General features: G+C 42.3%; 1 protein-coding gene across 1 annotated transcript; it reads right to left on the bottom strand.

Annotated features, from left to right (window-relative positions):
- Nucleotides 1-6,587: 6,587 nt before the first annotated feature.
- SNTA1 (syntrophin alpha 1) lies at nucleotides 6,588-60,615 on the bottom strand. The gene is made up of 8 exons (XM_063455739.1): nucleotides 60,282-60,615; nucleotides 55,163-55,348; nucleotides 20,947-21,145; nucleotides 19,333-19,519; nucleotides 18,995-19,125; nucleotides 12,152-12,348; nucleotides 9,597-9,784; nucleotides 6,588-9,495 (listed from the first exon to the last, which is right to left on the bottom strand). The coding sequence occupies exons 1-8, from the start codon at nucleotides 60,535-60,537 to the stop codon at nucleotides 9,403-9,405; spliced, it is 1,437 nt and encodes a 478-aa protein (XP_063311809.1). The 5' UTR covers nucleotides 60,538-60,615; the 3' UTR covers nucleotides 6,588-9,402.
- Between the last annotated feature and the right edge of the window lie 3,059 nt (nucleotides 60,616-63,674).

Here is a 63,674-nt window from a genome sequence, read left to right as displayed (position 1 = left end):
TCCCATACATCCCTCTCAAGCTTCCAAACATAAAGGGACACTATAGTCACCAGAACAACTACAGCTTATTGTATTTGTTCTGGTAAGTAGAATCATTCCATTCAAGCTTTTTGCAGTAAACACTGTCTTTTCAGAGAAAATAACTCCACTGGCCGCTCCTTAGATGACTGCTAAAGGGGCTTCCTGGGGCAGTACTGCCTAGTGTGCAGCAATGTCAGCAGACAGTCTGTTCACAGGCAGAGCCAGCAGCTGCAGACTTGAATACAAGTAATATTTTATTATATTTAGGGAGGCAAGAAGAGGCCAGGGTGGTGGTTTTAACATAATAGGGTCAGAAATACATGATTGTGTTCCTGACCCTAAAGTGCTCCTTTAAGCAAGAGTATGTGAGTCCTTTCTTGGAAAAATATACCAGCCTTAATCATTTGTATAATTAATTAGTTAAGCGTGACATCACATGATGTAAATCACAAGGAGTGACATCAGAGAAAATTCTGTAAAATCACCAACAAACTACTCACAGTTTGATTCTGCTGTATAGATGGATTGCTCCCAGTGTCTCCCTGTCTCTCAGTGTCTCAGTCTCGCAAGTCACCCAGTGTCTCAGTGTCCCTATGTATCACAGTGTCAGTGTCCCCATGCCGCCCAGTCCCCTAGTTTCCCAGTGTCAGTGTCCCCATTTCTCCCAATGTCTCAGTGTGTCCCCATGTCACTAGGATACTGGGGACACAGTGAGACCCGGGGACACTGAGAGACCCGGGGACACTAGAGACATGGGGACGGGGACACTAGAGACATGGGGACACTGGGAGACAGAGGGACACGGAGACATTTAGGGAAACTGGGAGAAATGGGGACACTGAGACACTAGGGACACAGACACTGGTAGACATGGGGACACTGAAACATTTGGGGACACTAAGACACTAGGCACACAGAGACATGGATACACAGACACTGGGAGACTAGGGGACACTGGGAGACTAGGGGACACTGGCTGGGAGACAGACATGGGGACAGTTGGGACATAGACATGGGGACACTGGGACATATAGGGACACTGGGAGACATGGGGACACTAGGCACACTGAGACACTAGGAACACAGACACTGGGAGACATGGGGACACTGAAACATTTGGAGACACTAAGACACTAGGGACACAGAGACATGGGAACACAGACACTGGGAGACTAGGGGACACTGGGAGACTAGGGAACACTGGGGACACTGGCTGGGAGACAGGCACTTGGGGACACTGGGAGACATGGGGACAGTTGGGACATAGACATGGGGACACTGGGACATATAGGGACATTGGGAGACATGGGGACACTAGGCACACTGAGACACTAGGAACACAGACACTGGGAGACATGGGGACACTGAAACATTTGGGGACACTAAGACACTAGGGACACAGAGACATGGGAACACAGACACTGGGAGACTAGGGGACACTGGCTGGGAGACAAACACGTGGGGACAGTTGTGGACATAGACATGAGGACACTGGGACATATAGGGACACATGGGGTCACTAGGTACACTGAGAGACATGGGACACAGACACTGGGAGACTTGGGGACACACACTAGGGACACTGGCTGGAGGACATGGGGACACTGGGAGACATGGGGACATAGTGTCTCCGTGTCCCAATGTCTCAGTGTCTCCCAATGTCCCTATGTCTTACAGCATCCCCATGTGTCTCAGCATCCTCATGTGTCTCAGCATCCCCATGTGTCCCAGCGTCCCCTAGTGTCTCAGTGTCCCCATGTTTTCCAGTGTCCCCAAGTGTCTGTGTTCCCAGGTCTCCCAGTGTCTGTGTCCTAGTGTCTCAGTGTCCTCTTGTGTCTGTGTCACCATGTGTCCTCTAGTGTCCCCATATGTCCCCTAGTGTCTCAGTGTCCCCTAGTGTCAGTGTCCCCATGTTTTCCAGTGTCCCCAAGTGTCTCAGTGTTTCCAGGTCTGCCAGTGTCTGTGTCCCCTAGTGTGTGTCTCCGTGTCCCCTAGTGTCTCAGTGTCCCCACATGTCCCCTAGTGTCTCAGTGTCCCCATGTGTCCCTGTTGCCTTTCCCCCCATCCCTCACTTACCTGAGCTGTAGAGCTGCTGTCTGGACTCTGTGCTGTGTTGCTGCTCCCCCACGGATCAATGAGTAGTAGAGTGAGGCAGGGATATGCTGTAACTTCCTATCCCTGCCTCTCTCCACACACAGTGACCCCTACTGGCCGGTGCTGGTATTGCAGAGTAATCTATTTATTTTCTCATTTACTCTGAGAAAAATACATGCATTTGTATTGCTGGTATTACTGCAATACCGGCACAGCCAGGCAACCTCAAATACCGGCTGTGCCATAACATACCAGTCAGGTGGCAAACCTAAGAGTAGTGTGTAAAAAAAAATATATATATATATATATATATTTATTTTTTTAAATGGGCCTATTCCATGGGCCTGGGCCTGGGCCTGGAGCTGCAGCTTCATCAGCCCCTATGTTAATCCGGCCCTGCCTATATCCCAGCAGACCCCAGGTAAGTTGTCAAACTGTTCTTAAACGGTTTGACTACTTACTCTGGGATGGGATCCTGGCACTACGGGCACCATACTACTACACTGAGCTGTAGTGGTTATTGTGCCTGGATTATTTCTTTAAATAATCTACAAGTGCCCCTCCCGAGATCAGGCTCTGGATCCGCCACTGTATCCGGGATCCACTTTTCTACCTCTGTGAACTGGTCTTGGAACACAGCCTCATTAGGCAGATCATTTATAAATAATGTGAATAGTAGGGGGCCAAGTATAGAGCCCTGGGGAACACCACACATGACCGGGAGAGGGAGATGCTATCAGAAATGGACACATATTGTGATTAATTTGATACATATGATTGAAACCACGTTAGCGGACGATCACCAATGCCTGAGTTTTTTTTTTACGTTTTGGCAAGAGAATGCCATGGTCAGTTCAGGGCAGTTGTAGTTGAGTTATTTGGACGAAAGCCTGATTGATCAGAGGTCAGCTAGTTTGATTGATGATAATACTCACATAGTGTGAACGCAGTTTTCCATGATTTTGTTGGGGAGCAATGATATCGGATGATATCATGTCACTGTGTATCCCTCTCTCTGTCACTAGTCACCCCCTCCCTCTGTCACTAGTCACCCCCTCCCTCACACTGTCACTAGTTACCTCCTCACTCTGTCACTAGTCACCCCTTCCCTCCCTCACTCTGTCGCTAGTCACACCCTCCCTCACTCTGTCACTAGAGTGAGGGGGTGACTAGTGACAGAGTGAGGGAGGGGGTGACTAGTGACAGAGTAAGGGAGGGAAGGGGTGACTAGTGACAGAGGGAGGAGGTGACTAGTGACAGTGTGAGGGAGGGGGTGACTAGTGACAGAGGGAGGGGGTGACTAGTGACAGAGAGAGGGATACACAGTGACAGAGGGAGAGGGGGGTGGCTAGTGACAGTGAGGGGGTGGTTAGTGACAGAGTGAGGGAGGGGGTGACTAGTGACAGTGAGGGGGGTTGGCTAGTGATGGGGGGGTGGCTAGTGACAGTGAGGGGGGGTGACTAGTGACAGAGGGAGGGTGACTAGTAACAGAGGGGGGTGGCGAGTGACGGGGGGTGGCTAGTGACAGAGGGAGAGGGGGTGGCTAGTGACAGTGAGGGAGGGTGGCTAGTGACAGTGAGGGCAGGTGATTAGTGACAGTGGGAGGGTGGCTAGTGACAGAGGGAGGGTGACTAGTGACAGAGTGAGGGAGGGGGTGACTATATCTTACCTGTCTCTCTGCTCCCAGGCTGCTGCTCCTTTACCGCGCTGATCAGGCTCTGTGTGAGAGGAGTAGACAGGAAGTGATGTCACTTCCTACCCCCGCTTCTCCCCATCACACAGAGCCGCATGGGTCAGGAAGGAGACCTGGCAGAGAGAGCTGGTGAAGCTGCCAGGTCTCATTTAAGGATGGGGGGTTGGGGTGACATGCAGAGCATCAGGGGCCACACAACCTATTAATGAAAGATTTTTTTTATTTTGCTTTTCCAGTTGGAGAGAGCTCTGATCTCTCCAGCTGGAGCATGGCTGTGCGGCTGGGCCCCTGGCTGTCTCAGGCCCTCTGACCATGACCGATGTGCCCGAGTGGTCAGTCCGCCCCTGCCTGCAGGGAGATGTGATTAGGGCTGCATAAACCAACTGAAGTAACTCCTAAATGGCAGATAATTGAGCAGTGCGACGGCAGGGGCATGATCTATACACAAAAACTGCTTTATTAAGCTAAAGTTATCTTGGTGACCATAGTGGCCTGTAACCATTTTCTTTTCAATACATCACATTTGAAACAATGGGAAGAATCTGTTGTGAGGGAATAAGGTATACTTAAAAAACAATCTTTATTTTTTTTAAAACAGGTACCAGACCTTTTTATCCACACACTTTTATTGATAGTTTGCGTATGTGTGGTATGAACCTACCATGTAGAGTTATGCATTGAAAGCTATCTATATATATATATATAGATGTGTCCACACAACACTTACAGATAAGGCATTTGTGCTTATATTACATGTGTATCTTTCTAATCTAAGATGTATAGATAGTTTTCATGTATAATGGTTTTTGTCCACTGTAGAAAGCAGGTGCTAAATGTGTCAAAGATGCCTCTGCCACGTGTTCCTGGAGGGGCCTGCTGGATAGCCTCCTGCCCAAAGACTATGGGCCCTGCAAAAACCCTGTTAAAAGACTTTGTTCGTACCATTTCCCTATACTGTTCGGGAACCATGGACCACCGTGTGCTTGTTAAGCCTTACTGACATCTGGTAACAATTCTCACCTCAGTGTTTTAATTGTTCGTCTTGGTGGCCGCAATTCATATGAACGACTACGAGGTGACGGCCATCTTGTTCACATGAACACAGGCAGCGGTGTTTGGTCGTCGAGTTCATGGAAGTAAAATCGGACACTAAAACTCCCTAACACTGGACACCATCATCGCCTGCGTTCAGTTCTGTAGATCCTAGAAGAACACGGTGGAATCGTTCGTCTGGATGAGGGAAACAAGCTCCACGGTTCAAATATAGACTACGTTCAGTAATTCTTTCGTTTTTATGTTAGCGAAGTTGACCCACCATTACCACTTTTCTCATGGAACTATTTTGGGCTTACGCCATGTGTGCAGTCGGTCAAAGAAGTGACTTCCATGGAAAACCTGAACCCCTGAACCGATCTGGGTGATTTTTGGATATGTTGGTCACCCAGATCGGAGCTATCAGTGGTTGTGACTTTTGTGGGGTTTGCATTTATTTTGGGGGTACTTTTGGGGTGTTTGTAAATTGTGTGTTTTCCGTAACTGGAGATAATTGAGTTAGTACAGTTCCTAGCTCAATTATTTCTTAGGCACAGGGGGAGGAATTACCCTGTGATTTTGTGTGAGAAACCCCTTGCATGGGCTTGTGCATAAAAGGCAGTGTGTGGCCCTGAATAAAACAGACTACTTCCCAGCATTAAGCCTCGGCTTGTGTGAGAGGGAATGCTACACTGGCTATAATTACTGCTATACTCTCTGTAGTAGAGGTCAACCCACTGGGAGCTGGATCCTGGACTTGGGTTCAGGGTGGCCGGACAAGGCGAGACCCCAGCCAAGCTGTGCGGCTAAGGGGCTACAGTGCTTATGGTGTCCGGTGAAGTGCTTATAGTATCTCGGGGATAACTAGGAAGCGTGATTGGCAGAGGTACCCATTCGGGGGACCTGGCGGTCCGCCACACTAAATAACACTTAGCAGCTTTTATTCCTTTCAGTTTGAGACAGGTACAGGGTTATTAACTAAAATGAGAATTGCTTGGCATTCAAAATTGATTTCAAATTGAAGTTCAAAGTAGCTTAATTGAAAGCATAGGTGACTGGGGGAATTTTCCTGTTCAGCTATTTCGACATTAAAGCGGCACTCCTCCCCCCCACCCCTCCCCCTTGAAATGAGTATTTCATAAAGATAGAATTCCACAGTCTCCTCCATAGACCTAAATTCTGTACATTCGCCTGTACTCTCACACACACCTTAACCTGCAACCACCCCGGCGATGTCACCATTGGGGGTCTTGCCAAATCCTGAAAGTCCCCAGGCAGTGATAGTGCTGCTTTAAATTTGAAATTCCCTGCTCACATTAGTGAATAACCCTGATGAACATTCAGCAGCTGCAACATAGCTGAATGTATACAAATGTTATATTTCAGAGCATGAAAGCTGCTATAGGTTGGAAATGATTTCCAAAGCTATTTTAGAATCATGAAACTTGACCGTTGAAGAATAGAAAATGGACCCAATGTATGCGGATATTGTCTCACAGCACTGCGCTGTCTTGCATGATGCAAAGCAAATAGAAAATTTTCTAGACAACTTTTACTATGTCATTTTTAATTTGTAATTTTTTAAATCCTCCTTTTTTGAACTGGACAACTGAATCTCTCAATGCTGTATATTCAGAGAAACGTGTACGCATTTACAGGGTAGTTTCAAATATTCTTTATAATCTATTCAAAGCTCCAATCTATATTTTTTTCCCCGTGAAAAAAAAAAAACACAATTATCAGTAAATTTCATCTTAATAATTTTATTATTTGGCAGACAGTTGCTGTAACAAACTTCATAAAAATAGTTAAAATATTGTGTGGTTATTTAATCAAATGTTGACATTGGTGGAGAAATTAAATTAATTACTCTTTAATGAGCTAAATTAAAACCTGTTTTTGTCTTGTTCCAAATCTGCCTCCTCGCTGAAAAAGATTTTAAACTCAACCGCTGCTCTATATTAACAGGATGTCATGTTACCTACTTTAAACTGACTGAGGGTATTGTCATCTGTACCCAACAGTTAGGGGGCAGTAGTGCTAAGGTACTTCATAAATATCACAACCATTGCAGTTTATTATAGTAGATATAGTGAAAGGAGTCTTTGGATCGTCTCTTCAGTTTTTGTTACATTGTTTAGACACGTTTGACACAAACCAGGGATCTCCTGATACCCAGGGCTCTCCTGTCACTCAGAACCCATCCACTTCCACCAAAGTAATGGCAATAGATTACTGTAACCACTGGGGGCAGCAAAGCACACTTGTAAAGATAATAAGGAATATATTGTACAGTGCCATGGAGATGCCAAGTCTGGCATTAAGTGTCCAATACAAAATTACATGAGAGGTTTTACCACATCCATGCCTCTTAATGAAAGTGGGCATGAGGTGTGTCCTCCATAATTTTGCCTTTTTAATAATCTTATCTATAAAATATAATTTTATAAAAATAAAAAATAATAAAATATATATATATATATATCTAGTTTGGTCATCTGAAGCTCAAATTTTGTTTCTTTTGCCTAATTAAAAAAAATGCATTTCATAAATAAAATTTTAAAAATCTTGCTCATAAAGCAATTTGCAAATGCACACTCCAAGTAATGTTGATTAAAATGATAAGTCTGAGTGTCAGAGGTGGCTTGACTTAGAATGACTTAGAATCCACATTTAGACAGATTTGTATACATAATGCAGGCTGTAGAGGGACATGCTTTGGATACCAGGTAAGCTCTGTTTTGTGTCAAACTATAGTAAGCTATAGGTGTTTAGCAGTGGTTCCCAAACCAGTCCTCGTGGCCCACCAACAGTTCAGGATTTATGTATTTCCCTATTTTATTCCAATGGAGATACTGACAAAACCTGGACTGTTGGTGGGTTTTGAGGACTGGTTTAGGAAACACTAGTTTAGAGTTCTCCTTAAAAATAGAAACGCAACTTGGTTAAAGGAGAATATATATCTCAAGGAACTGAATCCTTCATCAAACCCAAAAGGACAAGCTTATTGGCTGAACAGCTAATACCATTGTTCCATTAATTTAATAATAATATAATAATAATATTTGTATGAACCCACATCTTGCAGCACATGACTGGCATGGTTTTCCAATGGAAAGCTGTCACATCATAAGGAATTTGGTGAAACTGGCACTTTAAGAACCATAATAACCACTAGAGTTCCTTGAAGTGGCTATGGTGCAAGGAAACTTTGGGTGTTGCCCTTCTCCATTGGGTCAATCCTTGACAACAACTGAGGCTAAAACCCAATTCAAGTAGAGGTCAACATTAGTCAAACCACAGCCACGGAGCTTTTTGTCAAACTGCATAAAAATGGACTATGCACTACAGCTACTACAATGAGATACAGTGATTATGGTGCTTAGTGTGCTTCGCTGTATGGGGCTCATAAATTGGAAACGGTAATCTTTAGATAAAATCTAGTGCTCTGATTAAAAAATAAAAGAATTCCTAAATTAATCATATATTTTTTTTCATTTAAACAGTGATAAAATTATATCTGCTTCTAATATATGTCATTATTATATCTTGGTATATGTATATATAATTATTTAACAAAATGCACAAAATATATAAAATCAAAAGCTGCCACAAGAAATCTGATTAAAACGGTAAAGCAGATATTTTAATAATTTGTTTGTTTAGCTTCATACAAAGTATTTTAATGATTTGACAGTGGATACTATATCAGTCACTTGAAGGCACAGAATATCTTTACTTATCTATCCTGTATGTAATAACTAATTTATGTGCTTCTTTAATATTGTGCATTTAATCGTTAATATAAAAAATATATGTATAAGGCACGATATTTCTTAACAGACACTAAATGTATCATTTGTTTTTCTATTTCAGACAAAAAAAAAAACACTTTAAGGTATATTTACGAAATAGTGAGCTGTGAGGGACCAATGACGGAGTTGCAACATTTAGGCTAAAATAATTAGTGATACTGGGAATTTTTTTTTAGCAAATTCATTAAATTGTAGAGACATAATTTGTCAACTCACACTTAAAGAACAGAACGCTGTATCTCTGCGAATTGGTTGAAATTGTTCTCGGTGATGTGGCTAACAAGTGTTTTGATTAGTAATGCTAGTGATGTAATAGCACCAATATTTAATGTTCTTTAACTCTTCCATTCCCACATTATTGAAACAGTGATTTCTGGAGCAATATGCAATATGTGCTTTGTTTATGTATGTAGTATATCAAACCATTGCACATCTACATATATATATACATATATATATATATATATATATATATATATATATATGTTTCTGTGTATATATACACACTCAAATGTATACTATACATATTTGAGTGTATATACATATATGTGGCAAAGGCATGCATACATCGTTTGTGGATATACACATTTATATATATATATATATATATATATATATATATGCACACATATTCAGTTGAAGATACTGAGAACTTCCCAGACTCTTTTGGTAGTTTTCATGATCTCAGTAGCGAGTTAGTCCATGGACCCGCATGATTGCTGGCAGAAGTCCACAATGCCTCTTTGCTTATGCTAGAAGGCCAAGACGGGACACTTTGGCTGATAAGAAAGAGTGAATGATGAAGACAATGGTTTTGGGACAAGAGTGAAGATCCAGTTTCTGGTGGGAAAGTGAGAGACATGTTAGTGAGAAACATTATGTATGTATCTATCATAGTTATGTAGACAGATTTGGATGGAATTATTGCCTTTTTTACGTACAAGTTCGCCGTCGGGATTTCCAAAATCCAGATATAACATCCTTGCTCCATCATCGGAAGACATTCGGAGCTTCTCAAAAGGCTTATGGAGGTGGATAATCCTATTTAGACCAGGCTCCTCCGTGAAGAGGGTGAATCCATGATCAATGTGAATGGACAGAGCACACTCCTTCCCACCCCACGTGCATGCTAAAAGAATTAGAAGGTAGTGTTGGTCATATATAAATGTCATATAAATTAAAATACAAATGTAGATCACTAGCATACAATGTGTATGACTCCAGTGAAGCTAGTCTAAAAATTCACAAGTGTGTATTTCTTTAAAGGGACACTCTAACAAACAAAACAACTTTAGCTTAATTAAGTGGTTATAATGTACATATCATGCCCATTCTGTCTCACTGCTAGATTCGCTGCCATTTAGTTAAATCACTTTGTTTATGTAGCCCTAACCACACCTTCATAGGCAGATCTCTTCATCTATCCTCTCTTGACCTTTGTCTATTTCCGAACCTGGACACATGCCACATTCTCTCTCACTTTCTGATACATCTCTAGAGTCAGACCTACTTCTCTCTAGACCCATATATAAATGAGTGTCTTGAATTATGTCTATATCCATCCCTAAACCAATGTCTACTTCCTTCTCTATCTCTGAGCCCATTTAGATCAATATCTATAACTTGATCCATGTTTAGAACTCTTTTTACATCCAACTAGACCCATGACCAGGCTAAACGTATCTCTAGACCAATGGTTCCCTATCCAATCATCAAGGAGCACCAAATGGAAAAGAACTGTGATATGCCTAAATACTGAACTGTCCATGAGTCTTAAGGTATGGGTTGGAAATCATTGCTCTAGACCCATGTCTCGATTAATGTCTATCTCTGGATGCATGGCTAAATCAATCTTTCTAGATCATCTCCTTTGAGATTTAATCTCTAGTCCCATGACAAGATTCTCCTTTATCTTCCCCATATCCCCTCTATATCCGTACATAAACAAATTTCCAGATGAATATCTAAACTTTTGTTTAGATTAACCGCACTAGTTCTCTATATATAGCCCTCCTCTAGACCACTATGTACAGTTAGGCTCATCTATAGATCTATCTAGATCACATATGTATAGAGTACTCTCTAGATCCATATATAAACTCAAGTATAGAGTTTTCTTCATACCCAAATAAATCCTTGGATAGTTCTCTAGACCCCTGTATAAATTCCTTTTCTAAAGCCTAGATTAGTGGTTCGAACCTGCTCCTGCATATATATGGAAACGACTATTACCAGAAATCTAACAGAAATTGTTGACCCATGTCTAGCTCTATCTCCAGCTCCAAATTAATGTATGGACCACTGCATACAACCTTCGCTATCACTAGATTCACTCCCAAGTCCTTTTCTAGTCTCAAGACCATGTTCCTTTGAAATTAGTCAAGATTATGCTTTAGGCCGATGTCTTGATGCTTTTCTAGACCATATCTAGGAGAACATTATGGATTGCATAGTTAAATTTAGCAGAGATCTAATTTTCCAGCACTGTTTAATTATTTTAAGTGATTTCTTTATCTCACCATACAATGTTGATTCTTTTCATGGATAAACTCTGCCTGCAGTCAGAAAATTCTCATCTGTGGTGAGTATTCTATGATTTGGTCACCAGTCTCTATTTGGTTGGCTTACATTATAGAACCTCTAGAGACTCCACTTTTTCTAAGTGTTTCCTTTTATATTTTCTGCATATGCATTTTTTTAGATTATTGTGTATGCTTAAATTAATATTTTTTTTGTTTTGTATCTTAACATTGTTGATCTATTTTATTCATAACTACCGTAGATCTATCGCTACAGCTAATTCTCGCTATATCAATTTATAGATCCATTTGTAGATGTCCCTCTATGTTTACACCCATTTGCAGATCCATCTGTAAACCCACAGCATGGTTTCTGTGTCTAGATCAAATTCTGGATATCCATATCACTTAGACCCATATCTAGAACATCTTCAGATCCAATTGTATACTCAACCTCTAGCTTATTTTCTAGACATGCCTCCAGTTGCATTTGTAAATATTGAATGTTGATCCATTTCTTTCTCTTTAGATCACTCTCTATACTGATGCCTAGACCAATCTCTCTAGATCCATATCTATTGCTTGACTCATTTATAGAGCCCTCACACTCTCTAGATCTACTCGTAGGCCTGTGTTTCAAACCACCTGTATTTCTAGTCTCAACTGTAGAATTATTTGTATATCTTAAACCATGTCTAGACCGGTCTCTCTATATCCATAGCTAAATTACTCTCTTTACATCCATGCCTAGATCCATTTCTAGGTTTAAACCACTCATTAAATTCATTTCTAGAACCATAGTTTACTACATTTCTCTCTTTATCAATCATTCTATTCTCATGTCTACGCGAATCTCTCTAGAACCAGGCCTCTATTACTATCATGACCCATATTTATCTCTAGAACCAAGTCTAGATTTATGTCTTGATATATTTTCACAGTTTCTGTCAATGTTAAAGCAGTTAGCTGCCTATTACCTGTGGTCACTTCTTGTATAAGCTCAGCTGCACTGTGACAACCATCAACTAGTGTCCGTGTCCATTCTGCTAACTCGCGATGCGTTTCCACACTGAAAAGATGAGTTTCTACTCCTTTCTGAGTGCCAGAACGTAGAGCAAATGCCAACTCTGTATCATACATTTGAGAGCTTTTTGAAGGTCCAGAGTGTACAAGTCTAAAGAGGAAGTGGAAAATGGCAACATTGTCATGACAAGTTGGTTGTATGCATGCTGTAAAATATTATGTTCTAGGCAAAAGAGGCAGAAAACATAAATTCAACTGTGTTTTTAAAAACATCTTTCCAGAAGTGCCATACTATTTTAAACACAGCACATTCATTTTATACAGTATGATAATTAATGCAACATTTTATTTGCAATGCAAACATTCCTATGTTATAAAGTATTTATTGCATCATCACAATTCATTTTTAAAAATACCAGTTGCTAATATTTAAAGATGCACAATTTCATTCTTGTTATTTTCTTAATAAAACAAAACAAAAATTCAAACTAACTATGATTTCCTTTGACATTAAGCATCATTAAAAAGTTCATAGAAACTGTGACGTACTAAGAGGGGGGCGGTCTACACCGGCTGCCCCTCATTATGGAGGTGCTATTTAGGGGCAGACTAAGCAGTCGGGCTCTTCAACCGGCCAAGGAAGGGGGCCCTCACTCTAGCCCCTACTTCCAGTTGCAGGACCGGTCTCTCTTTCCTCACGTTTGAGTCAGTGTGTGTATATGAGCCTGTGTGTGTATTTGAATGTGTCTGTGTGTATATTTTAGTCTGTGTGTGTATTTGTGTATGAGTGTGTATGTATATCACTCTGTGTTTGTCAGTGTATATATGTCAATGTGTGTATATCAATGATCAATTATTTGCTCATTTGTGTATGTTTTTTTTAGTTTTTTTACAGATTGTGGTGGTGGGGGTGTCAGAATATTTTTACGCCCCAGGTACCATGTAACTTAGGTACGCCTATGAATAGTAATATGTCCACTTCTGTTCAGAGCAAAAGGCTGGGAGCTAATACGATTCATTTACAACCAATCCTAAAATACTAACACAACAATCAGCAAATGGTTACAGTTATTAGATTCCACCACTAGATGGTAGTACAACCATTTGATAAACTTTGGGGTTAAATTGCATTAGTTCTTTCCTTTGTTTAATTACCATGTTTTGCTTTTTTTGTGCCTGGGTTTAGGTTAAGTTGTGTTTTTAAAGATAAACAAATCATGACTATATCTGTATACACCTGGTCATTGAGCAGAAAAATAAAACATGTACTTTGTTCTACATTTTCTAAAACACTATTTTAGATTGTGTTTAGAGGGTATTTTTTTGTTTGTGCACACCTATGTCTTTACTATTCAAACTGAAAACTTTAAGCACCTGCCTCATACACAGAAGCTTTAAAGCGATTGCAATCAACACAAACATCACCGTTGTTCAATAGGTTTCCGGCCCATGTTGTTTCTGTATCCTACAAAAGCATTGACCTCCTATTTTAAACACACTGTTTATTCTTAAACACAGGTGTTTCACCTTGCAATGTACTGCTTTTTGACAACATGACGAGAAACAATAACACTGTTGAGGTAAGACAAGCCTCATCATGTTGAGACAGCTGTCTGTAGTAAGCCAAGGTGTGGGCAATTCCTGTTTCTTCACCAGTTCACCTAAGTTCAACTCATATGACCTCTACATCTACACTTCATCAGCAACCCCAAATCCCTGGCCCTTGACTTCCTGTCCTTCCTCGGATTTGTAAATGTTTAAATTTGCCTAGTGGTAACAATATATTAAATGAGGACAGTATAATCACTAACCTATGAAGTTGCTTCTGAATAATAAGATGTACATCAATATACTCTACGCTGGTATCATGCATGGATAGGTCTCTGATTTTAATTATTAAAAGGCACAGTCCAGGCACCAACACAACTTAAAGCAATACTCTCACCAGACCATAAATATTGAGAATTTCATAAAGTGAAATTCCACTATCATGTTTTGCCAATTTCCACCACTATTGCAATTTTACACACACATTGCATGATTTCTATCCTTTTTTAAGACTGGATAACTGCAACCCACTTCACAGACATTGGCTCTTTTGATATGCTAAGAGACCAATAGCATTTAGGAGACAATTCTTTGCCAAGGGGCATAACCAAAAAAAACAATAATTATCAGGGATGAATAATCGTGCCCTTGGTATAAATATTCATAACGGTGACAGCATACCCTACAAGGGGAATCCAAACAGGACTATTGTAACCTGGGCCATTTTGAAGGAACTGTGAAGTCCGCTGTATTAGGAGAGTGTAACGAGGAATTGAACATTTCTATGAAATTTATAAACTGCAACAAATTCACAGATGTAAGAATTTTTTCTGTGGCCAGACACCAACTACAACAAGATATTAATACACTTTACCATATAGATTGGGGTTCGATTTAAACAAAGGAAGGGCATGGGAGGGCAACTTCCTACAGTCAAGCCTTTCCTTTAGCCTTACACCTCCTCCCGCCTTATACCTCCTCCCAGGCCGGCTTGGAAATGTGATATGGGGGAAAAAAATTTAAATTTTTGAATGCTAATGATCCATGTGTTATCTAGAAGCCAGATCTAAGTTGGATGAGTGACAGTTTCTATCGGAGCTCCCACAGACTGAAAACTCCAGTATTGTAACAGTGAGGTAAGTAATCCGAATATCTGTTAATTTCTCCTTTTTAATTTTTTTACTGCTGTTGGTGTAAATTGTTTGTCATATATTTTTCTTGCGTTTGCTGTGAGTTTTGTTCACAATAAATATTCCTTTATTAAGTTTTGCCTTTGTCTTGTAAAGATCCACGCTAGCAAGATCCAAGTTATTCAAGAGACCCATTTACTAGTACTTTCCGTTGCAGAGATATTTTTCTAAATTCTGTTTTGATAGTTGTTAATCTAATTTGCTTGGGGACACACCATTACAGCTTGCCTTTCTGTGGCAGCTTTTCATAGTAGAACTAAGTATGGGTGGTGTTAAAGGAACACTATAGTCACCTAAATTACTTTAGCTAAATAAAGCAGTTTTAGTGTATAGATCATTCCCCTGCAATTTCACTGCTGAATTCACTGTCATTTAGGAGTTAAATCACTTTGTTTCTGTTTATGCAGCCCTAGCCACACTTCCCCTGGCTATGATTGACAGAGCCTGCATGAAAAAAAAAACTGGTTTCACTTTCAAACAGATGTAATTTACCTTAAATAATTGTATCTCAATCTCTAAATTGAACTTTAATCACATACAGGAGGGTCTTGCAGGGTCTAGCAAACTATTAACATAGTAGGGGATAAGAAAATCTTAATTAATCAGAACTTGCAATAAAGAAAGCCTAAATAGGGCTCTCTTTACAGGAAGTGTTTATGGAAGGCTGTGCAAGTCACATGCAGGGAGGTGGGACTAGGGTTCATAAACAAAGGGGTTTAACTCCTAAATGGCAGAGGATTGAGCAGTGAGGCTGCAGGAGTATGTTATATACACCAAAACTGCTTCATTAAGCTAAAGTTGTTCAGGTGACTATAGTGTCCCTTTAAGGGAGATTTTTATTATTATTTTGGTGTAGTGCAGGCAAATAGTGATTTTTAATCCTCTCCCCCCTGCCCCTCCCACACCCCTTCCCCACCCCTGGAACCAAGTTGCAAGCATGTTTAGAGAAGGGTGTTTGTGAAATACAGTACAGACAAGTCTCATGCTAGGTGAATAGATGAAGCACCAGGAGTCTAATAAAGATGTCTATGAAGAGGTGGGGCAGCTTAAGGTAAGCATACCTACTGTATGAAGGCTTTAGGCAGCACAGACAGGGCCGGTGCGTCCATTAGGGCGCACCGGCCAGGGAGTCCAAGATTAGAGTGACTGGTAGCAAGGAAGCGCACAGCATTCCCTCCTGCCAGGGTGGTGGGGGAAGTGAAAGAGATCATTAAGGGACTGGAAGACGTGAATAGACACACAGAGCAGCTGAGGAAGGGGCGAAAGAGAAGCAAAAAGGGGCTGGCAGAGGAGAAAGAGACACACAGGGACTCGGGAGGGAGGCACACATAGACGCTCGTGAGGGAGACACACAGAGGGTCCTGGAGAGGAGAAAGACACACAGAGGGGCCTGGGGTGAAAGAGACACACACAAAAGAGCTGGGGAGAGTAAAAGACACAAAGGGGCTGGGGGAAGTAAGACACACAAAGGGGTTGGGAGGATGTAGGAGACATACAAAGAGGGGAAAATACGAGTCATGCAAAGAGGGGAGATAAGAGACACACAGGGGGCTTGTAAGAGATACACTAAAGGGGGATGTTAGACACAACACTTTTAAAAATAAATTGAATAATAAAAATAAAAAGCTGCTCCTCACTCTTTCCCTGGCAAGACTCAAGCCCCCATCCTACCCCACAAACTCTCTCTTTCACACTACACACACATATACACAATGCATGCCTACACACACACAGAAACATACAATGCAACCCTACTCACACAAACAAACACACAATGCATCCCTACACACAGAAATAGACAATGCAACCCTACACACACACACACACACACAGAAACACTCAATGCATCCCTTTCACACACACACACACACACACACACACAAACACAATGTATCCCTTGCACACATACACAGAAACACACAATGTATCCCGTACACACACTGCATCCTTTACATATATAAACACACAATGCATCCCCTACACATACACAAACACACAAACATAATGCACACACACTCAATGCACCTCTTACGCACACTCAATGCACCCCTTACATACATAGAAACACATTTGCATCCCTTAAACATAAAAACACAATATAACACAATGCATAACTTACACACATAGAAACACACCTTTTTGTAAGCATCCCTTACAAACATACACACACACACACACACACACACACACAGAAACACACAATGCATCCCTTACACACAAACACACTGCATCCACTACACAGACACTGCATCCCCTATACACACACACTACATCCCCTACATACACAAACTGGTATTCCTACACGCTACATTACATCCTCTACAATAACACATCCCCTACACACATACACTCTACTCCCTGTTAGCGAACTCATTAGTGGGCCATGTAGGTGGACTTACGGGCAGACCTTGTGGGCATACTCACGGTCAGGCACTGGGGGCCGAGACCTTGAGCTGTGTAAGGGGCCTCATAAAAGAAGCTGCTTCTTGTTCCCCGGGGCATTGATTTTTGTGAGCAAAGTTACAAACGGCCTCAGGAGAGCCTGTTCTACACCAGACCAGTGGAGCCAGACTGTATCATCCTCCTCTCGTCCTCATCTGGTGGTAAGTAGGCAATCTAGATGTCACATAGTGGGTAGAGCATATGGGGGGTGGCAAAAAATATGTGATGAAATGAAAACTGGACTGGTATCTCATACCTGGGTGAGTCTGTTTCTCTCTTCTACAGAGATTCTGAACTACCTGTTTGTTTGTGTTTTTTTATCTGGAATTTTATGTTTATGTTTAGTGACATTACTTAACCTCTTAAGGACTGAGGCAGTTGTACAAGTTGTGATCAAAACAAAACAAAAATAAAACCTTGAATTTGCGCTATTTGTCTGTTCTACTGTAATTCACCTCTTTCATATTATGTGCACCCACACTTATTATATATCATTTTGTTCACGAAAAAAGGGCTTTCATGCCACATAAAATATTTATATATTACACATTATTTTAATATGAATAAAATATTTTTTTTAAATGAGAAATTAAGACTTTTTTTTTTTTGCATGGCATTTTAATTGTGAATGTCATAATACTGTTAGCTGTTACTGCAATAAAGTACACATATTTGTATTCAGCGATGTCTCACGGGTAAAATTGTACCCCCAATGTACAGGTTTTATGGTGTTTTGGAAAGTTACAGGGTCAAATATAGCATGTTACATTTTTCAGTTTACACCCATTGAAATTTGCCAGACTGGTTATGTTGCCTTTGAGACCAAATGGTAGCCCAGGAATACAAATTACCCCATTGATGGCATACCATTTGCAAAAGAAGACAACCCAAGGTGTTACAAATGGGGTATGTCCAGTCTTTTTTAGTAGCCACTTAGTCACAAACACTGGCCAAAGTTAGTGTTAATATTTGCTTGTGTGTGAAAAATGCAAAAAACTAATTGATGTTGTGTTTCTGCCTGAGATAGGTGGGTAAGAGGGGCTGATCTCCCATAGCTGAGAGGTGTGTCCAGCAATGGAATCTGACCAAGTTTATAGTCAGTTTAGAAACGTTTATTACATACTTTTCTAAGTTGTTCTTGCTTTATTTTGGTTTGAATATTTGCTTAAAAGATGGTGCATGCCGCCTTAAATTATCAGTGATTATATTTGTTTGTTTTACTTACATTGACAAAAAAATATATATATATATAACTTTTTTATTGCTAGTTTGTTACAATAAATGATAAATGAACACATTGCATTAGTCTTTTTCACTTTGTGCAGTGGATTTATATTATTTTTATTCTAAGTGCCTTTTATTTATTATCTGTGCTATTCCCTTTTTCTTTGTTGCCCAGTTTTGTTTTGCATAATTAGTGAAGGGAATATGATACTTTTGCACTAGAGGGAAGCTGAATCAGCTAGAATGTATTTTGGTTTGGTTGTTTTGTGGACTGTGTCCAGGATTTGTTTTTGTAGCCTACTCTGGTCCTGTGAATTATACATTTTGTAAGCAAACAGGTCATTTTCGACCAAAGTCACATTTGAAAGCTTGTTGATTCACTGTTTTTCTTACCTTGTGGCAATGAGAGGATAGCAGAAAGCTGGTTTGCTGAAGCCCTCTCGGGTGTGTGGGAGACTGTTGTATAACAAGAGATCCTTCTCTGTAAGAATGGCCAATAGATTCCGCTTGCCATCCTGGGTGAGCTGGCAATCAAAATAGAAAGATATCTGGTTGACTTTCATTAACACTGATTACAGATCTCTAGCTGTATTTGAACCTCATCCTCTGTAATATCCAGTGGGCAATGTGCTGGTATAAATGTGGTTTTAAAGTCCAACAATATTTTCGATATCTAAACTGCACTACAATGAAGTCATAGAAATTGTATATTATTGTAAATTGTATATTACCTGCTCAGTCAGCCAACCCATGTGTTTAACCTCTTTGCCTAGATACTGCTTGATATCCTCTCGAATCCGTGGTATAAGACAAGAAACATTGGTGTGGATGGCATTAAACCAAGACTGAGCTGTGCCCTCGTCCTTCGCCCGCAGGAATAAAACATCTCGGCCATCTGCTGAGCAAATTTCCAGGTATCTGCAGTGCAACAAATAATGAAACACAAAGATGGTATTTTAAGAAATCAAACTTTATAGCTGATGTTAAAATAGAAATATAACCTACATGTATAGGTCATGCATGAGATTGGAACTGTATTTTTGGAAACATAATATGTAACCCTTTGGTCCCAAGCTGAAAATTTCACAGGTTACCTTTTAAAACATGGTGGCCTATATGAGTTTGCCTCTACATTTCTTTTCTACAGGAAACTGTGTGTAGGCAAAATAAATACGTATTAAAAATGTTCACCCACCAGGCAAATCATGGGAAAACTCCTGTAGATGTGTCCTGTGTCATGTTTTCATCATACTTGGCTGGTGACTTCATGTTTCTCACTTTTTACTAAACCTATAATCCGCTTCCATTTTCACACCTATCCTAATAATAACCAAGCAAGAGACATAATTAAAGCGCCATGATCACCGTCTGGAGACTTTGCAGAATTCACAAAGACCAGACTGTGACATCGCCACTGTGGTCCGGTGGAAGGGGATGGGGGTGGAGGGTGGGTTAGTCAGGTAAAGGTGAGTTATATCTCCTGGTCCTCTAAAGCACCAGGAGCCAAAGTCTCTGCTGAACTCATGCATTTGCGAGAGCACAGCATTGAGGTCAATGGAGGATCCCACAAGATCCTGAGATCCTCCATGGATATAGACCAGTTGTAGGCAACCTTCGACACTCCAAATGTTGTTGACTACATCTTCCATGATGCTTTGCCAGCATTATGGCAATAAGAACATTATAGTAAATGTAGTCCACAACATCTGGAGTGCCGAAGGTTGCCTACCCCTGAAAATTCCCCGCAGCCGTCACTGGTGACCGCTATGTGGATTGACACTTCTAGAATGTGATAGTGTCTAGACGTGTCAGGCGTAGAAAATATACAGTTTATATCTTAAATGAGTATTCCTTAAAGATTCTTACACTTAAAGAGTGTAAGCCTTGCACTGATCTGGTAGGGAGTTTATATGCAAACCGAAGTTTGGTCAGACTCCAAAAAATTATTAAAAAAAGTGCAGTGTACTGTATTTTCTATGTTGCATAAATTAGCTTAGCTGTTCTCTTATAAAATATGCATTTTAAGGTAAGCGCAGCATTTCTCTTCTATACGCTATATTGAAGTCTGAACAAACTCTAGTTGGCATCTTGCCCATTCCCAAATGGATATCCCATGTAACTGAGTTAATTCCATAGGCATTAGCTTGGCAGAATAGGACCTGCCAAAAATTACTTACATTGACATTGTGACAGGCTAATGCCATGTATGATCATATACTGTAACTAGATCCCCATTATTTGTGTTTTTAATAACTTTTATATTTTATGGAATGTGATGCTAGTTTATAGTTCAGTGAGTGAGTGTGCTAGGTTCTGAATATTAGCCTCACTTATATTCTTCCCACCTGGGCTCAAGATCTGAGGGTATGAATCTTCGGGAAACATAACACATCTTCAGTGGAATGCTCTTCCCATCCTTTATGTCCCGCGGGGGCAGAGCAGGAGAACCCTTCTTGAGTGGAGTAACTGGTGGAGTGGAATCCCAACTATTGGAGCCACTAGGTGATCCTTTGAAGTACGGAGAAATTTCTTTCATGTATTTAACTAATAAAATAAAAGAAACAAGATATTAAGCACGTCAGTGGAAGAAATCATAAAGCAAGCAGTAGTCAGTATAATGCGAAAGAAAAAAGACAGACCACATCTTTATCAGTAATAAATACCTCCATTTCTTCTAACATTTCCCCATGTTGGTGATCACAATCATAGTTATATTGATAGTATCATAACAATGTATGCTCCTTGCAATGACGATAGAACTTAATTGCTTATAACTGCAGCATAAAATCCTTTCCATTCTTATTATTCTCATTATTGCTCCATAAATAGTATACCTGAAAAAAAACTATTTGAGGCTCTAGAAAGAGTTCAGGTTTTTATTATTAAAGGGACACATTCAAAAACCATAGTCACTTCACCTGATTGGAGAGGTTATGGTGTTAGAACTAGGCGTTGCTGCCCAACAATTCAATTTTTTAATTGTGTCAAAACAGGGCTTTAGATTGAATGTTTTTATGGATGCATAAGAAATTGGAACTCGTAGCTCCACCTTAATGTCCTGTCATTCAAAGAGTCACACTTCCTAGGTCTTAGTCACACAGTAATCTGATTTGAGAGACTTGCAGACGGTGCTCCCCAGGAGCAAGTGCTTTAAAGTCTAAGGAGTAACCTGTCTCTTTGGTGATGCACTGCCCACACACCACACTGTCAGCAGCTTCATAGAAACAAGTCACTCCTGCATGTCTCTCCAACTGACATCCTAACTCATTGGTATAGATTGGTATGAGAGCCAGGAAGTGCAATTCCCAGCTGTCAAATTAACAGTGCGTGTAGCTGGAGTTACAAGCTCTGCTGTCAAGCACCATAACCACCTGAATAATTCACCTTTAAAATGGCCGTCTAAGCACCATAGCAACTACAACTTTTTGTAGTTTTTCGAGTGCAAAGAGTCTTCAAAGTTGAAACGTTCCAATGAATTTGCTGAGCAGTGCATGCCAGAAGAAATCCAGTTTTTGTCAAAACTGATTAAAACTAGGGGGCGCCGGGGGGGGGGGGGGGGGGAGGGGCCATCAGAAAACAAACCAGAGAGACATTCACCGTTACCTTGAGTTTACACTTTAAAAGTTTGTTATTTTTTATACAGTATCTAACCTTTTGGAAATGGTTGCATCGTGTTATGCTTTTCCTAACTCTGTATATGTGTTGTGTATTTTTTTTTCCTATTATTGTAACATTTTCAAGTTACTGTAGTTGTAGGAACTAGTTTATCAAACTGGGTTATTTTCCACTTTTTAGAACTGTTTTGCCTCCCCTTGTTGTGTTCGTTGATTGATAGCACTGATGTCAGCCAACAGTCAATTCGCACATGAGACAAAATTGGAATGCATAAGCATTAGAAATTAATTGACATTCAGTGTTGCAATAAAAAAAAACAAAAATAAAAAAAACAATAAAATGTTTCAGTAAAGCACTTATTGTCAACCATTAAACTGCTGTGTAATGTACCTCATTGTCAGGTTCTTCCAAATAACATGCTGGAACTGATGATGAGTCAATCCATTTGATCCAATGTAATTCCCTAATGAAAATGCAATCTCTATAAAATTCTTTAGTGATAATGGTTTGCAGCATAATGTCTCCTGATCTCCTGACGATTGACACAGTGAAACACCAAACACAGTTTAGAGGCTAACAATATTACGTCATTGCATATTCGCCTTATCACGCAAATCACAGATTCATGTATTTTCCCACCATCTGTTGAAACACGTTCAAATTTGTCCCAGCCTATTCCGCGAGACGCAAACTGTTTTAGTTTTGTTTTTTGCTCCGACAGCACATTTTAATCAGCAGCGGCACCTAACGAGCTGCATAGTACAACCACTACTTTAGGAACAAGTAAATATTGTGTGAATTTGACAAATTAATATGACCATTTGCACTGAATCTGTGATGTCATCATTTTGATATTGGTAAGTGTAAAACAAAAACGAGTTTTCCTTTATTAGACAATGATCGAATCAAATATACCGTATATACTCGAGTATAAGTTGACCCGAATATAAGCCGAGGCCCCTAATTTTACCACAAAAACTGGGAAAACTTATTGACTCGAGTATAAGCCTAGGGTGGGAAATGCAGCAGCTACTGGTAAATTTCTAAATAAAATTAGATCCCAGTAAAATTACATTAATTGAATATTTATTTACAGTGTGTGTATATAATGAATGCAGTGTGTGTGTATGTTTGTGTAGTGCGTGTATATAATGAATGCAGAGTGTGTGTGTGTTTGTGTAGTGTGTGTATATAATGAATGCAGAGTGTGTGTGTGTGTTTGTGTGCAGTGTCTGTATATAATGAATGCAGTGTGTGTGTTTGTGTGTAGTGTGTGTATATAATGAATGCAGAATGTGTGTGTATATAATGCAGTGTGTGATTGTATGAATGCAGTGTGTGTGCATATAATGCAGAGTGTGTGTTTGTATGAGTGTGTGTGTATATAATGCAGAGCGTGTGTGTATATAATGCAGAGTGTGTGTTTGAATGAGTGTGTGTGTATATAATGCAGTGTGTGGTTGTATGAATGCAGTGTGTGTGTATATAATGCAGAGTGTGTATTTGTATGAGTGTGTGTGTATATAATGCAGAGCGTGTATGTATATAATGCAGAGTGTGTGTTTGAATGAGTGTGTGTGTATATAATGCAGAGCGTGTGTGTATATAATGCAGAGTGTGTGTTTGTATGAGTGTGTGTATATAATGCAGAGTGTGTGTGTATATAATGCAGAGTGTGTGTTTGTATGAGTGTGTGTGTGTATATAATGCAGTGTGTATTATATACACACACACTCTGCATTATATACACACACACTCTGTGTGTATATAATGCAGAGTGTGTGTTTGTGTGAATGCAGAGTGTGTGTGTTTGTGTAGTGTGTGTAAACTGGGTGGGGGAAGGCATTTTTATTATTTTTAATATTTTTTTTATTTTAATATTATTATTTTACTTTTATCTATTTTTTATTTTAATATTATAAAATGAAATTATTAAAAAAAAAAATTGTCCCCCCCCTCCCTGCTTAATACCTTGCCAGGGAGGGGGGCTATGGCAATACCTCCCTGGCCAGGGCTGTGCAGTGGGGGGGCTGGCAGGAAGCGTTTACTTACCTTTACAGCAGCTCCTGTCAGCTCTTTGCAGCTCCCCTGTTCAGCTCAGAGTGTAAGTCTCGCGGTCTGCATGCCGCGCGCAGCGTTGCCACGGTAACCCGTGGCAACGCTCTGACAGCCGCGGATCTCGAGAGACTTACACTGGGAGCTGAACAGGGGAGCTGCACGGAGTTGACAGGCAGGGCCGGTGAAAGGATTTTTGCCGCCCTAGGCAAAAAAAATTTTGCCGCCCCCCCCCCATATGTCCTGCCCACCATGTGACATCACAATGCCCGCCCATATGCTCTGCCATATGGGCCAACGTCAGTCTTCACAAAGTGTCTTTTATCTTTAAAGACTGTGTTTACATTAAAAAGCCTACAGGCACAGGCAATATACACCAGAACCACTACATTAGTATCCATTTAATGTGAGGTAAATTAGAGATTAGTGCCACTAATAATATATTGGATTGCCTACTTACCACCAGATGAGGACAAGAGACTGATGATGGGCTCAGTCTGGCTCCACAGGTCTGGTGTTTTTAACAGTGCTCACAACAATTAACAAACAAGAAGCAGCTCCATTTTTTAAGGCCCCTTACACAGCTCAAGGTCTGGGCCCCAGGGCTTGACCGTGAGTATGCCTACAATGCCCACCCATAAATACCTACATGGCCCACCCATGAGTTCTCTCACAGGAAGTGGAGTGTATGTGTGTAGGGGATGTTTTATGTGTTATTGTAGAGGATGCAATTTGTGTGTGTTCTTATGGAATGTAGTGTATAGGGATACCAGTTTGTGTAAGGGATGTAGTGTGTTTTTAGGGGATGCAGTGTGTGTTTGCGTGTAAGGAATGCATTGTATGTTTCTGTGTGTGTGTGTGTTTAAGGGGTGCAAGGTGTGTTTCTGTGTATGTAATTGAATGCAGTGTGTGTCTGTAAGGGGTGCATTGATTGTGTATTCATTTCCCCTTCCCTCCTGTCCCTCCGTGTTCTCCCCTTCTGTCCCTTAGTGCTCTCCCTTGGCCCCTTGTCCCTCTGCAGTCCCCCCTTGGTGGTTTTCTCACTCCCCCCTCTCCCTCTTAGTGGACCTCCCCCTCCCAAACCCCTTAGTGGTCCTCCCTCTCCCAAACCCCTTAGTAGACCTTCCCCTCCTCCCCCCACCCCCTTAGTGGTAATCTCCCCCCCCCCCAGTGGTCTTTACCCTCTTCCCCCCCTTAGTGGTCCTTACCCTCCTCCCCTCTCCTTAGTGGTCCTCCCTCCTTAACCCCCTTTGGTGGTCCTTCCCCCCTTAGTGGTCCTCCCTCTCCCAAACCCCTTAGTGGTTTTTACTCCCCCCCTCCCCTAGTGGTCCTTACTCCCCCCTCCACTAGTGGTCCCACTCCCCCCCTCCCCTCACCTAGTGGTCCTTACTCCCCCCTCCACTAGTGGTCCTTACTCCCCCCTCTCCTCCCCTAGTGGTCCTTACTCCCCCCTCCACTAGTGGTCCTTACTCGCCCCCTCCCCTCCCCTAGTGGTCTTTACCCCCCCCCTCCACTAGTGGTCCTTACCCCTCCTCACCTCCCCTCCCCTCCCCTAGTGGTCCTTACTCCCCCCTCCACTAGTGGTCCTTACTCCCCCCTCCCCTCCCCTTGTGGTCCTTACTCCCCCCTCCACTAGTGGTCCTTACTCCCCCCTCCCCTCCCCTAGTGGTCCTTACTCCCCCCACTCCACTAGTGGTCCTTACTCCCCCCTCCCCTCCCCTAGTGGTCCTTACCCCCCTCCACTAGTGGTCCTTACCCCCTCCACTAGTGGTCCTTTCCCCCCCCCTTCCCTCCCCTAGTGGTCCTTACTCCCCCCCCCCCTCCACTAGTGGTCCTTACTCGCCTCCCTCCTGACGGTCACTCAAACCCGGCCGCCCTCCATACAGCAGTGCTGCGCCGCCTGGGGCTTGCTAAAGCGCTCAGGCGGCGCAGCATGAGGAGCCGCAGCGGCTGCCTAGGTCGCCTTACAGGTAGCGCCAGCCCTGTTGACAGGAGCTGCAAGGAGCTGCTGTACAGGTAAGTAAACGCTTCCTGCCTGCCCCCAACAGGACCGCCGGGGCTTGTAATGAGCCCGGCGGTCCTGGTCTGTATTATGTAAGTTGCCATAATACACTGACTCGAGTATAAGCCGAGTGGGTCTTTTTCAGCACAAACATCTATTCCTGACCCTAAACTGTTAAAAACCACCATCTGGCCCCTATGGTTCCCCCTTACTCTCCTAAATATAGTGAAATCTTACTTTTGTCTAGGTCTGCAGCTGCTGGCTCTGCCCCTGACCTGCTTGCAAGGCTGCCATCATCAAAAGTAATTCTCTGAGCCAATCACAATGCTTTTACATAGGATTGTCTGAGACTATCAAGGAGGCCGATCAGGGGCAGAGCCCCTTGAATCAGTCCATATCTATGAGTACAGTTCAGTGTCTTTGTGCAGAGGGTGGAGACACTGAATGTCAGTGCTGCACACTGTGCAGCACCCCCAGGGAGCACCTCTAGAAGCCATATGAGGAGTGGCCCATCGAGGTATCCCTATGCTGTAATGTAAACACTGCATTTTCTCTGAAAAACAGTATTACTGCAAAAAGCTTAAAGGGACTGATTATACTCACCAGAACAAATAAAATAAGCTGTAGTTATTCTGGAGACCATAGTGTCCCTTTAAGGCACAATCTTTTTTATTTACATTTTTTTTATAATTGTGATCACTTCAGGCGTTGAACCATTAGCACTTATTCTTGATTCGTATCCCACTTCTTGATATTATTTGATGACCAAGAAACCATCCATCCGATTATTTTATGGTTGAATGTAGGAAGTGTAAAATCAGCATGGCTTCAGGTTAATTTTCACTACAGTGGAAATAGTATTCTTTTGTAGCGAATATTTGGCTTTTGGTAAGAGTTCATAATTACCTTGTACCAATGAATATTCAATCATAAAATTCCTGCATTGCACGCAGGTTTTACATTTCTTTGATGCAATGTTTGCTGAGTGTGCAATATGCAAGAAGAATCCTGCAACGTAAAAGTCTCTATGACAATATCGTTTTGAATTATGTTGGAAATGTAATTATGTGATATACAAGTTCTAAATACAAAAACATAAACTAGTCCCATGGGCACAGAATTGGAGGGGGTGTCTAAAGCAAAATCATTTATATACCATCTGTTACACACGTAATAACCTAAAATACTATGCTCAAAATGCTTTCGATAACATCTGCTTTACACTTGATTATTTATATATCAGCTGATATGACTTGAGTCACTTTTACGCCATCTGATGTGCCTAGAATAACTTTTATCCCATCTGATGTACCCACAATCACTTATATATACCATCTGCTGTGTATATAATAACACACAGACTATCTGATGGGCCTAAAAAGCTTTAGATAGCACCTGCTTTGGTCATAATGATTTCTACATAAGCGGATGAGATCACAATCATTTTTAAACCATCAGATGTGCTTACAATCACTTATATGCCACCTGACGTGCTCACATTAATGTACACAAGGCTCAAAAATGATCACTTGCTCACGCACTATCTGTAAGTGAATATTCAGATTTACCCAACCCACTCTCCCCACCACAACCACTTCAGGCTATCAGGCATTGCAGGGTCTCGCGTTACAGAGAGCAGGGATTTGACCCTAGAAGTTAGATAACTATTGGAAAAATGTATAAATTAACTCATAGAATAACCATAAAGTAGCATTGACATCGTTTTGTCTTTACTAGTTATCACTTTTTTTAAATTTACTTTAGTTTTTTAGTTTTATATAAGAAAAAACTGGGACTATTCTTTCAAAGGGGGAGCATGATCTTTGGGAATTTTTGGCAATATGCGGAGCTTAAGCAAAGTTCTATTTCAGTCGCTAAGCTAATTTACTCACAATCCATTAGTCAAAAGAATTCCACAGAAGGGCAAATACTTGTATTGAGATCTGGCGCAAAGAAGAAAACATGATAAATATAAATAAAGGCAAGTAGTGAGCAAGGAAGTATAATCATTAAGATACAATTACTATAAAATTTTATTCATTGAAAGGGGATAAAGAAAGGAAAAGAAAAAAACCCAAAAAGAAAAAAAAACAAACATGACAGTGCCGCCTTAAAGAAACACTGTAGGCATTATAACCATTTCATCTCATCGAACTGGTTATAGTTCTTGGAGTACCCTGGCACAGTCTGTCCATTCAATGTTAAAACATTTTCAAGCAATTTAAAAGTGAATTAGGGTGCATGGCTTCCCACAGCCCAGCCCCCACTGGAGGTGTGGCTGAGTCAGATATTATACACTTCCTTGTTGTCATATGCATTCATCCCTGCAGTGGGCACTGTAGTAGGCTGAATGTGGTCACCTGACAGCTGCCCATTACTGCTTAGGCTAATGCTCATTAGCCCAAGCAAAACATAGGGGATGGGCTGCTGGGGACTTGTCTATCATGAGACATTAAAAATTATAAAAACTTGTCTATCATGAGACATTAAAAACTAATGCTGAATTTATGTTTTTGGGTATAGCGCCTCACCCCGCCCCCCAGCTTCAGATTCCCCTATGGAGGTTGTGGCGAAACCAACCGCGCCACTGGGCATTGGAGAAGCTTGTTTGCCCGCCTCCTGCCTGCTGACTACGGCCCCTGGGAGATTTGACCCTTTAACCCCTTAAGGACACATGACATGTGTGACATGTCATGATTCCCTTTTATTCCAGAAGTTTGGTCCTTAAGGGGTTAAATACAGTATTTGGGCATATTGTATTATGCTGCTACTGGCCCTTTAAGAACCATCTGGGGACATACTGTGACTTTTGGGAACAATGCCCCTTTAAGACTATGGCCCTTGGAAGATATTGCCTGTTAAAGAATATTTTAGCAGATTGGATTTTAAAAGACTTGCTGCCCCTTTAAATTGTATTGGAGCAGTTCTGCAGCTTTAAATTGGCACTTCGGATGCAGCCAAAGTGCCAAAGTAGTCGAAGTGGCCGCCATTCGACAAACGAACACGTGGCGGAGGCCATCTTTCTTCATTCGAACGAGGTCAGCGGTATGTGTAGCCAAATCCATGGAACTGAAATCGGCTACACACAGGGCCGGACTGGGCATTAAAAGCAGCCCTGGAAAACATTTTTTACCAGCCCCATATTGCGTCGCGCCAGCATAGTGTGCAGATACAGAGTTAGAAAAGAGAACTTAAAATTAAAAATTATTACTCCAACGTAAAAAAAGCACTCATATGCTTCAAAATAAACAAAAGTGCTGATTTATTTTAAGCAGATGTGCCTTTGCATGTAATCAATGTTTCAGTCCAACTACCATGACATTAAGGAAAGCTTGGTAATGGGACTGAAATGGTGAATGTATGTTGGGCACAACTGTAAAAAATTGACGTTATCTTGTTTACTTTGAAGTCCTGTGGGTGCGCTCTTCACTTTAAATATGTTATTGTGCTGGAGTATGCACCTACCTAGCAACAAGACTGGGCCAATATCTGCTCATTACATATGGTACATATTAATGACATTTCTCTGTGTATTATGCATATATAAATGTACATTATTATATGTGTAAATATAATAGACATAATTATATATATATATATATATATATAATTAACTAATACACACATTAATATACATGTCATATACCAGTGGAGGATCCAGAGCCTGATCCCGGGAGGGGCAGTTGTAGATTATTTAAAGAAAAAAATCCATGCACAATAACCACTACTGCTCTGTGTAGTGGTTATGGTGCAAGGAGTGCCGGGACCCCCTCACAGAGTAAGTAGTCAAACCGTTTAAGAACAGTTTGACAACTTACCTGGGGTTTGCTGGGATATGGGGCTGTAGTAGGGTATAGGAGCAGTGGTACAATGTGTGAGGGGTGCAGTGTGTGTGAAAGGTTCAGTGTATGTGTGTGTGGGGGGTGTAGTGTGTGAACGCGTAGCGTGTGTGGGGAAATGTGTGTATGGGGGGCTGTGAATGTGTGTGTGTGTGTGTATGGGGGGCAATGTGTGCATGGGGGCAGTGTGTATGGAGGCAGTGTGTGTGTATGAAGCAATGTGTGAATGTGTATGGTGTGTGTGGGGGCAGTGTGTGTATGGGGGGCAGTGTGTGAATGTGTATGGTGTGTGTGTGGGGGCAGTGTGTCTATGGGGCTAGAGTTCACTCTCAACACTGCGACCACCAGGAATTCGTGGTGAGAGTGAACTCTAGCCCATAGCTCTAGGGCTAGAGTTCACTCTCGTGAGAGCCGGAGCATTGCCATGGTAACCGCGGCAACGCTTTGTGCTCGTGCGAGAAGGCCGCAGAGGAGCTGCAGGCTGACCTCCCGGGTCTTCTCTCCCTCCCCTGCCGGCTGCCCGCACGGTGCCTGTGGAAGGGGGAGAGAGATTGTCTGGCAGGGGAGAGGGGGGTTCCCCTCTCCTTCCCCCTCTGTTTCTCTCTTCCCCTCCCCTTGTGTGTCTCTCTCCTTTCTCCCTCTGTCTCTTTCTCCACCCTTTCCCTTTGTCTCTCTTCCTCTCTGTCTCTCTCTCCCCCCTTCCTCTCTCTCTCCCCTGTCTCTTTTTCCTCCCTCCACCATCTCTCTATCCCCCCTCTGTCTCTTTCCCCCATCCTTTCCCTGTGTCCCTCTGTTTTATTTCCCCCCTCCCCTTGTGTCTCTTTATTTCCCCCCTCCCCTTGTGTCTCTTTATTTCCCCCCTCCCCTTGTGTCTCTTCATTTCCCCCCTCCCCTTGTGTCTCTTTATTTCCCCCCTCCCCTTGTGTCTCTTTATTTCCCCCCTCCCCTTGTGTCTCTTTATTTCCCCCCTCCCCTTGTGTCTCTTTATTTCCCCCCTCCCCTTGTGTCTCTTTATTTCCCCCCTCCCCTTGTGTCTCTTTATTTCCCCCCTCCCCTTGAGTCTCTTTATTTCCCCCCTCCCCTTGTGTCTCTTTATTTCCCCCCCTCCCCTTGTGTCTCTTTATTTCCCCCCTCCCCTTGTGTCTCTTTATTTCCCCCCTCCCCTTGTGTCTCTTTATTTCCCCCCTCCCCTTGTGTCTCTTTATTTCCCCCCCTCCCCTTGTGTCTCTTTATTTCCCCCCCTCCCCTTGAGTCTCTTTATTTCCCCCTCTCCCCTTGTGTCTCTTTATTTCCCCCTCCCCTTTTGTCTCTTTATTTCCCCCCCTCCCCTTGTGTCTCTTTATTCCCCCCCCCCCTCTCCTTGAGTCTCTTTATTTCCCCCCCTCCCCTTGAGTCTCTTTATTTCCCCCCCTCCCCTTGAGTCTCTTTATTTCCCCCCCACCCCTTGAGTCTCTTTATTTCCCCCCCTCCCCTTGTGTCTCTTTATTTCCCCCCCTCCCCTTGTGTCTCTTTATTTCCCCCCCTCCCCCTCCCATTTACCTGAGTAGTGAGTGGGGCTGGGGCCGGCCGCATTCCGCGCTGGAGCCGCCGGACCGGGTGGCAGCCTCGCTGGTCCGGCGGCACTCCTTTCACTAATGCAGACTCGCTGAAGGCTGATGGAGGAGGGAGGAGCATGTCTCTGTACCATGCTCCCTCGCGGTTCCCACAATTCCCAGCACAGGAACCGCGAGGGAGCATGGTACAGAGACATGCTCCTCCCTCCTCCATCAGCCTTCAGCGAGTCTGCATTAGTGAAAGGAGTGCCGCCGGACCGGCGAGGCTGCCACCCGGTGCGGCGGCTCCAGCGCGGAATGCGGCCGGCCCCCTCAGATTGTGTGCCACCGGACCGGCCACCCGGTGGCACATACTTGCTTAGAGCAGCCCCCAGGTGACGCGGCCCACCGGGAAAATTCCCGGTATCCCGGTGGGCCAGTCCGGCCCTGGCTACACATATCAACGAACACCGCTGACCCTTACCTTCTCCTACACTCTGTTTTGAGCTGCAGAGACTAAGTCCCATTCGGCAGTTTGAACTCACTGCTATACTAAGCTAAATGCACGAACGGCCCCGTTCGTGCATTCGAATGGGACTTAGTCATTTTTTCAGTGTGAAATTGACCGACCGCACAGCCCAAATCTATGGAACTGTGTTGGGCAGAAAAATGTGCTTGCGGTCGGTCACAAAGGACTTCCATGTTTATATTTCAAGTACGCTGATTAATAATATGTATTTTTTTTTTAATGAAGATTGGCTGTATATTTTTAAAGTTATAGTACATATATAAAAACTGTATTTTTCCTGTTTGTGATAATTATGTTAACCCATTGTGTACCATAATTAGATCACAGGCAGAGGGGAGGATTTTGTGTGTAATTGCTGGGAGTGTTTTCTGTAATGTACGTGTGTTATTGGTTGCTCTATAAAACCCTGTGTGCAGTACTAAGTTTGTGGATTGGGAATAAAAGAGGCTGTATGTGCCAGTACAGTTAGTTCTGCTTGACCCTCAAAAGGAAGTGTCTTTTCGTTACTGGGGGAATCTGCTACAAGGAATTGCTAGTCATACTCCCTTGCTATATCACTACTAAGCTCTTGTAAGAGCTTGTTCCTGTCTTGGTCTCTGGAGGAGTCTACAGTGGTTATGGTGTCGGCTGGAGTGCTTGGAGCCCTCAGGAAGCACTAGGAGCATCCTTCAACGGAGGTACCCAGTCGGGGTGCCAGGTGATCCATTACAGAGGTGACCACAGGAAATTCTATATTTGAGGTGGCATTGGATAGCAATGTCCCTTTAATTATAATTTTCATTTGATATAGTGCAGATATACGATATGCATTGTGAGTATATACATCAAAGCACTATCAATTTAATTGTTTAGTTTTTAAACTATTTATTTAATCACGTTAATTTTACATTATATATAAGCACAATGATTTTACAAGAGAAAAATTAAATACACTTGAGTTAATTTAGCACAAGCACTATTTAATGTGTCTCCCATGTTAAAATTAGAGTATGACCCACCAATATTGGGTTATTGTGGCGTAGTGATTGGCTTAACACAACATGGCCATATGGTGGAACTGACTACCCATATTTGTTTGCTGAGATAGGTGATTTTAAGTAGCCCTCTAAGATTTAAAACTGTATTTTTGTGTGTGTAAACTGTTCCTTAATCTGTATTTTGTATACACCTTTGTCTCTACATTGCTGATAAATGCATGTTCTGGGTGTGCTCCCAATTCCCTTTTTTTACTTTTTATAATGCTGAATGAAAGGCCAGTGCCAGTGGATTCCAGACACTATAACCACTTCAATTAGACGAAGTAGTAAAGTGCCTACAGTGTCCCTTTAAAGGAAAGACTAAGGTAAGGTATTGGGGTGCAGGTGCAAATTGAACTAACCTTTAGTAGCATTTTGGATCTGAGCTAGCTAGAGTGATGCACTGCCCCTACTTCCCTTGGTATATTTAACCCCTTAAGGACCAAACTTCTGGAATAAAAGGGAATCATGTGTCCTTAAGGGGTTAAGTGGGATTACAATAGGTTTGGGATTTTTTTTTTTGGTTTTCCATTCCCAGTTCTTCTTTTGCCACAGCTAGTTTGGACATTTTAAGATCAGAACAGAATTTCTCTCAGCATTGATATTTTGCAGTGATTATGGTGCATGGCGTTCCTCTGGTTTCTGTCATACCAAACAAAAACTAAGACTCCCAAAACTCCTGCCATGAGGATGGGATGGGACTATTGTACACATGCAGTATGCCAAGGTTAGGATGGCTGAGATACTCAGAGTTTACAGGATGGCTTTGTACAGAAAGTGAAACTTTCTCATTGTTTTGGCAGAAGCAGCAAAGGGGCTGGGCTTCGGGACAAGTTTTTCTCAAACTTCTGGAAAATGTTTTGAGAAAAACCACAAGTAAAGACTCAAATTTTAGTGTGTCTTTCCAAGGATTAGGATAACCTGGAATTTGGGTTTTCACTTAAGTGGTTGGTTGGGCATATTAATGCACAATGATTAGTTGATTTGATACAGTTTGATAACTTCAGCCTTGATTTAATATTTTTGGGTAGATGTTTAAAAATGTTTAATAGAAATATATATATTATTTTTTTTAATCTTTATACATATGATCATTTTAAAAGTTAAAACATTTGAAAATTTCATCCAAAAATATAAAATGATTTGAAATGTTATCCAAAAATATGAAATCGAGACCTTCTTTGGAAGAATCAAGACCTTCTTTGGAAGATGGTTGGTTAAACGGTTACTGTTATTTATAAAGATATTTTTGTTTATTAGTGAGGGTATGCTTGTTATCTTTGTTAGAAAATGTGTTATAATGTTTAACATGTTTGCAGTAGTAGTAAGGGGGTAACGTTTTACACGACTCTTAAATCATAAAATAACTAATTCGTGCACAAACCTCCATCAATTGGCTACAAAAAAAATACATATGTTACTCAAGCCATTTTGCAAATGGGTAGCTACTGACTGGCTTAGAGCTCCAGAAAAACAGCTTAACCCCTAAAGGTAGGCCAGCGACAGGGACCTCTTGGCACCAGAGTGTTTTTTTAAGCACATGGTATTTTCAGTGATGCTTTCTTTTTATGTTTATAGATTTGCTTTGAAATATGGTGGCTTAACTGAACTCTTTAGTTAGCGTATCTGGTAACATGCTAAGATGTGGGTTTTTGCCCTATTATAAATCTCTATTAAAAAGAGTTTGTGTAAATCCTTTTATTAAAACCACATTTAACCTTGTAATATCTTGTCTGGAGAGTGTGTTAGTAATGCGCATAAAGACATGAGGGTAAGTTTTAAATGCATCAAAATGCTTCGTTGATAAATGTCTATCATTATCAGATTATGCTGAGGTTGTGGAGAAGTTTAATATTTATACAACAGGATTCTTAGATATATTGGCTTAAAGGGACACTAAGCACAGAAACAACTACAGCTTTTGGCAGTGGTCACCGTGCAAGGAGTGTTTGGGTGCAGTTTTGTTGTTGTTTTACAAACTGCTCAGAATCACTTTGATAAGTATTTTTGGCAACCGTGCAAACCGTGCAAAGGTAGTCCCTCTGCTGCCACTGACATAATCAAGAATTTCACTATCCAATTATTACAAATTTTTAACCTGTGCATGCTTCCAAATTTCTACGGATAATAAGATAATGAAATTAATATTTTTAGCTTTTATATAGCCCCAAAATAATCTGCAGTGCTTTACAACGACAGAATAGTAAATTGCATACAGAATATAACATAGGCATTAGGTATTGATGGATTGATGGATAAGATACCTGTGTTGAAGTAAGATAGTAAAAGCGTAACAGTGGCAGGAGAGAGAGAAAGCTGGGCTAAGAGAAATGAGGAGGTTAAAACGAGAGAAGCATCATCCAGGAACATGGTAAGCATTCCTAAGGAGGTGTGTTTTCAATGACTTCTTGGAGGACTGGAGGCGAGGGGAGAGTCTCAAGGCACAGAGAAGTGCATTCCAACAGAACAGGGCAGCTCTTGAAAAATCCTGCAGATGAGAGTTGGCAGTGCGGGAACGAGCAGATGTCAGGAGAAGGTCATTTGCAGAGTGAAAAGAACAAGAAGAGGTGTATTTGTTAAATAAAGAGTAAATGTAGTGAGGAGTGGAGTTAGTGAGGGCTTTGTATGTTAGTGTAAGCAGTTTGAATTGGATGCTGAAGGGTACAGGAAGCCAATGCATTGATTGGCAAATTTGGTGCGGGACTAGTGGTTAGTATTCATTACAGACTGAAGAGGGACAATGCGGATATTTGGGAAGGGCGATGACTAGTGAGTTGCAATAGTCAAGTCGGGAAATGACGACGAGTGTATGAACAAGTACTTTTGTTATATCTTGAGTTAGAAATGAGCGAATGCAGGCAATATTCTTAAGGTGGATGTTACAGGATTGTCTTATTACTTCGCAAGCAGCAAAAAGAGTTGCTCTAGGTGCTGCTCAAAAACAATAACAAAACCAGAGGGACTGTGACTCCAAACAGTTTTTACACTAAAACCAGTAGAATAAGCTTTAGTGGTTACGGTGTTTAGGCTGTCCCTTTAAACAAGCTAAATATACATTTGCCCAGCTGCATTTTGGGATTCTTCAATTCCCTATGGTTATATATGTTAAAGTGCAACTGTCACGTTTGAGTCGATGACAGTTCCATTTACACTCACCCCAGTAAGAGCTATATTATGTAGTACGCAATTTTTTATTTATTTATTTAGAGGCACTTGATGCATCTAATCCCCAGCGAGCTGGCAGGCAAAGTCAGCATTAAAAGCAACATTAAATAATAAACAAAATGAAAGAAACTATTATTGACAAACCTATAGCCCAATCTATCTGCAGTCAAATACCTTCCACAAACTGTAGCCATCCCGAATTAACTAGAAGGAAGCCCTGTTGGTTCCTATCAATTTAAAACAAATAGTGCAAGTATGCCCATTCTGAGACTAGCCACAAATGTGCATATTTCTGAGTACTGAAATGTCAAATAAAACAAATTGTGTGGAAAAAAAAGACCTAACATCCATTGGTAATGTAACTCTCTCCAAAGTGTGCAATATTCGTCATTAGGCAAATCTTTTTTATTTTTTTTTTCTTGTCATGACTTCACTTTCAGGGGAACCCAATTTTCTTTTTAAATGTTGCTGATAATGGGTGACTTGATACTCAACACTTACCGCAGACACCAATGAAGAGATATGGGTTTTTACTGCATGCACTGATTATTGGTGAGTTTTTATCAATAAATGATCAATTTGTGTATGTATTGCACGAACCTCTGACAGGTGGGTTTTAATAGCTTGCGACCCTGATGATTGGCAATTTTTTCCAACATGCACCTCTCATGATTGGTGAGATTTTATAGTATGCAACCTGGATGGTTGGCAAGTTTTTACATCATGCACCCCTAAACTGGAAAACCAAGCAAATAAGAGGTTTGTTTTTTTTAAATTACCGATTTTGGCCCAAAAGTAGCAACAATGCTTTAAAATTCTCTACAAGTCCAGGCTTAGGGAGAAAAGCCCTCAATTTTATCACTGCTGATAACTCTGCGCCATATAGAACCTTGCTTACTACCAGGTACCAGGACAATCCAATGCTACCACAACTACCAAGGCCTATGTCAGAGGTGGAGCAGATAGTTCCTCCTCATCACTAGATCAGGGGGTCCAGAAAAGACGTTCCTAACCCAGTCCTCAAAGCACATTTAAAGTACAGGATTCTGATTTGAGAACCACTTACTGCTCTAAAGCACACTTAAAAAAAAACAAAACAAAAAAAATATAATTGGGGATGTTGAAAAATTGTGGAAAAAAAGGAAAATATTTCTACACTAGCTTACTCATTTTTAGGCCCAGCTACTGGATTTCACTCAACATTAAAATAACTATGTAGCCTGCTTAAAAAAAATACTTAAACTCACATTTTCCATGTATTTTATCATATTTTACAGCTGGGATTGTGTTTGAGAATAAGCCAAGTTAAAACATTTCCTTACGTTCTTGGCAATTTCTGTCTTGCTGGCTTTCAACAAAGAATGAATTCACCACCCCTTAACCCCTTAAGGACCAAACTTCTGGAATAAAATGGAATCATGACGTGTCACACACGTCATGTGTCCTTAAGGGGTTAAACTGTCTTTGCTGTCTCCCCGTAAAGCATACTAACTGATCTTACTGATTAAACTCTTAGTATTTTCACTAGGTTATTTTAAGATGGGCCAAGAGCTTTGAGTTCTTAGTCATCGATGCATGTATGACACATTGGTATCTCACTGGACTGCGGATAGGATGATTACTGAAAGAAAGTTATTTGGGACAGCTTGTCTGGTCCAGGCACATTTTGAAGTTAGAGCTAGTTTCTTTGGATGTAGCATATGAGGCAGTCTGAGAGACTAATGGTTTAAAAAGAGGAATTATAGGGAGAATTATATGGAGTTATATGGAGCAATAAGAGGAGTTATATGGAGGGTTATATGGAGCAATAAGAGGAGTTATAGGGAGGGTTATATGGAGCAATAGGACGGGTTATAGGGAGGGTTATATGGAGCAATAGGAGGGGTTATAGGGGGGTTATATGGAGTAATAGGAGGAGTTATACGGAGGGTTATATGGAGCAATGGGAGAAGTTATAAGGAGTGTTATCTTTAAATAAATTCAAAGTATTATGTAAATCTAAACTCCCCATTTGTTGTATTAAAGGGACACTGTAGGCACTAAAACACTGTCATCTAATCTCTGGCATTGTCCATTAATTCATATTAAATCATTTTTGAGCAGTTTACCAGTGAATGAGGGTTCCTGGCCCCTACTGGAGCATTGGCTATGGCAGAGATGACATACTTTTCTTTAAACATGCCAATTCATACCAGCAATAGCACTGTGACAGGCTGAACGCGGTAAGCTGACACGCTCACCCGATCGTAGTTGCCCATTGTTACTCAGGCTAATGCTTCCTCATTAGCCCAAGCAGAGCAGGGGAGATGGGTTGCTAGGGCTCACGTTTAGCATTAAAACATCAAAAATGTCTTAACACTGAATGGATAAATGGCGCCAGGGGACTCCAGACCAGGGCCAGTGCAAGGATTTTTGGCTACACAGGCAAAGATGCATTTTGACCCTCCCCTCCCTAGCCCTCAGCCCCTTTAATGTGTCTCATTGTCCCCAGCCCCCCTCATCTGTCTCATTGCCCTCAGCCCCCCTCATGTGTCTCATTGTCTATAGCCCCCTTCATGTGTCTTATTGTCCCCAGCCTCACTCATGTGTTTTATTATCCCAAATCCCCCTCACGTGTCTCCTTTCCTCCCACCCATGTGCCAGCTCACCTCCCTTCTCCTGTGTAGCGGACTGAGCGCAGACCATGGAAAAGGAGCTTGTTTCCCTCTCTCCGGTTTCACAGGAAATAGTTTGGCGCTCTCAGTGAGAGCTTCCTGTAAGGTCCGCACTCAGCCCGCTACACAGGAGTGAGACCACACAGGAGGAGGAGGAGAAGACTGTCAGGAGGAGACCACTGTGCCACGCTACCCTCCTGCCCGTCACCCGAATCCTGCGTCCTTGGGCCAATGCGCCTTGGGGCGACCACCGTAGGCCACCTTATGGTAGCGCCGGCCCTGCTCCAGACACTATAATAACGTCAATGAGATGAAGTAGTTACAGTGCGTATAGTGTCCTTTTAACCCAAAGCCATGCTCTATTAACCTTGCACATGCAGAATTAACCTCAAACCTGCAGCATTCAACCTGCAACCATTACTTTTAAAACCCTGCACTTCAGTAATGCACCCACACTGCACTGTATAATTAACTCCAAATATGGTGCATTGTACTGGTAATAACACAAGTTATGTAATGTCTCCCAATATTACAGGAGAATCAATGAAATGGAACCTAAATCAGACCCGGGTCATTTCAGGACCTAACTTGTGGCTCAACCCTATGTCAGACCCTCAGTAACACCCCTTGGTTATAAGGAAGGTTATATGAGGATTTCTAGTGAGTTATACCCAAGCATTGTTATAGTGTTACATTGTTATTGCAGAATATGTGGTTTGAGCACAGTATACACTGTTTAGGTAGCAGAACGTATTGTAACCATTATCGTTAGAATTTATACAGAGTACAGAAGGAATAACAGAAACCATTTACAAAGCACAGTGAGATGCTTTTGTTGATTACATAAAAAAGTCTAATTACACATTGAGTAATCATAAGGCTTGAGCAAAATGCAATCCACCTTTGTTTGAGTTATGTGTGGCCTGCTGCCAGTAAACTGCTCATGTGCTGCGGCTTATATTATAGTTTTAGATGTCGCACATATAGGTCATCTGCTGAAATTAATCACACTGGGATAAACTATACCTGCAAGAAATATCTGTAATAGAGGCATCGGAAAAGAAGAAACAGATGAAAGATTTGTTAGTAGTACGTTTAATAAAAAAGAAAGCCTAAGGATGGCTAAGGATGATGTGATTTGAAGTTCTTAGAAATCTGGGATGTTAGCCATTACTCACTTTATACCATTAAACAGTTAAACGCGTTCATTGCCAGTAGAGGAATTCTCATGGGTCTTCCAAGTACAGAACATTAAGCCTTTCACAGCTCACTGGGCACAAGTGTCAAAGCTTTTAGTCTACTAACATACGTACAGCCAGATTCAGAACTCAAGTTAAAGTGAGGTGAAGCTGGATTGCAGGAACCTGCCCTACCTCTGTAACCCTTTCAATGTCAGAAACTTTCTAACAGGTGGCAGGTAAGTTAAACAAAGTCACTTGTCAAATAGACATTTGTCTCACTTGGGAACAGACTCTTAAAGGACCACTATAGGCACTCAGACCACTTCAGCTCAATGAAGTGGTCTGGGTGCCAGGTCCCCCTAGTTTTAACCCTGCAGCTGAAAACAGCAGTTTCAGAGAAACTGCTATGTTTACTTTGCATGGTTAATCCAGCCTCTCCCTGACAGCCACTAGAGGCCACTTCCGTGCTTCTCAGTGTGAAAATCGCATTGAACTCACGTTGGACATACATAGGAAGGCATTGAGTAATGCTTTCCTATGGGCGGTTTGAATGCGCGCGTGGCTTTGGCCACACATGTGCTTTCGGCTAAACTCGGGAGCTGGTTTCGCAGAGGGAGGAGAGGTCACCAGCGCTGAGGGAGCCCGGCTTGGATTAAGGTAAGTGGCTGAAGGGGTTTTTACCCCTTCAGCCCAGCGGGAGGGGGGGACCTAATAACCATATAGTGACAGGAAAACGGGTTTGTTTTCCTGGCACTATAGGATCCCTTTAAAATGTTACTGTCATAAGTACACTTCAGTCCCAATAATAGCTCATCTTTTGCCATTACAGAGAGAACATCTCTGAAACATATCAGACTGGTCCCACCCATACGGGCAGTCCAGATCCGAAATGCCAGCAAGTGCCCTCTGCACGAGAGATATAGTTAAAGAACCACTACAACGTGCATTCCCATTAGCTCCGTGAGTTAAATCTGGCAGTGGAGGACTAGCTCATTGGCTGTGAGTGTCACCCTGCATCGCCAGGTGCAGAGGAGGCAGGGATAGGCACCTGCTTGGAAAAGGAATACTGTGTACTTCACTGCATGTTCATTTAACAAGTTGTTATTTAAAGTCACAATTAAGTAATATTCCCATTTGAAATCCCCACATGCTGGGTGTCCAACTTCTAAAATTGTCCATGTAATGTGAGCATAAATTGAGAGCAAAAATAACAGCAACAGTAAATGCTAACAGACAGCACAACATGCACTGTGATTAAAAAGGACATGCATCACTTTGAGACAACTGATGCCTCACAGTTGCCTTACTCCTTAAAAAAGCAAGATTGGTTTCATGTTTACTTGTTTCTTACACTTTCCACGCCCATTCCAGGAGACACACTGATCTAACCAATCAGTGTCCTATCCCTAGGAATTCTGGGAAAGTGTGCAGTTGGAATTATGATGATGCAGAGCAGACGTCAATATCAGGTTTCTGTTCCTTGCTGCTCAACAATGACTTTCTGTTTCTCTCATTAGTGCATTGGTTTGAAACTTTGATAGGTCTGCAAGAGGGAGTGGGGGAAGGTGGCTGAAGAAACATCCCCTAGCTGAGAGGTGTGCCCAAAAATGCAATCTGACCAAGTTTATAGTATATTTATAAATGTTCATTACATACATTTCAAAGATTTTCTTTCTTTTTTTTAGTTTGTATATTTGTTTAAAAGTGCTTGCACGCTGGTTTTAAAAAAAAATTATTGTCAAGTGATGCATGTCCCTTTAAACTACCTAAATAATCTGTATACATTCGCGGACATTCAAATGAAAGCTACCTTTATTAAACTTTCACTCTAAACACCATCTCAGGTTAGCTTGATTGCAAAGGTGATGGTGCGCAGAGCACCGTGAACCTACTCTCAGCTCTGTGAGTGGCTTAGTACTGCAGCTATTCGCAAAATTGTCGCAGCTGTATGACAGCCCTTTGAGCAGTCAATCAGGCAGCCTAAACGCTCTGGTCTTGGCTGCCTATATAAAGTGTGTCAAATAAAGAGAGAGAGAATGATGTAAACTAACCTGGTATGGCTGTTATGATTGTACAGAGCAGTTCTTCTTTTTTTAATAAGATAAACCCGCTCTTGGGGACAAAAAAAAATATGAAATAATTTATTGATGAACAAGATAAGAGTCTCTCACTGGTTTAGAAGTGTAATTGCAGGCAGACCCACTAATTAGCCACATGTATCTTTTTTCATAGTTCGTAGATTATAATTTATATTCTTTTAGATTATGTCTCATTCGTTATCTATATAATGCATTAAAATAGGGGTAATTGCTATTGATTCGTGTTCAATCTGTACATTAACCTTTTTAGCCTCATGTGCAATCTGTACTGTACTCCTGGCACAAAATCCGCTATAGTGGGCTGCAGTGGTTATGGTGCTTGGATTGTTTCTTTAAGGGGTAAAACCCTGATTTGTAACCTTTACATGGAGTCAACTTTCTGTTTTCGCACTAACAATAGACATGCCATTTATACATGCTATGCAGGGGCGGACTGACCACTCGGGCATATCGGTCATGGACCGAGGGCCCGAGGCAGCCAGGGGCCCGGCAGCACAGCCATGCTCCAGCTGGAGAGATCAGAGATCTCTCCAACTGGAACGAAAAAAAATAAAAAAAATATTTTCTTTTATTAGGTTGCTGGGGCCCCTGATGCAGCGCAGGGCCCCAGCAACCTACCGCTCTTTAAATCTCCCCCCTCTCACCCTCACCCGAGACCTGGCAGCTTCACCTCCTCCCTGCCAGGTCTCCTTCTCCCTGTCCCACGCGGCTCTGTGTGATGGGGAGAGGCGGAGCCAGGAAGTGACATCACTTCCTGTATTCTCCTCTCACACAGAGCCCGATCACAGCCACCAGGAGCAGCAGCTAGGGAGAGAAGAGGAAACAGAGAGACAGGTAGGAACTAATCACCCCCCCCCCCCCCCTGTCACTAGTCACCCCCACTCTGTCACTGTCACCCCTCCCTCTGTCACTGTCACCCCCACTCTGTCACTGTCACCCCTCCCCCTGTCACTAGTCACCCCCACTCTGTCACTGTCACCCCTCCCTCTGTCACCCCCCTCTGTCACTGTCACCCCTCCCTCTGTCACCCCCCTGTCACTGTCACCCCCCTCTGTTACTGTCACCCCCTCCCTCTGTCACTGTCACCCCCTCTGTCACTGTCACCCCCCTCTGTCACTGTCACCCCTCCCTCTGTCACTGTCACCCCCCCTGTCACTGTCACCCCTCCCTCTGTCACTGTCACCCCCCACTGTCACTGTCACCCCTCCCTCTGTCACTAGTCACCCCCTCTGTCACTGTCACCCCCACTCTGTCACTGTCACCCCCACTCTGTAACTGTCACTCCTCCCTCTGTCACTGTCACCCCCCCTGTCACTGTCACCCCCCCTCTGTCACTGTCACCCCCCCGTCACTGTCACCCCTCCCTCTGTCACTGTCACTGTCACACCCCCCCTGTCACCCCTCCCTCTGTCACTGTCACCCCTCCCTCTGTCACTGTCACCCCCCTGTCACTGTCACCCCCCCGTCACTGTCACCCCCCCTCTGTCACTGTCACCCCTCCCTCTGTCACTGTCACCCCCCTGTCACTGTCATGACCCCCTGTCACTGTCACCCCCCTGTCACTGTCACCCCTCCCTCTGTCACTGTCACCCCCCTCTGTCACTAGTCACCCCCCCTCTGTCACTAGTCACCCCCCCTCTGTCACTGGTCACCCTCCCTCTGTCACTGTAACCCCCCTCTCTGTCACTAGTCACCTCCCCCTGTCACTGTCACCCCTCCCTCTGTCACTAATCACCCCCTCCCTCTGCCACTGGTCACCACCTCCCTCTGTCACTAGTCACCCCCCCGTCACTAGTCACCCCTCCCTCTGTCACTAGTCACCCCCCCTGTCACTGTCACCTCCCCCTCTGTCATTAGTCACCCCCTGTCACTAGTCACCCCCTGTCACTAGTCACCCCCCGTCACTGTCACCCCCTGTCACTGTCACCCCCGTCACTAGTCACCCCCCCTCTGTCACTAGTCACCCCCCCTCTGTCACTAGTCACCCCCTCCCTCTGTCACTGGTCACCCTCCCTCTGTCACTGTCACCCCCCCTCTGTCACTAGTCACCTCCCCCTGTCACTGTCACCCCCCTCTGTCACTGTCACCCCCCCTGTCACTGTCACCTCCCCCTCTGTCACTAGTCACCCCCCTGTCACTGTCACCCCCCGTCACTGTCACCCCCTGTCACTGTCACCCCCGTCACTAGTCACCCCCCCTCTGTCACTAGTCACCCCCCCTCTGTCACTGGTCACCCTCCCTCTGTCACTGGTCACCCTCCCTCTGTCACTGTAACCCCCCTCTCTGTCACTAGTCACCTCCCCCTGTTACTGTCACCCCTCCCTCTGTCACTAATCACCCCCTCCCTCTGCCACTGGTCACCACCTCCCTCTGTCACTGGTCACCCCCTCCCTCTGTCACTAGTCACCCCCTCCCTCACTGCCACTAGTCACCCCCTCCCTCACTGCCACTAGTCACCCCTCCCTCTGTCACTAGTCAACCCCTCCCTCCGTCACTGTGTCACTAATCACTCCCTCCCTGTGTCACTGTGTCACCCCCACCCTCCCTCTGTCACTGTGTCATTAGTCACCCCTCCCCCTGTCACTGTCACCCCCACTCTGTCACTGTCACCCCCCTGTCACTGTCACCCCCCCTGTCACTGTCACCCCCCCTGTCACTGTCACCCCCTCTGTCACTGTCACCCCCTCTGTCACTGTCACCCCCCCTCTGTCACTGTCACCCCTCCCTCTGTCACTGTCACCCCCTGTCACTGTCACCCCCCCTGTCACTGTCACCCCCCCTGTCACTGTCACCCCCCCCGTCACTGTCACCCCCCCCTGTCACTAGTCACTCCCCCGTCACTAGTCACCCCCCCTGTCACTAGTCACCCCCCCTCTGTCACTAGTCACCCCCCGTCACTAGTCACCCCTCCCTCTGTCACTAGTCACCCCCCTCTGTCACCCCCCTGTGTCACTGTCACCCCCCTGTCACTGTCACCACCCCCCTGTCACTAGTCACCCCCCCCTGTCACTAGTCACCCCCCCGTCACTGTCACCCCCTGTCACTGTCACCCCCGTCACTAGTCACCCCCCCCCTCTGTCACTAGTCATCCCCCCTCTGTCACTAGTCACCCCCTCCCTCTGTCACTGGTCACCCTCCCTCTGTCACTGTCACCCCCCCCCCTCTGTCACTAGTCACCTCCCCCTGTCACTGTCACCCCTCCCTCTGTCACTAATCACCCCCTCCTTCTGTCACTGGTCACCACCTCCCTCTGTCACTGGTCACCCCCTCCCTCTGTCACTAGTCACTCCTCCCTCCCTCACTGCCACTAGTCACCCCCTCCCTCACTGCCACTAGTCACCCCCTCCCTCACTGCCACTAGTCACCCCCTCCCTCACTGCCACTAGTCACCCCTCCCTCTGTCACTAGTCAACCCCTCCCTCCGTCACTGTGTCACTAATCACTCCCTCCCTGTGTCACTCCCACCCTCCCTCTGTCACTGTGTCATTAGTCACCCCTCCCTCTGTCACCCCCTCCCTCCCTCTGTCATTGTGTCACCCCCTCCCTCTGTGATTAGTCACCCCTCTCTCTCTGTCACTAGTCACCCCCTCTCTCTGTCATTAGTCACCCCTTCCCTCCCTCACTCTGTCCTTAGTCACCCCCTCCCTCCGTCACTAGTCACCCCATCCCTCCCTCTGTCACTAGTCACCCCTCCCTCTGTCACTGTGTCACCCCCTCCCTCCCTTACTCTGTCACTAGTCATCCCCTCCCTCACTCTGTCACTAGTCACCCCCTCACTCTAGTGACAGTGAGGGAGGGGGGGGTGACTAGTGATAGAGGGAGGGAGGGGGTGACTAGGGACAGAGGGAGGGTGTGTCTAGTGACAGTCACCCTCTGTCACTAGTCAACCCTTTCCTCCATTACTCTGTCACTAGTCACCCCCTCACTCACTCTGTCACTAGTCACCCCCTCACTCTGTCACTAGTCACCCCCTCACTCACTCTGTCACTAGTCATCCCTTCCCTCCCTCACTCTGTCAGTAGTCACCCCCTCCCTCACTCTGTCAGTAGTCACCCCCTCACTCTAGTGACAGAGTGAGTGAGGGGATGACTGGTGACAGAGTGAGGGAGGGAGGTGGTGACTAGTGACAGAGTAAGGGGGACAGTCACCCCCTCCCTCACTCTGTCACTAGTCACCCCCTCCCTCCCTGACTCTGCCTCCAGGTACCCCCTCACTCTGCCACCTGTCACCCTCTCCCTCACACACTCTGTCACCTGTCACATATGCATTCACACTGACACTATATACAAAAAAGCACATGTAGTCATCCAGACATGCACAAGTGCATTCACACGGACTCAAATACAAACATGCATTAATACACAGGTCTTCACAATATACACATCCAAAGGAATGCTGTATTATATGAGAGTTGTATTTAAAGGGACACTAGTCACCGAGACGACTTCAGCTCAATGAAGTGGTCTGGGTGCCAGGTCCCTCAGGTTTTAACCCTTCAGATGTAAACATAGCAGTTTCAGAGAAACTGCTATGTTTACGTAGCAGGGTTAATCAAACCTCTAGTGGGTGTCATCCTGACGTGCAGAACGTCTATAGGAAAGCATTGAGAAATGCTTTCCTATGGACTGTTTGAAAGCGCGCTTGCCGCGCATGCGCATTTTGCTTCACTCGTGAGCTGACGTCGGCGGGGGGGGGGGGGGGGGGGGGGGAGGTCACCAGCGCCGAGGGGGCCCGGTGCTGGATAAAGGTAAGCTGCTGAAGGGGTTTTAACCCCTTCAGCGCAACGGGAGGGGGACCCTGAGGGTGGGAGCACCCTTAGGGCACTATAGTGTCAGGAAAACAAAGCGGTTTTCCTGACACTATAGTGATCCTTTAACATTTATTTAAGGCACATATATTTGTGCATTCAAAGGGCCTGGGATCTAATTTTGCCCGGGGGCCCCAAAGGCTCTCAGTCCGCCCCTGATGCTATGTTCGTCCCTTTCTACAAAGAGCAGAAAAGATCGTCGAATATAGGTTAGTCCCACTCAAAACAGACTGAAGTAAGCTCGGGCTGATTGTTGATAGTTGCCTTTACAGATGCATGTGGAGTTTATTAATACATGTGATTTAACACTTATTTAGGGAGATTTATAAAACGTTGCAAAAATTGCCATGGAAACGAAGAGAATAAGCATGAATATTTTATTGGGGATTCCATCACTTTTATATATACATATGCATCGCTATTCTGGCCGTGACACTCGACAATCTCATCCATTGACTTGCTTCTAGCTGATCTATTAAACGTTTCCTATGTCAACCAGTTCACTGAATGAAAATGAGAAAATAGGAAGCATTTCAATGCGGAATGCAGCTCAGAACTCATTGTTCCTGGGCAGTGATCCATAATTCCCCTTACTGACCCCAGAGTCAATGTCCCTTTAAGAAACAGTCTCCACAATTCAGTATTTACTGCTCTCTGAAACTGTATACAGCGGGGAAGAGTGACGATGGTTTGGATCCAAGTTTATAAGCAAGTGCTAGGTGTCAAGAAGCATTCCAAGTTGGCACAAGTAAAAATATGTGCAATACATAAAAAATGAAAGAAGAAATGGGTCATACTAATAAACCAGCCCAGAATGTTCTCTCAGATCTGTCTGTTCATGGAATCAGAGCCTTTCTTAGTCAAACACTGTCGGGCTCCTTTATTCTATCCCTGGTATGATCTCAAATATTGTCACATATCCCGGACAGGGAGATGCCACCTTGACCATGGTTTCCCAGTCCTTCGTACATTCCAGAGTCTACCATAAAGTAAAAAATAATGTTGACCAGCCGTATGTACAGTTCACCTGCTAACACAAGAAAACCAGTAAATTAAAGGAAATCTCTCCTTATCTTCTCATACCTCCTAACATCGGGAGATCAGGATGGGTGGGCATGACTGAGAGGAGGTGTCCCCAGTGACATGACCAAGTGTTTGTGCACAGTGGAAGCACGTTTAATGATGCACTCACTGCCTGAGGACAGTTCCCCTAACATCATCGGATGCGAGACACCAGGGAACTAAATGAGGATGACTAGACCGGCCCCCAAAATCATGGCTGTTAGGATGCTTATTTTTTTATTATTATTGAAAATAAAACATCTAGTAGAATATAATTTATGTGTGTATTATTTTACAGTGAATATATATGTTAATTAATATTTCAGAATATCGCCTAATGTTAAATTGCCATGTTAACGTCTCAGAAGCACCGCTTATCATTTAAGACCATGTATGATATGAAGGTCTGAAACAATTCCAGATTGCATTTTTGAGATGTCCTCTACTTGCTCACAGTTTCAGTATTTGTGAACCCAAAAGATGATCTTACCAGCATGGTTTTTGGTGAGAAGAGGTGTGCTCTGACCAGAAAGGATTATCGCTGGCCGTCTTCAAGGCACAAGGGTAAGACAAGAGATGAAACTTAGATGAAGGGGGAATCCCAACATTGGGCCAATTGATATGACTGGGAGCCCGAGAACACCATCTTAAGTGATTTTTCAACACTATCTAAATAGGACTGATAGTAGGAGAGGGCTGCGGACACTATGGCTGGGATTGTTATCACTGGAGGTGCTGAGAGCACTATCTGGCTGGAACTTTTATGACTGCACTTTAGGCATGAGTAATGTGATTCTGGGTTACAGGCAAATTATGGGGTACAAGTGATGTGATTGGTGGGATTGAGGGTGATTGGATTATGGGAATGGGTATGATGAGATTGGTTAATGTAACTGGGGCTGTTTGTGATGATGTCATAGAGATGAGGTAATGTAATTGGGTGATGATGGCATGAAGATAGGTAATGTTATAGGGGTTTGGTGCAATGGAATTATAGGGATGGAGTAATGTGATACGGGCTGGGTGTGATGGTGTTTTGAGGCTAGGGTAATGTCACTGGGATTAGGGGATGAGGTAATGTGATTGGTACAAAGGTTGATACCATTATAGACATGGGTTAACGTTATTATGGGCGATGGAATTATAGGAATAAAGTAATGTGATTTGGGCTGGGTTTCATGGCCATAAATGTACCTATGGTAGGTGGGACCAGGGGTGGAAATGTATTTTGGCTCCCTCCCCTAAATTGTCAAAAAAAAAATGTACAAAATTGGGGGAGTTACCTTTGCACACCTCGAGCCCCTTGTTAGGGAAATGATATGCATATACTGACATTCATACATTTATATACCCATTCTGTTTCACACATACTTACTTTTATATACACACATACATTCATAAAAGCACACAGCCTCATACACATACAGAGACTCACACACACGCATACACAAGCATTCATAATATACACACACAAACACATACTTGTGTACATACACATAGATTCATATACACACATTCTACATAACCACACATTCTGCCCCTCCCTTCTTCCCAAACTGCAGTGTTTTACTTTTGCTCCATAAACAATACTGTATAGAATAAACTCAGCAATGCTATAGAATGTTATGTCAGTGTCAAACTTTTCGGAGTCACTTTCTGGTTTGGCCAGAACTGGTGACATTCCTTGCTAATGTTTTTTGATTTGTTGACTGTATTTTGATTTTTTTTTTTTTTTTTAGCTTTATCTCACTTATGAAGCCAAAATCGATATTCTAGATGTTTCTAATTTACTTTACGGCGTCTGAGGTTGTGTCCACATAACATTCTGTGACACAGCCTACACTGCAAATAAATGGAAGTTGTCAGTCTGTGACACAGCCTACACTGCAAATAAATGGAAGTTGTTTTGCGTACTGTGAGGAGGGACCAATAACACAGCTGATGCAGCAGAATGCTGTCTAGAATGTTGCTGTCTGGAATGTTGGGTCAAGAAACCAGAAAATAGCTGGATCAACGAACGCTGGGCAGCTGAAGTTACGGCAGGTGAACAAAAACCATGAACACTGGTTAAGGCTAAGCCAGAACAGATGGGCAGGAGCCCATAACTAAGCAATGCAGCATGGGAGGCTCAGAATATAAATAGGCTGCTGGGGTGTGAAGGCCCACCATGGCAGTAAGGAAGCTGCATACAAATTCTAGAAACTTCATGATATTCACAGAAGCTTCTTAAATATGCTGAAATAATGAATGAATGCCAGCACTCAGGGGATATAATGAGCTGGTGATTATGACAACAGCATTGCTTGACACAGATGCATATTGCAGTGACAAGTTTGACACTAACAGGCATCATTAAAAGAGGACACTCACTTCTCTGACAGTGACATTTCCTCGTTCCCTGACCCAAGTCAGCACTATTGACGGGGAAATAAATAACGTAGTGGTGGTAAGTAAAAAAAAAAACTAGCAACACTCTTACTCTGCTGCAAGGAGTTTAGATAGTAAGCTCTTCAACTGTTCCAGTACATCAATAATGTTTTGTTAGATTTTAGTGTTTGTTTTGTTTACCTTTGTACTGCACTTTGGAATATGTTGGCATCCCAATTATATAATACCCTCAACATTAACAAGCTGTACTCAGAAATATGCAGAAAAAGGATATATCTCTGCCAAGATTATATTAACTACATTTTCCCAAGAGATAAGTATGTAACAAAGAAATAATAAAGGAAATGCTCATCAAATGAACAACTTAATAATGTATAAGAACGTTTAACATTTAACGTTTAACATTTTCAAATTGGAAGGAACACACACACAGAAACATTTGCAATTTAGCACAAGGATGGCCAAAAGGTAGACCCCAGATGTTCTAGAACACCAGGACAGCGATGATACACTGCAAACTTTAAAACATCGTGGAAGCCTGTCATTATATTATGGTGCGGAATCAATCTCAGGAGAGGGGCTGCTTAATCACATAGATTTCATTTTTGGTTCAGGTAAGATTAGAGGGCGGAACACTTAGGTAATATGAACTGTTTCCCTGCTCTGTGTCTTTTCTCTGTGTGATGCTGTGTAATATCCCAGTGTATTCATGTTGCATTCCTCCCACATATCCCTCCCAGCATGTTCGGAATGTACAGAGCTCCCCTTAGCAGCTGTGAGGGTCTCGTCACAGTCAGCAGGAATTTCTAACTACAGTTCAACAGCAAGGAGAGTTAACTTTCCGCTAAATAACAAGATCCCATAACCTCACAAGTGTATCCTAACATTGTGGGGTTTATTCACTAAACACTGGGTTTTAGTGAATTGCAATCTGTATTGCAAAATGAAAGGATTACTCTAACCATTATAATCTCTACAGATACTGTGTGCCTGTGTGTCTTAGAAGCTCTGCTTTATACCCACCTGCTCCTTACACCGTATCCTGTTGCTCTATAAAACTCCTAGTTGTAGTTGCTCAAACAGTTTCTTGTAGTCAGACCATTAACTTGTGGTCTATATAAGAACTGCCAAACTCAGGCCTCCAAGACTAGAAACAAACCAGGTTTTCAGAAAAAAATATTTGGTACATTAGTAGATCCACTCCATTAAAAAGGGCACTCTAAACACCATAACAACTACAGATCAGTGGCAGTGCCAGTAGCCTATGACCGCAATCCTATTATTTGTTGCAAAACTGTTTTGGAGCAGTTTGGCAAAAATAATGACTCCAGCACCCATAGTTTACCTTCTCTCTAGCTGCTTTAAAGTATAACTATAGGGGCAGGAACACAAACATTTATTCCTGACCCTATAGTGCTAAACCCACCATTTAGATGGCTTGCCCCCCATAAGTCCCCTATAAAAGTTTAAAACTCACCTTATTTCAAGCGCCATGTGGGTCCGCTCCCTTTGTGACATCATCAAAATGGCAGATTGTTTTAGCCAATCCAATGCTAAAATCGGCACGGGGCAGGGACAAATGCTGTTTTGGCCAATCAGGACCTCCTCATTGAGATGCATTGAATCAATGCATCTCTATGAGGAAAAGTCTGCGTCCCCATGCAGAGCGTGGGGACGCTGAACGGCAGGTCTGCTTACTGTGCAGCCCTGAGCCAGGAAGCTCCTCCAGTGGCCATCTGAGGAGTGGCCACTTGGAGGTGTCTCTAGGGGCAATGTATACACTGCCTTTTCTCTGAAAAGGCAGTGTTTGCATGAAAATGCCTGAAGGGAGCGATTATACTCAACAGAACAACTACATTAAGCTGTAGTTGTTCTGGTGACTATAGTGTCCCTTTAACCCCTTAAGGACACATGACATGTGTGACATGTCATGATTCTCTTTTATTCCAGAAGTTTGATCTTTAAGTGGTTAATAATGCGGGATTTCCACTTGAAATATACATTACCAATTTCAATTTTGTCCATTTTGGGAGGTAATTATAGGTTGAGAGCTAAGGGGGTAAGTTAGGACACAGCTCTCAGCCTACAAAGTCTGGCTGGCATCATGGTAAATGAAGAAGGCTTTATATCCAAACGCGTATGCTGTTTATACTTTCACAATTGTGTTTATTTTTTATTATTTAGGGTTACTAAATGGTGGCTTCTTTTGATGCATTTGTTTTATAGATATACCCATTACCACCTATTCTATAGTACTCCTTTGTTTTATTATTTGTTGTTTTTTTTAACTATCGGTATTTACTATTTGTACAAATAAATAATCTATTTTTGTGGAACTCCATACCATCGTGTACCTGACCTCTTCAATTGGATCCAGTAGCCATATTTGGCACCCCTGAGCCTTGAAGACAGAGCCTGGCACGGTTCTGGACCATAATCAAGAATTTAACATGCGTTTGTATACATTTATTTAATTCTATTTTCTGACACTTGTTTGGTGTTTGTATATATTTTATGTTTTGATTAGTGCAAAGCCAAACCATTAGGGCTACAAACCTTTCATATATATATATATATATATATTCACCTAACTCCTCCGTATTATAAAATTCTAATGATTCCTTTTGCTTCTCGCGATCATGTATTTTATTGTTTCATATATTGCTCCCTACATTCATTTCAATGTGCCATGTACCATCTCCAACAAAATCGCCCCATGACTTTATATAGCCCACAACTGTAAATTATCCTCCTAATCTAAATAATTCTCCTCTGCCAACACTCCTATTGCTCCAGCTAAATCTCTCTATACTTCTTATTGGCCCATATATGTCATGCAAGATATTTACTGATACAGTTTATTTGTTAGTAAGTGTCTGATCTTAGATCCCGTTAGAATTCTTTACAATCATCCTATTCCTCCATATAATCCCTCAATATTAGGCCGATATTGATTTTTTAGAGCCGATACCGATATCGATAATCTGTGAACTTTCAGGCCGATAGCCGATAACTTGCCGATATTCTGTACATTTACCATTTTGAAAAAATAAACTAATTCTAAAGGTAAATGCACAAAATATACATGTGTGTGTGTAGTGGATGCAGTGTGTATTTGTGTAGTGTGTGTGTATATAATGAATGCAGAGTGTGTTTGTGTAGTGTGTATAGTGAATGCAGTGAGTGTTTGTGTAGTGTGGGTATAGTGAATGCAGTGTGTATGTTTGTGTAGTGTGGGTATAGTGAATGCAGTGTGTATGTTTGTGTAGTGTGGGTTTAGTGAATGCAGTGTGTGTTTGTGTAGTGTGGGTATAGTGAATGCAGTGTGTGTTTGTGTAGTGTGGGTATAGTGAATGAAGTGTGTGTGTTTGTGTAGTGTGGGTATAGTGGGTATAGTGAATGCAGTGTGTGTGTGTTTGTGTAGTGTGGGTATAGTAAATGCAGTGTGTGTGTGTTTGTGTAGTGTGGGTATAGTGAATGCAGTGTGTGTGAGTGTTTGTGTAGTGTGGGTATAGTGAATGCAGTTTGTGTAGTGTGGGTATAGTGAATGCAGTTTGTGTAGTGTGGGTATAGTGAATGCAGTGTGTGTGTGTGTTTGTGTAGTGTGGGTATAGTGAATGCAGTGTGTGTGTGTTTGTGTAGTGTGGGTATAGTGAATGCAGTGTTTGTGTAGTGTGGGTAAAGTGAATGCAGTGTGTGTGTAGTGTGTGTATATAATGCAGTGTGTGTGTAGAGATGTAATTTGTGTAAAATGGGGGTGGCATTTTTTTATTTTAATAATTTTTGTAAAATATTTAAATGTATTTTTTTGTGTTTTTTTTAGTCCCCCTTCCCTGCTTCTTAGCAGGGAGGGGGGATATAGTATTCCCTGGTGTCCGGTGGCTTATTAAGTACTGTGGGGGGCCAGCAGCAAGCGGTTACTTACCTGCCCTTCAGCTCCCTGAGTAAATCTCGCGGCCATTAGTGCCGCACGGAGCATTGCCATGGTAACCCGTGGCAACGCTCTGCGGCCGCGGGACTCGCAAGATTTGACATGGGAGATGAAGGGAGCTGCTGGGAAGGTAAGTAACCACTTGCTGCTGGCCCCCCAGGACCGCCGGGTCCTAGGAGGTATTATCGGTATCTCTATTGGCCGATACCGATATTGCCGAAAATACCGAATATTGGCCGATAATATCGGTAAAACAGATAATCGGTCGATCCCTACTCAATATTACCCTGTATGTTGAGTAGCTCCCTATATATCCTTTTCAGAACCATCTTTAAAAAAAATGGGAATAATGGCTACATACCTTTAGTATACCCATGACAGTGCATTTCACAAAGGTGCAGCACATGACAAATTCTTACAAACAGCATTTCAAACATCTTTTACAGACACAGCCCACGTTGATGTTGAAAACTGGCACATATAACGTTAACTAATCAACCATCTCAACACTGCTGAGTATTACGATGTAAAAGACAATCAGGACAACAAAAACATTTGATATATTCCTTTGCCTCTTATCAATCAACACATCTCAATGTATTATTTCATAAAATTCTCTCTAGCACAGTTCACACCAAAATCCATTGTGTTGTTCTATCAGATATCACCAACATGGCAGGACTTACCTTCAAGCACCACTTCCTTGCCAGTCTTCTTGAGAGCCTGTACGGCATCGTCGTGGGTAGCCTCTGAGAGGTCAACTCCATTCACAGACAGGATGGCATCACCCACATACAGAGCTCCGGTCAAATCTGCAGCCAAGCCCTTGAAAATCTTTGATATGAGGATAGGCATCTTGTTCTCTCTGCCCCCTATTAAACAGAATGGAGAAAATGACAATTAAACGTTGCTTCACAATATGTCATATACAAGAATGTTATTATATACACTCTGTCAACGATGAGTAAATGAAACACAGGCTTCATAAGTAACAAAACAAAATACCTACATTGTGTAGGTGGCATGCCTACATTGTGCTAACCCTTGCCTCTTTTCCCCTGAATTGTACTTGGGCACAAGTGAATTTGGTAACTAGGGGAATGCTAAAACAGACCCATTTACAAAATTGTCAGTTAACTGACAGCAGCTGTAATATAGCTGCTAACAGTTTATTTACCAGATCCAATCGCCAAATCTGAAAAGGAGAACAACATCCGGTGAGCTGAACTACATATCCCATAAACCCATTCTTTACAGTGGATTGTTGATTACTAGAACGAGAGGCTCCTAACATGTAAAGCCTCTGACGTTTATTGTCAGTGTTTCAGTGTTAACTAAGAACTTCCATCAGGATCTATATATGTGTATATAACATACATGATCCAAAGCAATCACACACTCACTAAACACCAACTTCAAAGCTCACAAAATTCAATAGTATTTTTAAAAACAGCTGACAGGCAAAAAATAATGGGAATGCAGTTACGGGAAATATGTTCACATGTCGCATAAGCCCACCACAACGCCAATGTACCCCATTTTTAGCAGGTCCTATCCTTACGAGATTAACTCACTAAATTGGGAAATCCTTCATCCAGTGGTACTCTCCACAGGATATTCTCCACCCCTTCCGATGACGCAAGACTTTATTATTATTTATAAAGCGCCAACAAATTCCTTAGTGCTGTACAATAGTTGGACAAACAGACATGTTTGGGTGGACAGGAACAGAGGGTGTTAAGTGCCCTGCTAAAATGAACTTACATTCTAGAGGGAGTGGAGTAAAGTGGCACAAGAGGTAAGGGTAGGATGTATTTAATGTACAGAAAAAAGTAGGTTACTACAATAGTTTATAGTGAAGGGTTAGTTTATTGGATGACAAAGTTGCAGGAGAGGAAGCATTCTGAGTTATTAAGGTGCGGGAAGGGAAAGCTATTAAGAGTTTAACTGATATGTTTTCCTGAAAAGTTAGGTTTTATGCTAGTGCCACAAAGCCAATGCTGGCACAGTCCCTTCATTGTGCCACCCATGTCCTCCCCTCTGCCTCTCCTCTCTTTATCAAGCGGGAGTGATATTAGCAGAGGAAGATCAAACAGAAGGAGTACTTGGCCTCGGCACTGCACAGTATCGGCATTTATATAGCGCCAACTTATACTGCAGCGCTTTACAATTTAACAATGAAACAATTACAAAATGTTACAGGAGCAACAGGTTGATGAGGACCCTGCCCGAAAGAGGAGGTAAGGTGAGTTTTAGCGATTTTTATTTTTTGGGTGGGTGGTCCTGGCTAAGAAAGATTTCTCCAACCAAAACCCGTATTTTCTTAAAACACTGCTTTTTGGTTGTAGCAACCCTTTAATAACAAAAGTGGAAAATTACAGTGGAACAAACACATAGCAAAAGTACCAAAACAGCATCAGTCACAAATGCATCAAATCTTTAAAAAAAAGTTTTGGTCATTAAGGGGTTAAGTGTGCAACTACAAATCTTTGGAAATGTTTTAATATACTTTGGGGTTTAATTACTATGCAGTACTGTAAGATGACAGCAGGCATGAAAAGATCTACTAAGGAAAAATGTACAAGCCCGCTGATGTCTTTTTTGTTGTTTTTTTCCATCTTGACTATTTCGACAAAATTTTGCAAGTTGTTTGTTGACTCACTGTCACTCAATGGTTAGGAAATAAAAAAGGCTTCGGTCTCAGGAGGGACTGACCCATTTAGAAGGACAGCAACAGGTCCCAGCTAAATTTGACATACAAGCTTGTACTATTTTGGGATTACACATTCAATGAGAAAATGCAGCTGAGCGCAGTATGCACAAATCTAACAATGGTATTTCTGGCATAAATTCTCTTTCTTAGAGAATTCCAAAGTAGAAATACGTACAGTCGAATTCAAAGACAGTGGTGCTGCCATACCCGAGGTTAAAATGTGCTAAAATTCTTTGATCCAATGCTGGTGTTTAATTTCTCAATGACCTTGGATGTCATATTGCCTATTTTCTGAGGCGCATACTAATGATATAACATTAAATCAGAGGAATGTTTGGGGCTGTAAGCTGTTACCTCCAACCAAAACAAAACTAATTTTAAAAAAAACGAGACAAAGATGAATAAAGTTGCAAATTAACTATATTCACAGTGTGTTGCGTGTGTAGGCCTCTAAGGCCTAAAGGGAGTTAAAAGGTCACTGTAACTGGGCCCCTGGAAACATTCAGCTCAATATTGTGCACGCATTCAGTTAAAGGGTTAACCGAACTTTACAAATTAGCTTTGAGTTTCAAAACAAACAAATTCAGAAACCAAAATCACAACATGCCCCATTTTAAGGGTGCCCTTAAATGCTGCATACTCCCTTGTGCTAGAGGGGGAGGAGGGGGAGACACTGAGAGGGAGGGTGTGTTTTGGAGACTTGAGAGACCAGTTTTAGATGCCCAAATGCCACACCTCCCAGGTTACCCAATATCACAGAGTGGGACATTCCCTGCCAATGGGATAGTGAATCTATTTTCATGGCCCATAGTAGGCTCACTTTCACAGGGAAAGTCAGTGTCCTATCTGTGTCCTGTGCTGCATGTCCTGTGCTTCAAGTATCTGGCACTTGTCACAGTAACTACCACCGACTGTGTCACTGTCTGTCCTAGCTCCACAGCCTCTCCTTTTAGAGCCATTGTATCTGTAGTGATAATGATTTATACTTGCTGCTAGTCTAACTGTCCCTCTCAGACCACTGTGGCCCTGGACTTGTCACCTACAGAGTTGCGGTATGAAAGTTGTCACAAAGACAGAAAACAATGTCAATCAAAGAAAGCTCACTGAGTTTTTAGGTCACAATAAGCAAACAAACAAACAAACAAACAAACAAAAAAGCACCAGATTCCACTAAGGGGCAAGTTTTTCCCCAAAACTCTTCCCAGTGGGATCAGTGCTGCCTGATAAGACAGCAACTTTGTGATTCTAACTGCAAAGTACACTTGTGTCATTGTACAGGAATGTTGTGTTACTGATTAAAGATTCATTATGTTCAGCTATCCAAGCTATACATATATCTGTATTTTACCAAGATGTGCAACTTTAGTTTGCCATCAAATCTTCGTGTAATTATATGTGTGTATTTATAAGTATAAGTAAGCATCTGTTTGTTTATCATGTGATTTTTGTTATACAATGCCAATATGTTCCACGCACTATACACAGGAGGAAATATACACATCTGTGATACGTTGAAACAGGCAGATGGTGTAAAAAGTCCTCCTCTCTGTCTAGAGTTTGCGTATGAAGCATCAGTGTATCTGTGTGTCAGAATATGGGAAGAATGTATTTTATATTTGTATCAGTCTGTGTTCTGCATAAATGTTTATATGTATAAATACATGTATAGAAAGTTTGTTTCGTCATGTATTAGTGGATGTGCTAGGTTGGGTTTATCAGTTGTATCAGCGTAGGGGTACATGTGTCTCTCTTACATCATAGTGTCTGTGTGCACACCTGTATATGTGTCAAACATTGCGTGTACAATACAAGATGTGTGTACATGGTAGTATATGCTTTACTGGTTTGCGTTCAGTGGTACATGTGTGTTCTATATTTCTGTATACATATATATATATATATATATATATATATATAGAAATGGTATAGATTGGGCACTCACCCTTAAATGGCTGTGACTGATTCTTGCCTTTGGTGCTACCGGCGTCCAAAATATATAATCAAGTTCTCCGAGTGCTCCGATTATTTTTTGATTTTATATATATATATATATATATATATATATATATAATCAGTTATGTTATCAATATATCATGATCCCAGTGTATTCACAGTCACATTTAACTACATAAATCCTTTAGATTGCATATAACAAACACATTTTCTAAATTATATGCATGTCTTGCATAATTTATATAGAAATGGTTAACCTCATTCATGCAACATGGCCCTGTGAAGAGAAATGTATAAAAGATTAAGTCTATTAACCTTTCACCTGTAACCTTTGCTTGTAAAATATTGTATAAACGTAAAGGTCTGGAAATAGTGAGGGGTCAGATAGTTATCACAATAGATATCTGCATATAGACACAGAGATTCATTAGTCCCATTGAGTTATCAAATATCACACAGTATGTAATGTATGTATAAAGTAATGAGTTGCAGGTAGTTATCAAATTTACAATTTATATATATACTGTGTGTGTATGTGTATGTATAGGTATATAAGTGGGTGTGTATATATACACGCACACTGTATATATAGTTTATAATATTTGATAACTACCTGTAACTGCAACACACCTACATACACGCACGCACACACACACACACACAACATAGGATAGTAATTAAGGATTTATCACAATGTCACACAGTATACACACGCACATATAGTAGCACTGAGTTACATAGATGTATTATCTTACACTCTCACACAGTATACACACACACACAAACACCCACACTCACACACATATAGTAGTGCTGAGTTACATAGATGTATTATAATACCACACAGTATATATATATATATATATAAACACACATGTAGTTTTGAGTTACACAGATTATAATACCACACAGTATATATATATATATAAACATACATATAGTAGTACTGAGTAACATAGATTTATTAAGATACCACACAGTATACACACACACACACACAAACAAACATATAGTAGTGCTGAGTTACATAGATGTATTATAATACCACACAGTATATAAACACACACACACATATGGTAGTACTGAGTTACACAGTCTATATACAGTATACACACAGGGCAGTATTACTGACACCTTACCCTTGATGCTGACCCCCAGGCCCCCTGCCTCCTGTTTGACCACCCGGATTGTCCTCCTCTGGTTGATGATAGCCTCCGGGACGCTCCCCTCTGAGTCCCCGCCATTCACTGCTTTCTCCTCGGGTGCCCCTGGCTCCGGCTCCGGGGTGAAGCTGAGAGTTTCCTCCCCCAGCAGTACCAGCACTCTGAGCCAGCGTTCCCCGGACCCCCGCAGCTCCAGCAGCCCGCTCCGCTGAGCCCTGCCCGGGGCAGCCATGGTCAGTGTGCCCGGAGTGGGTCTGGGAGAGGGAGGACGGCAGCAGGGAGACCTCCCCGGTCTGGGAGGGGGGAGACCAGCAAGCCCTCCCCGGTATGTGGCAGCACATGGCTGGGACCGCCCTGCTGCCCTCCCATGCCCATAGCCCAGCATTCCACACTCAGCATGGCATCGGAGCCCACACCCAGGCTGGCACAGTGTATCCATCCATGTCAATACCAGCCTGCACTCATCACACCCGTCACATGGCACTGCCAGTCTGTATGACAAGTATTATTCACATTAATTCACATCCATCACATGGGCAATGCCAGTCTGTATGACAAGTACTCAACTCATACATTAATACCGATTACATAGGCACTGCCAGTCTGTATGATAAGTACTCAACTCATACATTAATACCGATTACATAGGCACTGCCAGTCTGTATGATAAGTACTCAACTCATACATTAATACCCATTACATGGGCACTACCAGTCTGTATGACAAGTACTCACCTCATACATTAATACCCATTACATGGGCACTACCAGTCTGTATGCCTAGTACTATTCTCATTCATTCACACCCATCACATGGCACTGCCAGTCTGTATGCCAAGTACTATTCACATCCAACACACCATCACATAGACACTGCCAGCCTGTATGCCAAGTATTTATTTCATTCATATACACCCATCCAACATAATGACATCTCCACCTGATGCCACCTTTTCCACATACTGCCACCTTCTATGCCCATACTGCCATTAGTCATAGATGTAGTAATCCCTCCATCTCCATGGTTTTAATTAATTTCCCTATAAGAAAACCAATTTAATGCTGACATTTACTAAAACAACAGATATTTACCCTGCTGCACATATATTGTAGTTCAGCTTTGGCACACCTAGGCTGATAGTCTTGGTACATGTACATTTGGGGTTTTCAAAAATAACCATTGTTGTTTCATTTATTTATTTAGCTTTATGCAGCTTTATTTATAGATCATGCCCCTGAAGTCTCACTGCTCAATTCTCTGCCATTTAGGAGTTAAATCACTTTGTTTATGCAGTCCTAGTCACACCTCATGTGACTTACACAGCCTTTCTAAACACTTCCTGTAAAGAACCATGTAATGTTTACACTTCCTTTATTGCAAATTATGTTTAATTTAGAATTTCTAATCTCCTGCTCTGTTATCAGCTTGCTAGAACCTGTAGGAGCCTCCTGTGTGTGATTAAGGGGAAACTATAGCACCAGGGCCAGGAAAACAAACTCATTTTCCTGGCACTGTAGCTTCCTATAGTGCCCAGCTCCCTCCATACGTTGCAGAAGGGGTTAAAAAAAAACCTTCTGTCACTTACCTGGGTACATCGGCTCTGGAATAGTCGACTTGCATTTACCTTAGCATCACGTGTGAAAGTCTTTATTGACGCTTAGAGCATTTCATAACAACAGTCACACACAATACATCAGTTGACGGGCTCCAGCATACTGTTTTTATGTTTGTGTATTTAACATTTATAAAATGTGCTGTGCCTTTAACATGATCCATTCCTATTTCTGTAACATTTTGGTGAATTTGTCTTTATTGTCTGTACGTTTCTTAAAGCACGACCAAAATAAAGAATGTCAAAATGAAGTGCATTTTATGTTTTTCATGTATGATTTATTAACAAATACTATTGTTTTGTTTGCCCTAGCAACATGTGAGAAGAATGGAGTAAGCTCTCATGTCTTCTCTCTCTCTCTCTCTCTCTCTCTGTAACCAAGATGTATCTGTAAAACAAATTAACTTCGTCACTGCAGTGGTGAAGAGAGATTATCAGCGTGTGTTATACAAATCTACATCTACAGAATAACTTGCTACATATGGTGTTACAGATGCACATCGGGCCTTGGTCTGTTCTTCGGTAGCCACAATCTTTTCTTAATGTCCGCCAACCCCACATCAACGTCCTGCTGAGGTGCTCCATAGTAACAGTCTCATGAATGAGTTTAGCCTTTGAAAACAATGGCAATCTTAAAACGAAGCCTTGACATAAACATTTACTGTGGCAATCAGCTATATGTTTCTTTGTCTTATGAAATGGGCACATGGTGAGAAGTCGCATCAAGTGGCCATCAGGCAATGCAGGCATCAATAAAGTGTTCCTTTTTTAATAACTTGCTTCATGGGTTGCCAAGAAGCAGTATCATTCTCTAGTAAAACTCGTGTGGGATTTTTTTTAATGATTTTAAATGGACTCTCGCTCATCAGAATAGGATTTTTGTCTTAATTGCAGTCTCATTTGTGGTGGGAAAATTCATTCTATACGAGCAACTAAAAAGTCATTGTATACTAGTTTTGTGAATTTCATAGTGCCCTGATAGAATTTTGTCAGTTCAGCATTTTTGAACTGACAATTGTACAGCGCATTGTACAGCGCTATGGAACTTGTTGGCGCTATATAAATAATAATAATAACCGCACCAGCAATCATAGTACAGCATAATAATTCTGATACCATACTTCAATGAAACAATTCTCCCCTATCATTTAAAATAGTCCTGTGTGGTAATTGCAAACTTTTACAAACCATTGTTTTAGAACTTTCACACACTAGTGAGTTGGTAAAATATTTTTTTTTTGTTTTTGTTTGTGTAATGTTTTGCTATTCCAGCAATCATTGACCAGGAAAACTTTATCTTGGTTGAGAAATGAAAACATCTACTTTATCAGCAATTTTAAAAGTAACCTCGTAAAACGTGATGTTCGATCAGCTGGTTTTATTGTAAAATCTCCACTTAAGCGGTTTATTATTTCATAATGTGTATATTAAAATAAACAGATTAATGTCATTTCACGGTTGTTTTTTCACAGCAATCTCACTAGATCAGAATTAAAGATTTGTACAATTATTTATGCAATTACTAAACAGGGAAATATGGAGAATATTGTGATTACCACAATTTTAATCCAGTTGATCCTAACAAAACTATAATGACTTGGCATTCTTAACGTGGCACATTTTAACATTCAGGGTTATTAACTACAGTGAAGTTAAAGGGAATTTTGAATTTAAGGCCAGAGTAGTCAAACTGACAGCATAGCTGACTTAGAGAATTTTGTCAGTTGGGCTATTTTGACCTTAAATTTGAAATTCAC

The sequence above is a fragment of the Pelobates fuscus genome, chromosome 5, assembly GCF_036172605.1.
Source record: "Pelobates fuscus isolate aPelFus1 chromosome 5, aPelFus1.pri, whole genome shotgun sequence".
Lineage (NCBI taxonomy): Eukaryota > Metazoa > Chordata > Amphibia > Anura > Pelobatidae > Pelobates > Pelobates fuscus.
This window is presented reverse-complemented; position numbering and strand designations above follow the sequence as displayed.

Bases quoted from the DNA above. Each gene is read 5' to 3' on its own strand.
- SNTA1 (XM_063455739.1), bottom strand. From the start codon at position 60,537: ATGGCTGCCCCGGGCAGGGCTCAGCGGAGCGGGCTGCTGGAGCTGCGG. The intron at 21,146-55,162 runs GTAAGTCCTGCC...TTATTTTATTAG, and splicing joins CAAGGAAGTGGTGCTTGAAG to TTAAATACATGAAAGAAATT. The intron at 9,785-12,151 runs GTAATAGGCAGC...TAATTCTTTTAG, and splicing joins TATACAAGAAGTGACCACAG to CATGCACGTGGGGTGGGAAG.